The sequence below is a fragment of the Desmodus rotundus genome, chromosome 9 (assembly GCF_022682495.2).
Source record: "Desmodus rotundus isolate HL8 chromosome 9, HLdesRot8A.1, whole genome shotgun sequence".
NCBI classification, from domain to species: Eukaryota; Metazoa; Chordata; class Mammalia; order Chiroptera; family Phyllostomidae; genus Desmodus; species Desmodus rotundus.
In genome coordinates this window covers 99248637-99320725 of record NC_071395.1, presented here as the reverse complement: position 1 = coordinate 99320725, position 72089 = coordinate 99248637, and positions in this window count along the sequence as shown.

The following is a 72089-nucleotide window of genomic DNA, read 5'->3' as shown; positions in this document are numbered from 1 at the left end:
AAGCAATCTTTTTCTTTGCAGTATCTCAGAACCGTGCTCAATTTCTCAGATGATTTTATAATGTCCTTTGCAACTTGGTAAGGCTCCTTGGTGCCTAAAGGCTCATCCGTTTCTTCCCTTGCGCCGTGTGCACCAGGTATTCAGGGCTGCTTTTTGTTTGGAAACCTTTCTCACCGCTAAACCTTTACGACTTCCAAACCTTCTTGAGTCCTTCTATGTACCAGGAACTCTTCCACCCCTGAAGTTCACTGCCGCCGTGTTACTTAGCTCTCGATGCTTCCTCTGCTGAAATGTGCAATGTTGCCCCTCCCTTGCAAAACTATTCAGTAATTTACAGGCAATTTCTGGCTGTTATTTCTATTCAACCCACATATGTTCCATTGAATAGAGTACTCTTTTAACATTAGGAATTTTTAATATTTATTACTCATTGAGGTAACACATATAACAGAAAAGTACATAACTCAGAAGCGTAAAGACAAATGAGCCTTCAGAAGATTAACAAAGCTGTGTAACAAGCCCAAGATCAAGTCATGCACTATTACACCCGAGAATCTCTTTAATGCTCATTCCAGGTGAACATACCTCCCCAATAGTAACCACTCTCTTTAATCAAAGCCCCAAAGATTGTTTTGCTTCCTCCTTTTAAAAAAAATACATCTGAATTGAATCTTACAACATGTGCTCTTTTGTTTCTGGATTATTTTCCAGAAACATACAGCTGATTCATATTTGCTTCTAGTTATTGACCCTTATAGACCGTGCTGCGTGAACATTCTTGTACATCCCTTTGATCGAACAGATGAATGTGCTTCTGTTGGGCCAACATCTAGGAGTGGAACCAATAGGTCATAGCGTGTGTGTGTGTGTGTGTGTGTGTATTTAGAACATAGAACTAAAGTGTTTTCTTGAGTAGTTATGCAAAATTATAATTTGTATGTATAGATTATGGGTATAACAGTAGTTCTAGTCATTTTACATCCTTGTCAACACCTGGTATTTGTTAGTTTATTCTCAGATGTGCTCTCTTAGCTGATTTCATATCTCCGGAGCACCACACACACAGGTAGCAATGCTGTCATTATCACAATGCCACGGCTCTTTGGGACGTGTTCATAGAGAAACAATTGCCTCCACAATTCCCTGCCATAATTGGTATTATGCTGATTACTTTATTGCTTATGGCATTGCATCATTCTTCATGGTCCCCATAAATACAGCTTCTAATGACTTTCTCAAAGGCTTGTGTGTTTTGTTGACGATGGCCACAAAGGCAAGTCTTATTCAGACTATGCAGGAAAATGTGAAAGATAATTTGCTTGTAACATGAATTTCACCCTTTGTAAGCATAGAACAGCGCATCTTCCAAACACGTCTGAAGACCTTATGCTGTATTCATGCCATTTTTAGAATATCCCTCTCAATGTGATGACACCCCTGCCTTCCACACACCACTGCCAGCAGTGCATAGGTTAGACACCTACAGATGGAACAAGGAGAGCAACCCCATTTGCATTAAGAATAGCTGCCCTTCACCAGGCATGGCTTGAGAATGACCTAAGAGAACACAAAGTCACCACATCCTTTTGCGGAAGGAGAACCCATTGGCATTGTGGAGCAAGTCTTCTTCAGAAGAGGTAGGCATGGCCCTCCTAAAGGAGTGGTTGATATATTGCAAGGAGCCTAACAGAGGGACTGGAGTTACTATCCTGGGTATCAGGAGCAGAAATAGGGTAGGAGGCAGCCAAAAGGGAAAAGATGCCTGCCACCTCCCTTCCTGTGCTGAGGCTATAAGCTTGAACTAGGCTAGAACAGAAGGTGGGTGCCCAAGAGCCAATAACAGGCATCTGCCTCACCATGATGGCACTTTTGGCTCCAACCAATCCCGGGTCCTGGAGGAGGACTCAGACTTTTTTTTTTTTTTTTAAGGAACCTCTGTGAATACTGGCTTCCAAAGTGTTGAGACAAAAATGAGGTACAGGCATCCCCTGAGGCCAGGGCTGAAGCAGACCATGCTTGTCCTGGACTGGGAGTTGGTACTGTTGACGACAGTGGGCAAATCAATGTTCAGAGCTTAGATCTACACTCACTGATTATGTGAACAAGAGCAAGTTTCCTGTTTTCAAAATGAAATTCTGCTTATAGTTTGAATGATTCTTGTGAGAATCACAGATCAAAGAGGAAATAAATTGAGGTGGTTTCTTTAGCTACCAGCAGCTGTGACTCTACCACTGTTTTTTAAAGTCATCTCTCCTGTCCCACTGCCACCAGAGTAAATATGTATTTTATCATGAGATCCAAATATGAAATGAGCTGTTTTCCTGGTTATGGTAATTGTTCTTTGGGTAGATACCCAATCCATTCCAGGCTAATATTGTAAGCTTTCTGGCATTTTCCTAATAATTGCTGGTCTAGAACAAAACTATAGGGACTCTTCTTAAGGATTGTTTCCATTTTTGTGGAGTTGGGGTTTGGAGAATCCTTTTTTTTTTTTTTTTTTTATGATGGCAAAGCTGAGAAGATGTAAGCCTCAAGGATGTGGTCATCTTTTCCCCCAGCCTCTCAGAGAGAAATTAATTCTCAGTCACAGAAGCCAACAAGTACAACAATAACTATGGGAGATTAAGAGGGTCCTGTGGGATTTTATCCCTGATTGTCTCAACTTAATTCTGTTTACTAGTTATGATTCAATACATTTGCTCTCTTTACTTAAGCTAGTTCAAGTGAGATTTTTATTTTGGGCAAATAGACTAAACTAATGCATAAAATAATGAACACGATGTCTATTTAGGTAAACTTCTAAGAGTTGGGTAATTATTCACAGTAGTATTGGTTGTCTGCTGGATGCTGCTGTAATTGTTGGTAGTAGTTCCGGTAGTCATATATTTGTCTATGCCTGATTATAATGGTCTGTTTGGCTGACCTCCAACTGCCCCTTCCCTACACACCCTCTCAACTAAAAACTTCTTCAAGGTCCTTCATCGGGTGCACAAACACAGTGCTCAGTGCTTGAGAAAGTAGAGACTCAGTAAAAAAAATCAGTTAAAGGGAATTAGATTCAATCCTTGAGAAGCAGGAATGATAAACCAAGGTTTCCCGGATATTTCCCTTTTCAGCCTCTTCAAGTTTCCCTGTTGTTATTTTACAGTGAAATTGTACAGAGGGCCAGCTGTTGACAGGGACACCTGGGAGATGAATTTATATTTAAACAAACTGGAACATGCTAAGATTGAAAAACTTTATCAACTTTTTGTAGGGTGATTTAAAACTTCTATGTTAACAAGGCTTGCCAGTATTTCTATTTTTATTAACAAATCAGGTTATTAAGTTAAATTGGATACTTTAAAAACATTTTTACATTAGCAAACCTCTAATAAGACAACTAATTGTAAATAGCAGTGCTGGATTATGTATCTGTACAGCTGTGAGAAAACTCAATGTAAAATTTGTTTTCTTTTTCCTGTTGCTTTGGGGGGAACTTCTGCAGTGTTGTCTGTGCAGAAACAAATGTGGGCATTTCCCTGATTCATGTATGTTCAGGAAGATGCAGAAATATGTCAGACTTATTCTCCTCCTTTAATATAAACTGTCTTATCTATCAGTGAAAATGCATTTTGTTTTTAAAAACAGCCATTATGGCCCTGACCCTGTTGACATCCCCATATGCAGAGATTGTGGGTTCAATCCCCAGTCAGGGCACATACCAGTGAATGCATAAATAAGTGGAATGGCAAATTGATGTCTCTCTCTCTCTCTCTCTCTCTTCTCAAAAGTCAATAAAAACACCATTATATTGGTTTAAATCAGCTTTTAAGTCCAAAAATTGTGTAAACTTTTGCAACATTCTGATTTATTAAGATTCAGGTGAATTGAGTCTCCAAATTTCAAAAGCTTTTGCAATCAATCCTGATTGTAAGGGATAAAAACCATCATAACATAACTCTGAACCTGTTTCATTCATTTGCTCTTCAGTTGCTCATAGAGTAGCTAAGTTATGCTGCTTCTTCCTTCCCAAGATCCCTGCATTGTTACCTGCTTACTCATTCCACTTGGAACAACTGGAACACAACAGATACTTAGGCTTTCAGAAAATCTAACCAACTAGCTGCTAAAAAATATATTAAAATTTCTTAGAGACAAAGTTATGCCTCAGGGAATCACACATTAGCTTTTGTATCTTTAAGCCTTAGGGCTATTTATCAGGCCTCAGGCAGCAGGAACTCTAGTTGTTTACCTCTCGGTCTGTGGTTTTCATGATTCCGTGTCTTCAAACACTGGCTCCGAAGCAGAATGTGGTATCTGTAGCTCTTCTTTTCTTGACTACTCCTGAAGACAAGCCAAAGTTCCTCGGGTGAATACGAGGGAAGAGGAGGAATAAACCCATGAAATAACAGCGAAAATAACAAATGAGAAACTTATAGGGCTTCCAGAATTTTATAAAACTTTGTAATATCATGAATCTCAGATCCAAAGGTCTTTCTGTGACAGTGGCTTTATGTGTATAGATTTCTTCTAGCCAGTTTTATTCACCTAAGGACAAGATCCACCAATTTGCCGCCCTCTTTTGCACTTTTTTAGAAAATGCCGAAGTAGTTCTAGTTCCTATAATTCCCCAAACCAAGTCATGGACCGTGTAGACTCTATCCCTCTGCGTGTGCTTTCCGGGTATGGGTCTATAACCCAGAAATCCACCCAGAATCATAAATGGATGCTAAGGATGTAAGGCTTTATCCTAGAGAAAATGTTATCATGTGAGTGAAAATTTCCCTAAAGCACAAACAGTAAGTGAGTGAGTGAATGGGGGTTTCAGAAACAATGACAAGGATGGTGAGAGGCTGTTTGGGAGCATCTGACACTTTATTTCTCCATGATCTGTCTGGTGGATCGTTATGAATCAGTTAGAATGTTATTCAAGTCCCTGAGATCTTTTAAAAAGGTAGAAATAAGTTTCATTGACTTGGAATTGGAACTGAGATCCTGCATTTCTGGATGAGATACCAGACACATGAAGTAGCAAGGATCTATGACCTGGGCTACAGGAAGAGGTTGGTGAGCCCCCGGTGATACAAGAGGTGCCCTGAGAGCCAGCCACGGTTCTGTTTTCTATGTCTTTAATGCTTCCTGCTTTCCACATGATGGGGGTGGGGTCTTTCTAGGAGTGGCTGATAAATGACCCTTTGTTGGATATGAATTAGCAAGTGAGATCATGTTATCAAGATGCCCTGGAGAATAGTCATTTAATTGGATGAGAAAAAAAAAAAAAGTATTTTTTTCCCATGCTATTTTCAGAAAATAACAGAACTGTTGATGATTCGACAGTTTCATACTAACTTTTGAAATAGATCTACACAATGTAGTACCCTAAAACTAAGATGTTTCCCCTTACATTAGCAAAAGTTAATTTTGCCACAAACCTGAACCCAAGTGAGCCTTTGTTTTGTGTTCCTTTATTTTGTTTAGTGTAGTATTTATGCTCTTTGCTGCAGAAATAGTGACACGTCCGGTTTTCGAGTGCTGCTCTAACAGCAATGGGGGCATTGCCTAATAGTTCGTGCATGGCCTGTTGTTTATTTCTTTGGCAAACATTTTTAAATATTATGAATTTTGAAAACCAACTAAACCCAAGAAATCTCCATAGGAGATTAAAGCCTTTATTAATTGTCTAAAAAGATGAGATGCCCTAAATGCCTATGACATTAAGACCCTCATACTTAATAAAATATCTAGATATTTGTATGTTTGTGTGTTCGTTTGTTTTGGCTGGAAGGAAAAAAAAAAACTTAATTGGATTCTGGTCTCCTGACCAAATAAATCTACATAAAATGAGGTTTGATGTTATAAAATTTAAAAATGCTAAAGAGAGACTTGCAGTTATTTTTGATGAAAATAATGTTATTGTGCGCTAAACCTATTCCCAGTAAATACTACTCACTACTCCCCCCTGCAGCAAGCCTTGGGCTTCACTTTAGATTTTGTCAATATTTAACCACTCATTTGATAGGGTTTGCTATTTATTGTCACAGTAATCAATACATATTTAATATTTAAGAAATTAGCAAAAGAAGTAAAGAAGCACATTATTAAAAAAAGTTTTGTTTCTCAAGTATTCACCTTCCATGAAATTATTGGCATTTAATGTATTTTTCCATAATTATTTTTGATTTTTAAATTGAATCCCATGATATTTCAATCTTGAATTATCCACACTTGTACTGTTTGTGATTTTTATCACACTTCTCTTTATTGTAGGGATTGGGATACAGAAGGAAACTGGTACTCATCAAGACAAAATTTTTGGTTAATCTTAGTTTGTAAAATCCTGATTAAAAGTTGCGATACTGGTGATGAATATTGTCATTAACGATGACCAGTAATACTGAAGTGTTGAATTTACATGAAATGGGATTGTCCTTAGTGTAAATGAGATGTTGGCTACATAAGTAAAAGAGGGTTGACTTTTACATATCTTCAGTGTCATTTACATAAATTCAAAAATTACCCATTTGGATACATATACACACATAATTTTGCCAATGTGTCTAAATTTTAGAAGTATAAATTGTGATTATTTTAATGTGAAAGAGGTACATTGAAGAAAACTCCACTGATTGACCTTTAATCAATTCAGACTTAAACCAATCATATCATCAAACTTTATATAATGAGATTTCAACCTAGTGATCATGATGGAATAACTACAATACCGAGAATTATGACTAGAAATTTAAGGAGTAGTAATGGTAACATTTTATCCATAAATACTTTGTATTACCAGTTACCAAAATCACGCTCATGCATTATTTAAAATCAGAGTCATAGAGTTCCATAGACAACACCCAAAAGTTCATCTTGAACAATTGCCCTTTATTTTTCATAAGTGGAGGAATAGATGGTGTTATGGCATAGAAAGAGTGAAGTGACTTGAAGAAGGAAAAAATAAAACAAAATCCACCCAAAACACACACCACCCAAAACACACTCCTGGCAAAATCGTCTACATTCCATTCAACCCTACAGTCTTCGGGTCTCACCTGCGGTATAGATTACAGCTATGTTCGCTCAGCTTAAAAAGGTTGGAAAAAATCGGAGCACAACGGGGAGGAAACTCAAAATGCTTGCCTGGAACCAATGCTTTCATGGTCGTGGGTGCCAGGACTATATTTACAAAATTGCCTCCAATCTACAAATCTTTAAGTGACTGGGATCTGAAAATCATGGATTTCGTTAACAGCCTCGGCAGTTTGCTGGATCACAGAACTGATATTCTGCCGTCTTTGTGATCACAACTCTGCAGTCCTTTTTCTGATATTATCCTGTTGATGATGACTGTGTTTTTCTATTTTTACCATTTTTGCTGAATTCTTTGTTGTAAGTTTTCCTTTATCTATGTTGGTTAGCTCTTGACAGTGCTGATCAAGAATCTTCACAAAGGAATTTCTTACCACTGATGATATCCTTCCAAGCTTTCAGAATATTATCTTGTTCTTTCTATTTTCCTTTGCATTTCTGAGAAACATAGAATGAGCTCCCAAGAACCTTGGATAAAGTCTACCAGATTTAGATTATTACCCCTGCTGACTAAATTGGTACTCAGATTCAATGCCTATGATGTTCAGGAGGGTACCTCTCTCGTTAACCACCAAGTGGATGAATGTAAAACATACATCATTATCTTACTCCTTAAATGAAGGTCAGCTCTTTTTCAGGATACTCTCTGAAGCTCTGAGTTTTGTTGTATCGTGCACCCTCTCCTCCACCCTTTTTCTAAGTTGACTTATTTGGATGTTTCTGAGCATAACCATTAGCTCATCTATTTCTATTTCTTCCGGTGGGAATTAAAGTTTTCAATGAATAATATATTTTTATATCAGTCTTATTATTGCAGATCTCCAATTTGGACATGTGGATTAGTTCAGAATTCTTTTGTTGAATATATAAAAAATGTTTAAAGGAAACATTTAAAATGTTAAAAGAAAGAATGTCCAAAGTGGAAAAAAGGCTCACTAGGGATATGGTGATTGTTCTGGTTAGGTTTTTTAAGACATGTCTTATGAAAGAATTAAACTTATTTTCTTAAGGGTTTAGAAGTAGAGAATCAAGGCTGATACCTTAGGTACAAGCTTCAAGGAATAGATTTCTGATAAATGTATTAAATAAATTCCTAATGGTTAAAGTTTTTTTAGATGATAGGGGAAAGACCATAATGGTAACATAGCTTTTTAAATAAAATACTCTCATAAAATAGGTAGAGCAAATAAAATATTGAAAAAAGAAACATAAATGATTCTTTCTTTCAACAAAATTAGATAAAAAAGAAATCGTCAAATATCTCAGACATGAATGAATTTGGCCAAAACATCCACCAAACAATGCATTCTGCACAGCATCAGCAGCTATGAAGAGATAGTATTAAAGATAAAAGGAAAGAAGGAAGAAATGGCACTGTGAGCCACCAAAAATCAGCCCCACGGGACAGAACTGCATGCAGAAAGGTAACCTGGGAAGATGAATTTGAGGAAAAGTAGCAGAAAGCACAAGATTCAGATTAAGTGCAAAATGAAAAAGAAGAAGTGCTGGACAAATATGACACTATCTGAACATTATAACAAAGATTGCTATTTATCTCAAAAGGAAATAAAAGAAAGCCAGGAGCTCAAAATGACAGATCTCCTTTCCTGATCAGGAATGATGGAGGGGATAAAACTGAGAGAGAGGACAAAGTGTCACTCATCAGACACCATTGAAAGTTGCTAGGACAACAACTCACGGCCTTGACAATTTATAGTTGATGAGAATTAGCATTTATTTTACTTCCCTGATATGTTTCTGGGTTATCAAATAGGTCTAGTGAAGGGAGAATATTTTCTTATTAAAAAGGATTCTAAGTAATACATGCACAAGGAAATACAGAATTAGAATGTAGATTATAGAATTGGAAAATCACAATTTTACAACCCTTAACTGAATATCATCAACAGACAGTGTGCTGGGCTGTGTTACGTCCACACGGCTAAGGCCAAGAACTATGCATCCTAGAATTCTTGTCTTTGTATGGGCCCACATTAGAGTTAAATAAAAGAGAAATTTGTCCAATATCTATTCATCAGTGTAAAGCCAACACTATACATTTCAGAGAGTTATTGTGATTAGACATGGTCACACACAGATGTAAGACACCAACCCCATTATGTTCCCTTTCTCCTCTGCTCTCTGGCCATTTTTCCAAGTGCTGGCCTGGCCATCGACTGTGGCCCCAGGCCCACGAAGAGCTGTTGGGCTGCATGCAGATCATAAATGTGAATGCTAGAGAGCAGCATGGCTTCCCAGGGATTCCACCTACCTCTCCTGAGGACTCTTTGTATCCAGTTTCATGGGCTGCCCACACTTGGCTCCTCTGACATCCCTGCTGCAGAATTTCAGACAGACCAGCTGCTGACTATTTTTTCAGTCCTGACATCTCTCTTCCAGACTTTTGCCCTTTCAGCCTCTCCCTCATTTGCCTAGGTCAAATTCCCATAGTAAACTTTAGTACCCCAGTAGGGTGGCTTGGTTTTTTGACTGAGTTCTCATCCTTGATCCAGATTATAAAATGATAAATGTAGAGGTGTTTCAAGAACTTACAATGAAAGGATCAGGGAGTCCAAACACATTTGACCTCTGATATGATGTAGTACAAGTAAATAGACTACCTATTCACACTAAAGGAAATAGTCAGTTCTTTAGATTTAACTTCCTGCATTCAGGAAACAGAGAGGATCGTCAAGCAAAGATCAGGGGTGACTGCTACACAAGGGGTGACTTTCACCACAAGGATGAAATCAGCCAACTGTAGAATGGAGAACATTCTCTAAGGTAACTATAGCATTTTTTTCAGCCAATGTCATAACCAAAATAAAAGAGAAAAAGAGAGAGAGAGAAACTGGTCTAGAATAAAAGTGACCTAAAGATACTGAAGACACAAAACAACAAACATAATAAGCAGAACGCAGTTGGGTCCTGATGCGTAGAACATACCCACAGATCCCTCCGTCTGAACTCAGTCCATCGCCACATGCACCCAGAGGCTAATGTATCAGACAATGTAGATCTACAGAGTAACCACTAAAGCTGGGCTGGCTCTACTGCCTGTTAGAGATCCCAGGAGGTGCTGCAGCCAGGCAGGGCTTCTTAGAAGAAAGGGGACCTGAGTTGAGCTTTGGAAGATGGGAGGTATGTAGCCAAGGTTAATCATTGTTGAAATGAATAGTAACTTACATATAAATGGACAAAAGTGTTAAAATTAGAAATTAATATAACCTTGTTATAGCGTGGAGAATTACAAATCGTAAAATTGTGTTTGCTTTGAAAAAATATTTTCTTAGAGGTTTGATTCAGAATATAAAAAAGGAGAAAAGATAATGATTAATTCATTGAATGATGATTATAATACAGCAGTTTTTGTAGAGTAATTTTTATTGTATCTCCATTTTATAGTTGAGGGAATAGATATTTAATAAGGTCTTGTCATTTGAGAGAGCTGGAGTTCGAAACGTATACCTGATTGACTCTGATTCTTAGAGAGCTTCCTCTGTGACTAGAGTGTAAAACAAAATTATCCTGTTTAGTTAGACTGGGACGTGAAAAATGGGGGCAGGTAGAAAGTATATGACCATAGATACTGAGCAAATGATACTGTGAAGCAGAAGAGAGGATAAAGCACTAGAGGACTTCCTTGCATCACTTTTAGGCCCCTATGTATTTTATAGGTTTTTATTTTTCACCTAAAAAGTTCTCTTCAGCCCATGTTTGTGTGTGGAGAAGCATCTGTGCTTCTATGCTAACTATGGAATCTACTCTCTCTTAGTTAAATTTAGAATGGCTTAATGGAGGACTCAGGTATACCTAAAGTCATCACTATATTAATGGCTTCTTAAAAAGGAAACAGTCTGAGACTACTAACATGCACCATGTTTTATGCCAATCACTTAAAATTTATAATGTATGTTGGGAAAACATTTATTCAATGATAGCTTATTTTATGCCGTTTCTAGTTGATATGCTGAATATATTAAGTGGCTAAAATGCATATACAGATTCTATCAACATTAATTTAATGTTAGTATTTTCTAAAACACTTACGGCTTAATAATAACCACCTCACATTCAAAATCATTTATAATTCCCCCTACCGTGAGGTGCTGATTCATCAAAGGCAATATATTAATATGTCAAAATTACCAGACAGCCTATGCTAAGAAATAAAGAAAAGGATAAGTTGAAGGGCTGCTCGGTAAATAAAAATGATGACTTTTAGATTGGACATGATTCCTATCCTACAGTCCCACTTGAGGAGCCAGTCACTAGCTGCCTGGTAAACTGGCTTGTGTCATCTGAATCCTTGGGTCTTCTTCCCGTACATGTATATTTTTGGTGACCTTATCAATGCTACAAAGACAAATAGGCTGACAATCAGGTTTCCTTCTTTTTTTTTTTTTCCAAATGGTAGATATTTGGGTAAAAGTTAATAATGGGGCAGAGATAAAATAAATGGTTTGGGTGTGTTTATTAAATTATTCAAAAACTTTATTAGAGGACCAATTACAAACAACAAAAAGGCTAGGTGCTTGGATATGAAGGAGAATAAGATAGGGTTGCAGTGTTTGGGGAGATCACAGTTCGTAAGATCGAGCTAAAGTCAAAATGAAGCCGTAGCTGGTATCATAGTTGTATATATGCAATACATATTATTTCTAGGAACTTTGGGAACATAGAGAAGAAAGGGACTAAACTTGTAAGGGTGTGAAGGTGAGATTCAAAAAAGAGATGCTATTTGAGCTGGGTCTTAACAAAGGAATTCATAAGCCATAATCTGGTTTGGTTTGTTCAAGAATGGCACCTCTTGAGGAGAGTTGAAACAGAGAAAATAAAAAAGAACATTAATTTGGAGATGAATCTGCAGAGTTAGGTTGGCACCAGAAAGCAAATTGTTTTGTGTGGCCCACTCAACATTTTATTCTACTGTCGAGAGAGTGAAATTCACAGTTTGAAAATATATGACTCACACGCTTAGAGCTCTGCGTTTATCTTTGTGATAACTGATAATCTGGAGGAGAAGGTGTGGGAGGGAGTTCAGATCGCATGCGAATGTGGTGAGAAATGGAAGGGCATACATGCCTCGTCTCCCACAGTTGTAAACAACGTAGACATACGTCCTTTGATCCAGGTATTACGCTCTTTAATAAGGAGTCGTGAAAACGTTACTTTGGAAATATAAATAAAATCCATTTCAGTTGCCGGGTCAGGAAAAATAAGGTTCTGTCTGAACGAGGCTCATTGCTCTTTATGATGTTGGTGGCCATCACAGAAACGAGAGTGGTAGAGAATGCAGCTTATTTATGTTACGGGAGAGCCTAAGTGTTCTGGGAGCAATGAGATTTCTATGTCAAAGATGTTGACTTTTTTTTTTTTTTTTTTGGCACAATCCTGCCTAAATGCTAATCCAGTTTAGGTTGCTTCCAAAACCGTATTTTAAATGTTGAAGCTGTAGTGAAATAATTAACTATGGGACTGTGTATCATATCATGGTTTAATGCCAAAGGGACAATACGAACAATGAGCATTTATCAATGTTCCAATTGTAACTGAGCATTGATACCCGTGTTCGGTATTATTATTTTAAACAGCATTTCGACACCAACCGAAACAATGTTCATTGTAATGCTCTCTGCATTGGGATCAGGTGGCAGTGGGAACCCATGGACTACTGACAATTCAACACTTTGTGATCAATGGTTAGTGGGACATGGGGCTCCGACCTGCTGTAAATATAGGACAGGTCTTCAGGTTTTCTCAATCTGAGAATGATTAAGAATTTGACACTTATCATTCTTTTCTGGAAGAGGTGCTCTGTGCATCGCAGGACATTTGGCAGCATCCCTGGCCTCTACTCTCTGTAGGTCTGCAGCACTCACCTCAACTTGTGACAACCAAAAGTGTCTCCAGATATCGCCAAGCGTTCCACCGGTACGACGTAGCGTTAAGACATCCCTTCACTTGAAAGTGGCACCATTGAAGTAACCCACCATGTGTTCGACTGCTAATTATTACATTTTCAATGTCCACAGTTGCACACAAAATTGTAGAAGATCCCCTAAAGTAATATTAGCCAGAACTAATTCATGAATATATGGGAATCTATCTCAGCTTTCCACCGATCAGTAAAGGTGTTCAGTTGACCCTTATTCTTATCTGTTCATCTGAATCACTGGCACAATTAACTTCACTATCTTGCTAGAGGAAGTATCAATACACTTCTTTATCCACAACTGATTTGTTAACTAATAATATTTTATATTTTCATATTCAAGTGGATTTCTGCAAAAACCAAATCCAGGTTGGTGTGCGTCTTCTATCTCCTCTCCCTCTCCCACATACACGTTGGTAAACGTAATTTGTCTTCTCTGTGTGTGCCTGGGGGAAGGGGTGAAATCCGAGACCTTGGGCATGCCCAGACTCTGTTCTAAGCACTTCATAATCTTAATTTAGAAAAAAAGCTTATAACATGTAAATTGCCTTCTTTGAAAGCAGAAAAATATAGATTATAGCTTGAAGAAAAAGAAATAATTAATTGGACTTAGAGTATTGATGGAGTGAAAAAGAGAATGGTGTTCTGCTGAATTTAAAAATCAGTTGTCCTGTGTACTCAGTCTACTTGATTCCCACAGTAAAAAAAAATGAAGGGAGGGAAACCTGACAAGTGGGGGGAAAACTATTGGTCATTTGACATCATGGGAACAACATAGTTTTCAAATCTTAAATCTACTGATTTCTAGCTGAGCTTCTGGCTAAATGATTCAAACTTTCTGGGTCTTAATTTCATAAGTAGGGCATGCTGTCATCTATTTTCAGATTGATTTAGATATTAAAATAATAATAATAACAATAAACACTTAATAGTAGCTTCTATATGCCACCTATGTTCTCTACATTAGCTATATGTGTTATCTCAATTAATAGTAATGATAACCCAATGAGATAGGTATTATTATTATTGATATTTTACAGAAACAGAAATACAAGAAGAGATTGTACATGTGATGGAACTAAGATTTAAATTTAGTCAATATGACTCTGATAAAGTAACTCTTGAAGTTTTATTATGCTTCATAAAGGATCTAAAAAATGTCTTACACTTGGTTGAGTTGCAATACAGAACAGTTCTCTGCCTTTAACTTAATATGTGGAGAGAGAAAAATGATAATCAGTTTCCCTGAGTCTATGAAGAAACTCAGAGGTAACGGCCGGGGAGGAGTCCAGGCCTGCTAATACACATACGAACTAAGTCACCGTCTCTCTCCCCACGCCTTAGCTGCACAGTGTCTGGTGATTCTCCTTTTGACCATCCCCTTGAGCTGCCTTGGTTCAGTCCTTCATAAGATTTTGCTCACCTCTCATCAACGTTGCATGTTGCTGCCAGAGATGTCTGAAACAGAAATCTGAGCACGGCGATGCCTTGCTTACATGTCCTGTAAGACTTTCCTGCAGACTCTGGGGTAAAGTATAAACGCCTCTTTTCATTTAGCAACATTTAGTCCATTGGAAGATTCACGTATATACTTTAGACCCAGTAATTGCACACGCAGGTGAATATCCCAGATAAACTCTTGCACATAATCTACAAGGAGACAGTTACAAAATGTTCAGCATAACATTGTTTGTAATAATGAAAATTGGTAACTAACCTAAATGACATTTTTGGAGCAATGAATAGAATAATGATGATATGGTCAAATAATTGAGTGCTATACATTTGAAATAAATGTCTCGCATGTATAGAATAGAGACTATTTTCCAAAAAATAAAATAATAATATCAAAAATACATTAAACATAATTGTGTATCATCTATAAAGAAAAAAATAATATATATTGTTTAGGGTTACACAGTTATATGCCAAAATTTGGGATAATTGTTACCTGTAGTGATGAGGGAGAAGGAGGTAAATGAAGAATTAAACATAGGACCCTTTAAGTATATTTTAAATTTAATTTTTAAGCTGGATGGGAGGTACATAATGTTCATTGTATTGTTTATTTTTTGCATGTCATAAATAACATGTTAATAACAGTCAATTGCCTCCAGAAAAATAAATAACTAAAAGTAAGCATGGCAAAATGCCCATTATGACTTAATCCTTGTGTATCTTTCCAGAATGACTAACTGAGAGTCTGCTGAGGCTGGCCCTCCAGTCACAGTGAAGTAGGTAGATTCCCGAACACATCGTTCCCTGTCTTCTCTGTGTCGCCTACAGAAGGCCGCCCTCCTGACTACACACCTCACTGCTCCTAACTTGTTAAAGTTCAGCTCTGTGTGCTTATACTCTAGGGTCATTTCCCTACAGTCTTCATCAGGTCAATGGCTGTGTTCTGGCTCCTCATAGCGCCACTTCCGTTTCTGTGTCAGTTCTTAAGACTGTAGCCATTAACTCTTCGCCACTGGAGGCTGGCAAGGGGCTCTACTCATTGTAGATATTGAGGACCCCAGGTGACAGAAGCTACAGCGGCAGCTCTGCCCCTATAATCACGGTGCCAGGAAGAAAGGAACATATCAGATCCCGGCCCGGCTTGTAGAACTTCTAACCAGAAGTGACAGAATCCCTTCCACTGTATTTTATTGACTGCAACTACTGATATGGCCTTTGCTAATTGCACAGGGAATGAGGAAATACACACCTGACCGTGTGGCTGCAGGGGTGACAGCTGATGTGTATGAACTATGCCAACAGCCCTACAGACCACAACTATGGTACAGTGACATTTGTCCTGTTGTGTTGTCATCAATTATTTACTCCCCCTGTGCAGAAATCGTGTCTTAACCACCGTGGAGCGTCTATAACTTTATGTAGACACACTCAAACCCATATTTGTTGCCTCCATAAAGGGAACACGACATCCCTAAATTGCGCTATTTCTAGATTGGTCATAGAGAAAGTAGTATTTGTGTGTGAACATTAGCATTTCATTATTGGCTCATTTTCCGAGTGGATCCTGCTTGATGGGCTGCAGTGAGGGGTTACTAATCCATACTTTTTCAGAGCAGACCATCTTTAGTCCAGTTTTCCCACAGAGGAAGGGATATCTCAAGACCCATTTACTTTTATGTACCTGCCAGGGCCTTTCTGGGAAGTGATAAATCAGGTCAGCCTATTGGAGTGGCTTCTCAATGATCTAAGGGTAGGACAGGATGTTTCTTCGGGTTTCTCGGCGTAGACACTCATGCTAAAAATCCACACACTGTGTGAGGTTTTTCTGAAGGGGTTGCTCATTCATAATCATGAGGCTCTAGCCCTCCTTGAAAAGGGTTTACTGATTTATCATCAAAAGAGTAACATCAGTCGAAATCCAATTTTTCCTAAGGCATTGCTTTATTTTATTTTATTTTTTTATTGAAGGGATTGTTTTTTAAAATATGTTTTTCTTATACATTTTTAAACACACGTTATTGCAGCATGCTGAGAGGTGACATGGAATGCGTCGTGTAACTTCTTTTGCATGTCACTATTTTAACATTGTAAGGAAGTTCTGAAACTCGGACTAATCATTCTCATCAAAGATAGCTGATCTGATATGTTATAGCTTATTAAAAATAAATAAGCATTTATTTATGTCTTCATATTGATGGTTTAATTTGCTACCCATTTTTACGGAAGCACACCACAGTGGAACCCTAATCTCTTGGAGTATGTACAAACGTTTTAGAGTGACCTTTTTAACGTAGTAGCAAATCCTTTTAGCTCTACGTTGAAAAACATCGTCAAAATTAACTGCTGCTCATAGTCTGAAGTGCTCCCCCTGGTGGTTCAGGCAATCATCATTCAGACTATTTCAACAGTCTCAGGCTGTTCTCTCCATAGACTTTTGAATGATCCTTTTAAAAAGCAGCTCAGTAAGATTACAGTCACATCAATTCTGTGCTTAAAATCCTCCAGTGGTGCCCTTCTGAATGAAAAATAGTCCTCAGCATGGCACCGAAGGTCTTACATCACTTTGCTCCTGGCTGACCCCCACCTCTGCCTCTCTCCCCGCCTCCACTCTGACTTCTTATTTTCCATTTAGTGTTTTATGTTCTTGTCCTAGGGACTTAATGCCTATGTTTCCCCTCCCTAAGATACTGCTCCCTCTGGATATTAAATGATTAGTTCCCTCTCTCTCCACAAATCTTTGTTCAAAACTCACATTTTCAGAGGGGACTCCTCACCTTACAGTATCTGAAATGGAAATACTGTGACATTCTGTATCCCTTTATCCAGCTTTTTATTCTTAGCATCTTGTGTCACCTGATATGATACCACACAGTTGATATGTGGATATACATATATGTATATATACATAAACAAATATAAAAAGAATAAATAAAATTATTATTTGCCAATCCTCATAAAGGAAAGGTTGTATAAGGCAGTGACTTTTCAGTTTTGTTCACCAATACCCAAAAGAATGCCAAGGACAGTGTGAGTGTTCTGAAAGTGTTCATTGAATGAATAAACGAATGGCTGAGAATAAACTGTTAGAGAGTAGACGGGTTGCGATTTTATTCTCAAGCTATTTTCCTGGACCTTTGTACGGGTATTTCTTGTGTTTCTATCGTAACTTATATAAAGGACTGAAGTTGAAAGTGTACCGTGACTATAACTTCATCACCAGTCCTGTCTTAATAGAGTCCCATTTATGCTTAGGAAGTCAGTAGCCTCCCTCCCTCCCTTCCCCCTCTCCCCCCTTCCACACTTCCCTCTCTCCCTCCCTTCCTTCCTTCCCTGTCTCCCCATCTCCTCACTTCCCTCCCCCCCACCTTCCCTCACTTCTGTCCTTTCTTCTTCTCTACTTGTTCATACTGGGGATTAAAACTCCGGGGCTTGTCTGGTCAGTATGGCCAAGGCTACCTTCCTGGGGATGTTCCCCGTTGCTGCAGCACGCATGCAGAGGGTAGCAGCCTGGAGTGCTGCCACTTTGCCCTGTCAGGCAGCTGCATATCCCATGCGGTTCATCAATCAATGCTTTGGAGACTGTGAAGGAAGCCAGTGGATTAAGCTTTGCAGTGGTTTAAAAGCTTGGTCAAGCAAACAGGAGAGAATTATCAGACAGCAAGCACAGGAGGGGAAATTCAGACACAAGAGCATTGGCGGAGGCACGGTTTCTCCAGAGCCCGGGTGCCTTCTAAGGTAGCACATGGGAATTTAGCAAAGTGGCATGTCACAGCTCTGGAAAAGACCACAGGATCTTGAGCTGTGAAGCTTTCCACTGCTTGATTGGGAAAGCATACTCAGTAGCTGGAATACAAGCTTTGTGGTCACAGCGGTATGAAGCGGCAGACTGCAGCCCTCGGCTGGAGCCCTAACCCCTTCTCCCCGAGCTCAGGGTCTAGGGCATGCAGTGTTGGTTATCGGATCCGGTTTCCGTGATCTGCTGCCTCTGCCTTCTGCCAGGGGTGACCTCTGAAAGCACTTCGCTGGATCTGGTTTCCACTGGGCAGGTCTTATTTCCTGAACTGTTCTGCTCTGCAGGAGGCCAGCTCCCTCCCCTGGAAGGTTCGGCTACTGGCTCAGTCTTGGGCAATTTAATCCTTATATTACTTTGTTTAGTCACTTTTCTTTCTTGTTTTCTCTCATCAGTTTAATTAGCAGGGAGTGATTAATAGGCTTAGCTGGCTAATAATATGACATAATGGGATCATATCATAAATCATGGACTGTTGAGCCTGTGCTTCGTGGTATCAGAGTCTCTGCTGACTTCATCTCCATCCCGTTTTTCATTTTCTGATCTCTGGATCCTTATGTTTTCACTTGCACATGTAAGGATAATGTTCACTATGTGGGAGGCGCTCTTTCAGGTGCTTTATAGTTGTTGCCTCATTCATCTCTGATAACACTGCCATGGTATACGTCCCATCCCGGTTCTCATCTGGCAAAGGGGAAAACCCATACAGAGGGCTGACACAACCTCCCCAAGGCCCCACAACCAGTCAGTCCGTACATTGAGCTGATTAGTTCTAACTTTAGTCCCTTGTCTACTATTTAATTGATATTTCATTAAGTAATCCTCCATCTGAAAAATTCATATATTTTTAATTTGTAGTTACTTTTCCTGTTTTTTAAGAAGGGTAAATTTTCTACAAATTCCACCATAGATAACCGTAATTCTTGTCCCATGTTTGGTTTTTTGAACTTACACCTGGATTCCCAGATTCAGAAAAAAGATTTCAGTATAGGAAGATTGTGGTTTTCCTTGGCTTTGTTTTAAGACTGTAACTGTGCAGAAATTGTAAAGAATCATTTACTCCAACGTGGGGCCACCAGTGTGCAGGAAGGATAAAACACTAGAAAATGCATCTGCATGAAAGTCCTCAAACTTATTTCCTTAGCTTTCCAAAAGTTTTGAAGGAAAGTAAGTATTTTACTGGCAGAGTAATACCACACTAGCTAGAAAAATTAAACCTTCTAAATTAGGATATATAGTTAATAGTATTTGACAAAATGCCTTTAATATTATGTATTTGATATTAATATCTACTAGTATTCTGTAGAATTTTTCAAGTATGAACTCCATTTAGCATTTGCAAAAAGGTGGAACTGTGTACATTAATATTGAATTCATTCTTAACTAACCTCTCTTCCAGCACTGAATAAGCACAGATTTGTTTTGACTGTCATTTCTTCAAATATATTAATCCAGTCATCCAGTGTAGCTTTGATAAGAAACATTTAAATGTTCACTTCTCATCAGCGATCTTTTCCTAACTGAAGTTTATCAAGTGTTTCTTTTTTATTCAGATTTATAGCTCATGCAAAGTAACTTATAATAATCACACTGAAATATATCTAGATCTAAATTATAATTTTAATGCTTTTGATTTCTGAAAATGAAGATAAAAGAAATTGCTTTAATAGGTAAATATTTAGAACGAATGTGCATTTCCTGTTGAATTGCAGGATTATAGTAACTGCCAGGCAAATCTTTATTTGACCCATTATTTTGTTTTAATAAGATAAGTACATTTCCTTTTACCAAACAAAGATTTTTCAGCAGAGGAATCAGGCTGGGCATTTGAAAACACCACCCCACTTTCTATATTTTAAATGGTAACATCATTCAGCCCTGACTGGTGTGGCTCAGTGGGTTGAGCACCAGCCTGAGAACCAAAAGGTGGCTGGTCACGGGTTTGATTCCCAGTCAGGGCACATGCTTGGGTTGCGGGCCAGGTCCCTAGCTGGGGACGCGTGAGAGGCAACCACACATTGATGTTTCTCTCCCTCGCTCTCTCCCTCCCTTTCTCCAAAAATAAATAAATTAAATCTTAAAAAAAAAATGGTAACATCATTCAATGCCAGAATCTCTAGCTTTCTATAATCCCCTAGATGGTCATATTGGGAATTTCTAGAAGTCCTCAAAACAAAATTCATTTTAAATAACTGAATGGTAAGTAACTTTAAAGGAAGTATAAAATCAGGTAGAATGATATTAAAAACTGCCACGAATGTGACCAAACAGAAAGACCTTTGCTCGTGACTCCTTCAGGAGGACCTGGCTGTTGTCATTGGAATATATGAGGCTGGGACATCTTAGTACATAGAGAGCTTTTCCTTCTGCTTATCAAGAGCAGCTCGGTTTTCTTCCTCATGCACTGCACCCTTCACGTACTCCCCCACATACAATGTCAGTGGTTTCTTTACCTTCCAGCTTTCCCCTGTATTTCGATAAAACGTGTTGTGATTTCCCCTGTGTTGACCTCACAATTAAAAAAATTTTTTTCTTTAACTTCATTCATTTGTTGATGAAAATTTTTTTACATCCTACTATGTACTAGACATGGCGTAGGTGCTGCACCTTATTTGAGAAAACCTATTCCAGGAATGGAAAAGCATACCCACCACGAGAGGTGATACATTCAAGATCCTTGAAATCAAAAATCATAACTACTCCTAATTATATACTCCGGCCCTCATCTGTATCTTCTCCAGAGAGAGAATGGCAGGCAAGGTGTTGTTAATTGATTACAAATCATCCTATAGCATTATGAACATACTGCTTTGTAGCATTCTTCATATTGAACAGCTGATTGTTTATTTTAGAATGAACACCTCAGAGGTAGCCACAGTTTATTATCACGTGATAACTAACCTACAGTCTGATAAATAACAAATACTAAATTTTTTTGATAAAAAGCAAGCTGTAACTGAAAATAGGAATGCTTGCATGAAGAAAAGGAACGGCAGACCTAGGGCAAACCCAGACTCCGACCCCATTCTTCTCAGGGCGTGTAGTTCAGTAAGTGATCGGTGTTCGGTGCAAGCACTTGCGGTTCTTGTTCACTATTTCAAGCAGCACAGTGTCCCTTTCAAAACCATGGCGAAACTTTTGTTTATTGCCCCAAACGAAGGGAAAGCTGAGTTTTAAATCTGGGTCACTGGAGCCCAGTTCCTGTTCTCTTTGCATTTTCTCCCGGTTAAATAAAAGAACCTTTGTTTTTAAAAGTGTGGAGAGTCTCTCTAGGCTTTTCACTGAAGAAGGGGTAAGAGAGAATAGAAAGGAGCATCATTATGTACTCGCCTGCAGCGGGCCCAGGCAATCGAACTTCAGTTGCAGACCCCAGAGCAGCGCCCTAGATTCAGCGTCTCAGCACAGAACGGAGCAACTCGGGAAGAAAATGACGCGTTGAGAATGTGATGAGGTGTAGGAGGGACTAGGACTATCACGATCCTTCCACTACCTAAAAGCTGTGGTTACTTTCCCAAAGGCTAAGCCAGTAATCTGTGAAAACTGAGATTGGGACTAAAGCCTAAACTTCTCAAATGCAACACATTTTAGGATATTTCCAATTATACCGTGATCTTAATACCAACCTATTCCGAATTTCAAAATCTTGGATTAGGGTGTAGCCAGAGACCATACCCAGCTATGCTTTTTTATTTGAAGAACATTTGCTAGTTTTGATCATGTGGTATTTTTTGGGACAGCAGAGATCATCTGAAAAATTGCCCACTCATACGGGGTGTCTCAAGGTTGATGCTGGGAAGCCCCAAAGAGTTAGAGGTTGGAACAGCTCATACATCTAAATTAATAGGATAAGACCTTAAAAAGTTTATGGTCAACAGTCTAGTTTTGGACGGTATTTATTACTACACATGTGCCTTCCCTCTTAGAAGACCAGGCAATGCTTCTGGGTGAAAGAGAAGTGAAAGATAAATATGAGGGGGAAATTATAACCATACATGAAGTGAGACAGCTGAACCAGCTGGATAGAGAGGCTGATAAATGACAATCAACAGTTATTCGCAGCTGAGTTTCAACAGAGCTCTAACAGGAATAATTTATGGGTAATAAATCTAATCCTGATTCTGTGAAGATTTTATGGATAAGTTAATTCTTCTGAAGGCTTTTAAGAGAAGAAAGCTTGCATGAAAGTCAGTTTGCTGCTGCATATCATAATCACTCACAAAGAACTTTTTGTTTTTTCCTTTGGGGAAGCTGATGGAAAAATGTGACCCAGAGTTTATATTTCTTGCAGGGAACTGTGGTAAAGAAAGTAACCAGAATTTTATCTGTTATATCAGCTAGCTAATTAATTATATTGCAACAAATATAATTTGTTGTTCCTAAAATTGAGGCTAGTTGTAGCTACCACTGACTTTTGTATGTTTCTATCATTTATTTTTTCATTTATACATCCCTTTATTCTATAAATATTTGATTTCTAACTGTGTGCTAGACCTTGTTCTAAGTAAAAGAGATAAGATGTAAACAAAAACTAGAAATATTAGTAAAGTAGTATTTATTATTGGTAACAATAATTAATAAAAACAGAGATTCCTGGCTTCATTACCTTACAGTCTAGTGTGATGTCATTATTTTCCACCAGAAATGTGAGGAACTGCTTTTGGGTTAAGGGTTTAAAAGACATATTTAAGTTAAGAGTCCTCACAGTAAGACATTAAAATATAGCATATCAGCTAGTAGTTGAATTATTCCCTCCAACTTAGAAACACTGCTGGTTCCCGATCATGAGTTTATGCAAGTCCTTCTGCTGTTTGCAACATAATCATTACTTGTATTTTCCCCGGAGAAAAGCCCATGCTCTCCAGTAAGAGGTTAGGCTGCAAGTCTCAAGTACTCGGAGCATTTAGGGATTTCTTTTTTCTTACTTTATAACAAAAGTAAATACTCACTTCTTTTGAAATAGCAATCATGCTTTCTTTCCTTTTCTGGTTGTAGCACTTTGTCATTTTCAGAAGCAATGACTCTGACTAATTGCCCTCAAGAGAAGGACATGTTAGATTTTAGAAACTGACATGGTTAACCTTCCAAGATCATAACAGACACAGGAAAAAAAATAGGTAATCATCCAGGAATGTAATTGTGCAGAAGAATGTTTCTGTATTTTCAGAGGAAAACCTTCAATGTGAGTATCCAAAGGCATCAGGTGGTTTTGTAGCTTTCTCTCAATTGAGCTGATAAGGGTTATTCCCCTTTCTCTTCTGACTCTACAAAGTATCATTGTTTCAGATTACCAAAGTAATTAATTTTTTGTTTAAAAAAATATTTTGTCATTCCTCTAGTAAGATCGAGACAAGCCTCCCAGGGAGACTTACCCCTTCCTTACCACATTGTTCTTATCTGTAGTACAACATTTACCAGGTTGTGCTTTTCCCTTCATTGGAAAGCCCGTCAAGGCCTCGGATAGTTTTTCTCATGTTTGTATGTTCAGTGTCTGACACTGTTCCTATCACACTGGAGGGGCTTCGTCTACAAGTTCTGAATGCGCTTAAAGTCTGTTTCTTATTGTAGTCTACTCATCAGTTTTACACCCAGTGGTTGAAATCTTGGACTTTGGCTTTTTGTTTTGTCAGAATATCATAATTTTTTAAAATTAAGTTTTAATACCTATGTCAAATATTTTTATCCTGTCATTTATATTTCACTAGGACTGGTATTTTTTTTTCACCAGCATTTTTCCCCAGTCTGTTTTCATGAATCATAAGATTGGGCCAATAAATAACATTTGTATCCATAGTCAGCTTATGGTTGCAATTCAACAATGACCAGTGGAGTTGCATCCCAATTTGCACTTTTCCCAATAAATTTATTGACATTAATATAATATATGATCTACTGGTAAACTATTTCTCACCCTCATACAAATTGAAGTGTTAAACTAAAACCAATTTTAGATGAAGGGCTATATATAATTTTATGTATAATAATAGTTGTATAACTACTGCCTTAAACAATTCCTGAAAATTTAAACATTTGTTCTTATGAATCGATATTAGCCAGCTGCAGTACCACTTCAGGCACTAAATAAACAACAGACTAAAGAATTACAGGATTTTATAATTTTATAATACATGGAAAATTTTTATAATGGCATGTTAAAAGATTATAGGATTTTTATGATTAGAGGATAAAAGAATCAGAGGCCCAAATAAATAAATAAGGTAACCAACATTTTTTTATAATGCATTCTATATTTTTTGTGACTCTCACCAAGACTTTGATTAAGGATTATTATTATTAGTTTGATTTTTTTAGGAAGAATCCTTATTAAAAATTTTAAATAATATAGAAATATAAAGAATAAATCCAAAAGTCCTCATCATATTCCTTCTCCCATATCTGTCCTTTGAAATAACAATTTATCTTTCTAAATTTCTCTTTCCTATCTCTTCCTTCCTCCTTCTTTATGTTTTTTCTTTTAAAATAAATTTTTGTAGTATAAGTATAATGTAAATTTATGTAGCCACTTATTTATTAACTCAGCTTCACTATTGCAAACCAAGCTGCAAAAAAAAAAAACCATTGTATATAGAAAGCTATAGAAGTAGTCTCTGGTATCTTGGGCTGTTGTGTAAGAATTTCCATATTTAGATACCTTGATGATGCATTGGCCTACCAAATTCTATTTATATTTATAATTTTGAATCCTATTGCAACATGGCATACAAAGAGAATGTGTCATTAATCATGTGTAAATGTGTCCATTTCTCTACACTTGTATTATGACGTTGGACTATAACAGCTTGTGAGAGCTGATTCTGCCTCTTCCCAACTCTGTGGACAGTATGTCACACTGGTGGCTTGAAATGTGCCATGTTGAGGACGAACATGCACACCCTGGAAACTGACAAACACTGTAAATGAGAGCTTTCTTCCCCAGAGAAGCTTCCCCTGTCTACTGGTTCGCCCCTGTCTACACTCTCACTAACATTCCCTTTTTTTATTGCACTATACATTGTATATGAATATTAATCACCTCATTTTCCATTGAGTTATTTGCAATTTTAATATTGATTATTATGATTAGCTTATTTCACTGCTAATGAAAGTGAGTTGTAGAGAGAGATTAATTTAGAATATATAAATAGGAGCATCTATATGATAAGTATAAGATAAATATTAGTTTATTATCTTGGCTTTTTCTCCCCATTCTTTCGATGTCCAAAGAACATAAGCAATTGTGGTAAAAACAGTCATAGAAATCAACCCTCATGACCTGTAATTTATAAGCCCCATTATTATAACACTTCCCTTTGTTTATAAAAGTAAATAAAGAACCCGTAATTCAGATTAGGTTATAAATGTAATTTGGAGCCCCCCCAAAAAAAATTCTGTAAAAAATCCTCCCACTGGTGACTGTCCCAAAGGAGATCCTTTTCATCAACCTTGGTGATGAGGCACAGACGTGAGGAGCTAGCTTACACCGTCATCAGGGACACTTAGCATCATGGAGAATGAGTAGCCAAATGGCTGACAATTATCTCACCTCGGCTTGGTTTATGCGTCTTCTATTAATGTTGCCTAGTCTCATTTGATATTTTCACCTGTCTGTCTTCTCTTTTGCACATTCCTAGTCCAGGTGAATTTTGACAATGATAATGTGAGCAGGTTTCAGGCTGGTGGTGGAGGGGCCAGTCTGTTTTCAGGTGTTGGATGAAGGGGAAATCTTGGCATCTGAGGGAAAGTTCTCAATGGAAGCCAACAACAGAGCTATTTATTTGGTGCATTTAAAATGTAGCAATGCTAGAACATTCTGGCTTTCACTGAACTATTTCCTTAAATTAGAAACTAACAGAAAAGATCAGTTTTCAAGTTTTCTTTAAATTCTTGAAGTTTTATACTTTCCCTCTTTTTGTCTCTGAAATGATGCTTTCTCCTACAAGAATCAGAGCTTGCCCTTCCTTGAAGTTCAGAGCTTCTCCTGATGTATTAAGTGTACATATTGTGTTTTTTGACTAAGCTATGTGGCCGGTACATATTTGAAAATAAACAGGAAACATGGCTCCTCTTTTTTCCCCTTGTTTTTTTTCTCCTGGTCAGGTTGTTTTATGAAACCACCAGAGGTACCTAAATTGTTTCCAGCCCTCTAGATTTTCTCCGTACATTCACTTCCTCCACAGAGAATGCCACAATTTTCATTCTTTTATTCTGAGGACTAGATTTCTTCGTAAAACTATCACTTAGAAACAGTATTTCATTACAAACTCACTCCTGGACATTGCTATTTAGATGTTCCTCAGTTACATCCATGAATGTGTCCATATCCATGCTTAACATTTTACTACAAAAACTACCGCCTCTTGCTGTGCTCTTAATGCTTGTGTTTCCTTGAAATTTGTACATAGTGATCCCAAATGCCAAAGTTGATGGCATTAGGAGGTGAGGGCTTTGCGAGGTAAGTGGGTTTGAGGGTGAAAAGGGTTAGTGTTCTTATCAAAGATGCTCCAGAGGGGTCCGTTTTTTCCTTCTACCATATGAGTACACAGAGAAAAGTTACTGGCTATGAACCAGGAAGAGGACCCTCTGCAGAATGTGACCACTCTGACACCTTGATCTTAAACTTCCCAGCCTTCAGAACTGTGAGAAATAAATTCTGTTGTTTATAAGCCACTCAGTCTGTGGCATTTTGTCACAGCAGCCCAAACAGTCTGAGACACCCTCCTAACTTTGCTTTCTCTATGAATGATACTGCTTTCCCCCCAGTTACCATGATAACTGATTATTTCCTCCCCGATGTAGTCGCCATAACTGTGACCTCTTCATTTTTTTCCATGTGTCTCTTTCATATTTCCACTGCTATGGGAAAAGCCTCTTATTGCCTCAATCGGACTGCGGGACGGTCTTCTAGTTGTCCTTCTTAAATCTGGGGTTTGCGTAGACTTGACTTCCACATCGTCACTCACCTGCTCTAAATCACTTACTGGATTCCTACTATCAGCTACTTAGGAATCCACTTCCCTGCTTCACTCTGTAAGTCTTCAAAAATCGGGCCCCACTATAACTGGTTAGCTTACTTCCTTCTCCTCAGGAAAATCTGCTCTAGTCAGAAACCTCGTCTTTTAATTTGCTTCCTCAGATTCCTACCCTGGGTCATCATTTTCATTGTTCTCTCTTAAGGTACCTTCTTCTTTCTCTTCCACCTACCCAGTTTTGCACATTCTTAATAACAATAAGACAATCATTAACTACAAGAGAATCATAATAAAGTTACAATTAAAATTTACCTAACTTTTAAACATGAGAAATATAAAATTCTGACACATTTGGTATCATATTCAAAGTCACACTTTGAAGAAATTGTAAAAATAAAACCAGAACCCTAGACCCCTTTTACCTAATTGTTCTGTATTACATTGTGTTGCCCAAGGAAGCAGTTAATGCCCCCAAATTTCTTATGAAGTTTCTTTTGCCTCCTTCAACCTATGTTCTTAGAGACTCACCAATCCAATGCCGTTTTTTGTGTTTTTTTTTTAAATGAACACTTTACTCTATCCTGTTAGCTTTTTTTCTAGCTCTAGACTATATATAAAAATTTAAATGTTTTAATATAAATTCTGTTTTTTATTTTTATTTTAGTCAGGTCTTCAGGAAACATGTTTGAATAAGGGAGGGTCAAGGGGCAACCTTGGAAACACTTTTTCGAAAGCGCAAAGCGCCAACAACACTGTTACTCGCTCTTCCAAATGTTATTTATAAGGATATATACATTTTTCAATTTTAAAGATATTTTATATCTTTTACTACTATTTGCCAATTAGCTAAATAACATTGAAAGTGAAATAAAGGTAATATGGCAGGGCTCGCATTTTATAAAGCAGCTCGTGATGGTGTCTGGTGATCACAAAGTCGGCGCATTCTGCTTTGTAGCCTAACACAGGTTTCTGCCAGTATTTCAATGATCATTAAGCTTACCGAATGTTTGTTGTTGTTTTTTTAAGTTTTGAACTCTCCCTTGTCCTTTTGTCTCAGTGTTCTGCTAATCTTCATAATCAAAGCGCTTGAATTTTAAGTGTGTCCTAATTCTAATGACAGGTTTTGGAATCAACACCGTCGGTGATCAAAGGACATTTAGGGACCGTCCTCCGTAACCCAAAGAGTTTCCTGACTAAGTTAAGTCAGATAGTCAGATTTTTTCCTTGCTGCATTCTGACCCCCTCTCAGGTTTAATAATGCTTTATAATATGCTTTTAATAATGCATTTGCCTTAATTCTTTGGACAAATATCTATCTGGGTTCTATTTTGTTTCTGTGTGTGCATAAACGTGTATCGTGGAAACCTTGCAGGACTAGTTCCTTAGCTGGGCATGATGTCTTAATCCTAGGAGTCCTTTGGCGACAGGAATGCTGTCTCACTCACATTCTCCTGCCAGAACACCATTCCCGTTGAACTTTCCTGACCCTGTTTAATTTCCAGCTGGCCTATTTCACCCATTCTCCGCTTCTTATCTACCCCAGCGCTTATTATTATGCTCTCTGTACTTGCTAATATCCTTGCTGAAATTCCTAGACATTTTCTGTCTGCCTAAATTGACACCTATCACTTACCATGCTGATTTCCAGACCCAGTGTTCTGGTTCACTGGCTAGGTGGGGGAAACCTGTCTCAGAATTTCAGACTCCTTTGTTGAGATGCTGTCACTTGCTTTGCTGCTGCCAGATTGTGTGGCTATTGTCTTGCTGCCTGCAATGTCAATCTGTCACCTAAGCCCAGGCAGTCCTGACGATTCTCTGTTTGCCAAGATACCTTCACTGCGCTGATGCTCGTGCACGGCTAACTCCTGTATTCCTGCACTTGGTTCAGCATTCTGTCCCGAGCAGTCTTTCTAGTTTCTTCATATCAGCCTTATGGTGAGTTCCAGGATTCTTGTTTCTAACCCTAGATTTTATATCATCTCCCACATGGTGCTAATAATTAAGTAGAGGGGATATATCTATCTGTCTATCTATACACATATATATATGTCTATATATATATTCATAAACATCCTGCTTTTCAAGATCCTTTCCAAAAGCCACCCTTGTACAACTTCACTCTGTTATTGTAGAGGAGTTATTTGTATCTTTTTCATGGAACTGCGAGTGAGTCTGCATTTTTATGCATTTGTCTCGTCTATTGGTCTGTGTCTTGTTCTAGACAGCAATCACATAGTTATTCATCCACTAAGCATTTGTATTTATGAAACACTTGCCCATACCAGGCACCATGACTGACAAACAAAAAGAATACAATTTTATGGTTTTAGTAAACTCGGGGTTACAGGTTTTTTATTACTAGTGTAAGTAGCCAAGGTTTAAATATTCCACAACAATGTATTGATGAGCAAATGGATGAATGTTTGCTGAATAGCTGACTACAGATTTCAGAGTCTGCTTTCTGAAAGGACTGTGTACGTCAGTGCCTGCTCTCTAAGAAATGAATGACGTTACTCGAGAAGAAACAAAAACTTAGAGAAGCTGTTGAAAATTGTTTTAGAGGCCAGAATGAGGAAGAGTGTTTATCATAAATAACATAAGACTCTAAGTCAGAGGACAACAAACCTTTTCTCTTATGGGCCACGTCATAGAGATTTTCCAATTTGCGGTCCCTATAGTCTCTGTCACAACCCTCAACTCTGGTACTGTAGCTGGAAAGTAGTCATAGACACTATGTGAACATATGCCATGGCTGTGTTTGGGTAAAATTTTATTAATGGATACTGAAATTTGAATATTATGTAACATTTGTGTATCATGCCATATCCTTATTTTGATTATTTTTTCCCAATCATTTCGAAAACACTCACGGCTCACGGGCCTTACAGAACCAGGTGGTAAGTGGAACTTGGCCATGGGGCCCTCGTTTAGGTGTCATGGAGACTTTTTTTTCTTCTCTGTTTCTCTGGAACCCTTGTGTTATGATTAAAGTTGGATTTCTTGATAGAAATATTTTGGGCATTTTTGCAAGTCAAAGTAGCTTAGATCCAATTCTCTGTTTTTAACTTATGAAGGGAGATGGAGAAGGAGCGGTGGCGACGTGAACCACTCGAGTCAAAGCAGACTGTCACAGCACGGTGTAAGGACGCGCGTGCTTAAAGCTTCATAAACACTGGCTTCCTTCCAATCCTCAGATTCAATGATTCCTTTCATTGCCACTTGAGTAGAGGGGGCATAATAAGGGTCAATAAGTTATCTTTTTTGTGATTAGGTCTTGTCAGCGGATGGTTATTAGCAGCAACTCAAACGCCAACAGGAATCCCGAATGTGGGATGCGGTGAAGGACACTTTAGTGCAAACATCTGGGCGGGGATACAGCATGACTGCGAAAGCAGCACTCCTGTGAAACCGCTCCCTAGTGCTACTGTGCAGCTGCTGTGAAACAGCAGTTCTGAGGGGGACCCTGGGTCCAGGCCCCTTTTCAGCTAGGCAGCTCCACTCTGCCCGGCTCTGCCCCACACTACACTGGTTTGCGTCTTTCTGCTCTTGTGAGAAGGCTTAGATGTCTCAGCTCCAGCCTGGGAAACACAACTTCAGTCTTCAGTGGAAAGAGTGCTTGGATCCAGAGGGGAGCTGCCTTATATAGACAGAAAGTCTCCAACCCTGGTCTTTGATTGGCCATAACAGAGCCACTCCGATTGGTCTGAGCTTTGAAGCACCTGGGGAAAGCCAGACTCCAGGACCTCCTTTATAAGGGCTGGCTCAGACGGCAGGAACACAAGGCAGGCAAGCCGTTTAGGGCACAGGCTACTCCACGAAGTGCAGTTTGTGTGAGAAGCCCCTGCACAGAATGGCTGCTAGGCTCTGCTTTTTTTGTGGGGATGGGGCAGGTAGCCACCAGGAGCCTTTCTTAGTTCTCAGGGTTCCTAGTTTGAAAAATCTGTGAGTATTGTTTGGCTAAAAAGAAGCTACCTTTATTAGGACCCTAACATAACGTTAATGTCGAGGCAGGTATGTTTCATCCTGGGGACCTGGACCAGATTGTGTTTTACTTTAATCCAGTCTATGCTAGTGTTTAAACAGTGTTATTATCAGCCCCATTTCGGCTAGTTGGGGCCATTGAATCCGTTGAATTTTGCTTGTATCTGGAATTCAACCGAATGACCTGTGTTCCGATACTGTTTATGTCTGTCCTATTTATTTATTTATTTACTTTAAATTTATTTATCTTCAGAGAGAGGGGAAGAGAGGGAGACATTGATCAGTTGCCTCCTCGCACATGCCTCCAGCCAGGTACCCGGCCCACAGCCCAGGCATGTGTCCTGACTGGCAATCTAACCAATGACCATTATGTTGGAAGACCCACACTCAGTCCTCTCAGCCACACCAGCCAGGGCTATTTTATCTTTATTTTTTATTTCATTGACTTTATTGGGGTGACGTTGGTTAATGAAATCATATAGGTTTCAGGTAGACAATTCTGTAATACATCGTCTGCATGCTGCACTGTGTGTGCACTTTTCAACAGTTCTCCCTGAGGCAATCTCCCATTGCAGACAGACTAGGAAATAGGTTTCCTGCAAGTGATTTTAAAGGATGTATGATCTCGCTTCAGGTCATACATCCACAAGGTCAACTATTTTCTTCCATCTCTGTCCTTGAATATGTCTCCTTCTTTTCCTATTGGTCATAAAGTTGTTCTTTTCAAGGAAGCCCTAGATTTATCTCTACCTGTTCCCAGTAGAGGAATGAGGAAGCGACACTAGATAGAAAACTATGGTATTGAACCAAATCAGAAATCCAGTGATGTCTTTCTGTAAAGGGCCAGATAGTATATGTATGGAGAGAGAGAGAGAGAGAGAGAGAGAGAGAGAGAGAGAGAGAGAGAAGAGGGAAGACAGAAGAGAAGAGATTATACTAAAATGAGAAAATATCCCTTTAAACCCCCGCACCTGCATCTCATACTTGGTTCACAGAGCCTGCTCGGGCAGCACACATTTCTCTACATGTTTGTTTGCAGAATAGCTTGGAATAAAACTGTAACTTTAACCGTTTGCATGAGCAGAAGACAGGATGGATCACAGTATAATGTGACAGCCATTTCATTTTCAATATTCACAGACGTGTTTGATGTTTTCGTCTGGTGCTGTATAGAGAGTTTATGCCTATCGTACGCCGGCTGAACTGGGCTGCGTCTTCCCCTTCCCAGACTCTAGATTTAAGTTGATAAAGTCTGCAGCTCGCTGGCAGATTTACACATGCTGTTTGTCCACCTGGTGCTTATTCCAAACTGCTTCTCTCAAAGTGGACACTTGGCAGCGAATGCATTTATTCATTTTATTCTAGACAGATCCCCAGATGCTCTCTTTCTAATGTTTGTAAATAATGCTTTGGTCTAAGAGTAGTGGAAGCCTAAGGCATTTTTCACGTAACCACTAGCTCCTTTGCAGTCTAGAGAAGTTCTCTACTGCAGTCAATCACGTGTACTAAGCAAGTGCCTCGCTTGGAAGCAGGTACAGATGTTGGCCGAGTCTCTATTATATACCTTGTGAGGTAGGTAACGTCACCCTGGACTAGAATATAATGAAGTTCCCTAAGCCTTCCTGTGTAGCAAGTGGGCACCATTGTAACATAGTAGTAATGAGCTCAACTTCCACACCAGAGTCGCACGCAATTGTAGTGCTAGCTGCACTCTCAGCTAGCTGCTGTGACATCTGCGAGTTATTTTACGTCTCAAAGCCCAGTTCTCCATGAGAAAAGTGGAGGGCTATTGTTTAAACCACATAATAAAATGTTACATGTAAAGCGCTTAGCAAAGTATCTCACTCCAGAGAATGTGCTCAATAAATGTCAGGGACTATTACTGGATATTAAAGTAATAGATCCAATATGCAAATCCTCTTTCTTGTGCCTCCACAGCCTTTGATCTTTAACTATGCCCATGGTAGTGGTGTTTTATTTTGATTATGATATTTCTATGACAGTCATAACATCTGCAAACCAACATTGAAAGAAACTAAGGCATTCTTAAGTTCAGAGTCCAATTTCAAAGGCCCGTACAGCCAGGTAGGTAACATAATCGACTGGAGTGAACTGGCTGCAGGGACACTGCATATGTGTGCTCTGTGAGTCGTGGGCTTTGGAGCACACACACTCAATCTAAAAAGTGGGAGCAGCTACTTAATTCCAGCAGACTGCTGGCAAATAAGAATGTAGGTCCTAAAATGTCAGATGATTCCATTTTTTAAGACCAGGAAGAAATCTACACTTTCAAGTGAACTTTGCTAATTTTAAGATGTTGTCTCTCACAATTTTAAGAGCACTATGGGCAGACAAAACACATTTTCCAACTAGCGTTGGTGCTTGGGCTGTCAGCATGAGAATTTTGCTAGACCAGCCCTGATGTGTGATGAACAAGAAAACTGAATTAAGAGGGGTAGATGAGTTGGTAATGTCACACTGGGTGTTGCTTGGCATCCCAAGGCCACACAGTGAGCAGAATTTGGACTAAAAGCAAGGTCCCTTTTACCACCATACTCCATTACTGCTGTGTTTTTGTTTTGGGAGGGAGGGGTTGGTGTAGGCGTTTTCATTTAGATAATTCCTCCCCACATCAGTCAAGAAGCTAATTAAGTATAAGCTATTCCTTTTTAGCATTTATGTCAATGATTAGTCTAGAAGAAATGACTTCTAATTTTTTTCCTTGTTTAGTTGTTTTGGTCTAGGATTTGCACATCCAATGTAACAGACTTTATGATAATTTCAATATTTTCTTCCTAAATGTAGAATATTTCCATATTTACAAAATATAAAGCATGCTGTTTCCTGATTTGAAATGAATTTTCAAGAGAAATAATGAGGACCATACTTTATCATATTGCAACTCTACCAAATAATCGTTAAAACAATGCTTAGGCTGGATCGACCACTTGTTTAGGAAAATAAGGGAAGTGGAAGGCAGCGGTTAAGTATGGGCTCACGTGACAACACCAGCCAGGCCACTAACCACTTTGTAAGCACTATCAGGTTTTATTATCGCAAGAGTTCTGCGCAGGCAGGTGCGGAGAGATGCCTAAGGACCTGAAGCTATGTGATCGTACCGCATGAGAAAGATTTCACAGTTAGTAAGTGCTGGAGCCAAAGGAAAAACCAGGCCTATTGATTATTGAGCCTAGAAGTCATAAATCTGTATGGCAGTTGGGAACCTGGAGATGGATTCCTCTTTAAGTAAAGGGAAAGGAAAGAGGATAAACCTGTAAAATAACACCACAGACTCCTGTCTCTCTCCTTCAATTCTTGATTCCCTGACCCAGCTTATCTTCTGGGATTTTGGCTGTTTGAAAACACTGCTGATTTCCCTGGTCGCTGCTTGGTGGCTAGAATTTCCTATTCAAAGAGCGTCCTACAGGTTCACCACTCTCTTGAACACACGTCTCCTGCGTGTCAGACTTCCCTAGGTTACCTGGGCTCACGCCATGATCCACTGCTTTTATTCCGGTGTCTCCCAACATCTCCCAGGAATTCTGTTTCCCCTTGTGGTGTGCCGCCCACCTCTGACTCTGGTCATCACCACCACCCTGGAAATGATCTGCCTGGTTTCTAAATAAGGGAAGAAAAAAAAAAGAAATTTTGGGAAAATAACTTCTCTGGTCAGTGGACTGGTAGTTGTTCATTCCCCCTTGTCTTCACCACCTTTTCCTGCCATATCATGGGGGGTACGTAGAGTGTGGAGTTGATTCACATACTGGGAGTACCACTAGCTCTATTCTTAGTGGCTCATTGCTCTAGAATATCAGGGACTATTTGACAAAATTTCCGAATTCTGGAGAAAGTCATGGCATGATATAAGCTTCAGAAAATGAAACATCTCCCAATGGATTGTATCGTGTAAACATAATGCCTTTCTCAGCACATTTGCCAAGTACATTCCTGCCTTGTGCTTTGGTGCTAGCTTTTCCCTCTGTTTGAAACATTCTCCTGCTGGCACTTCAGCTGGCTGACAATGTTTCATTAATAGCAATTCCTCAACAAGATACCTTGTCATCCCATTATTTAAAAGTAAAGAACAAAATAATGTTTTAGTATATTATTCTGTTTCATTCTTTTATGGTGCTTATCATTATCTGGATATATTTTATTTTGTTTATATATTTGTATGTATATAGTATATCTATCTATCTCTCTATCTTCACCCAACCCTAACCTGTTAGTGAAGAAGGCCTTCTCTGTCTTGTTCACCCTGTATGTTTAAGTCTAGAATAGTACACGGCACATAATAGGCTCTCAATTAAAAAAAAGTTACATGGACAAGTGGATTAGCTTTGTGTCCCCATTTAATTATTCAGTAGTTTTAGAGATATAGTGATCTGTTTGGAAACATGGGCTAGAAAAAGCGCAGAGGGTGTTGCATGATGTACAATATAAAACAGAAGCTCTTGTCACTAATAAATCCACAATGACAAGTGCTGGCGAGGATGTGGAGAAAAGGGAGCCCTATTGCACTGATGCTGGGAATGCAGATTGGCTCAGCCATGATAAAAAAACAAACAAAAAAACAGTGTGGTGATTCTTCAAAACATTAAAAAAAGGGCCTGCCTTATGACCCAGTGTATTCACTTCCAGGGAGTTGGCAGAAGAAACCCAAAACACTGATTCAAAAGAATATATGCACCTCTACGTTTACGGCAGTGTCATTCATAATAGCCAAGCTATGGAAGCATCTCGGTGTCCATCAGTGGATGAGTGAATAAAAAAGCTGTGGTACATTTACATGATGAAATGTCACTTGGCCATAAAAAAAGAATGAAGTGTTACCAATTGTGACAGTATAGATAGACCTGGAGTGTATTATACTCGGTGAAATACCATCAGTCAGAGAAAGACAAACACCATATGATTTCACTTGTATGTGGAAACTAAAGAGCAAAATAAGTGAACAAACAAAATTGAAACAGAGTCTTAGATACAGAGAGAGAAATAGTGATTGCCAGAAGGACAGGGGTGTTGGGGTACAGGGTGAAAGAGGCAAAGGGACTAAGAAGCACAAATGGGTAGTCCTGAGGGAGTAGGTAAAGCTCAGGGAACAGAGTCAATAAATAATATTGTGATAACTACGTATGGTGCCAGCTGGGGCTCTAGAAATATTGTAAAGTATACAATTGTCTAACCGCTAAGCTGTACACCCAAAACCAATACCTAATAAATAAATAAAAATAATAATAAAAATTAAAATAGAAGCTCTCCTGTAAATAAATAAGCTTTTATGGGATCTTAGATTATAAAACATAACAAAGCAAGCAAACAAATGAAACCACAAACTGCTGTTTTAAAGACTTCTTGGGTCAAGGCAGAATGTTTAATAGGTATTGCATATTATATGATAGTACTAAATTAGTTTTCTTACTGTGGTAATGGCACTGTGGATGTACAGGAAAATGTCCTCATTTGAGGAAATAAATGATGAATCATCTGAGTGAAGTGAGACACACCCCCCCACATATCTGGGGAGAAACAACATGCAAATGAGAAAGAACATCAATCATTAATGAATACAGTGAAGTCAAGTTACACTGTTCACTTTATAATTCTTTCAACCTTTCCATACATTTGAATACTTACCAACTGAAAACTTGAGAAGAAATGTTTCTAAAAATTTCTGATATAAAGTAAGTAGTTACATTTTTGCCTGCAGTTTACTTTTCAATATTTTTAGTGTCTGCTTGTTGACATAAAGAGGCTTGCAAGTGATCAAGGCTTTTTTCTTTATTTTAAAACATTTACTTTTGTGCCAAATATTAAAATGGCAAGGTGAAAAGCAACCAAGTTTGTAGAAAGCTGCCTGCAACTCTTACTAATTTATCTCCATTTTAGTCCCTTTCTTTCAATTTTCTAGATGTGCTTAAATTAGTAAGAGTTCTCTAATTTAGTCTAAAGGAGATGAGATTTGATCAAGCCTATGAAAACTCTTTTCTTCTGAGTTATTATAACGCATCAATGAAGAGTATCACCGCCAAGGACAGTTATTTACCAGAAGCCAACATTAATTTCCTATCTCCAAAAGTGCACACTTTGTGCGCTCCGAAATAATTCAATTCAGTGAACTTGTAAACTGTGGTAGACCGATATGAAATAACTAAGAACAATAAAACGAAAATGCATCTCACCTTTCCTGTATTTTTATGAGCATCTTTCAACAGAGATAATACAATATTTGCCTCTAGGTCTTAATGTTCAAGTAAATAGAAGTAATTTCAAAGGTTGCTAGCTCCGAATGCAGGTAGCTAATTATTGATTAGGAAGCTTTGCTCATTACAGGAAAACCGATTATCTATTATAGTGGCTTAAGACAGTAAAACAAAGGAACAGTTAATAATGTGTAGTCGTGCATTTCACAAAAAGGGTTGTAGCTGGAACTGGGAGTAAATGTGTACTCTTAGTTTACACGAGCTAGTCATTTTTAACCAAGAAACGATTGCACTGGAATGTATTTTTGTAACTGAGATTGTTTCACCAGATTTATTCTATGAAGGATCAAATATTAAAAATCATAGCTTCCTACCTTACTAATCATGTTTACAACATATGGGATTTTGTGTAATATTTTTTGAAGGTGATTTAGAGAGTTTTGATGAATTCTGATGTAAAAATCATCATAATGCTGCCTATAAATTAGTTAATAGTAACAAGAGGACAGATCATTGGTGAGGATATCTTACTAATAGTTATACTTCCTTGAGCTCTTCTTTTTAAAAAAAGATTTTATTTATTTATTTTTAGAGAGAGGGGAAGGGAGGGGGAAAGAAGGGGAGTGAAACATCAATGTGTAGTTGCCTCTCACATGCCCCCTGCTAGGCACCTGGCCCGCAACCCAGCAATGTGCCCTCACTGGAATGGAACCGGTGACCCTTTGGGTCACAGGCCAGTGCTCAATCCACTGAGCCACACCAGCCAGGGCTATGTTTTTTTTCTTATTACATCTCTCTTATCCTATTATTTCAAAGTTGATGATTTTTGAACATTAAAAAAAATCCACTACTATCCAGATATTTGCAAATTCCCTGGTGTTGAAAACATTTCAACAGCATCTGGATGGTTGTCTCCTTTTACTTAAAACCCACCTGTCCTCACTGGAAACTGTGGCTTTTATTACTCAAATGGCTAATTTCACCTTTGCCCCTTTCAAGCATGGGGTGTGCTACCAGCCCACTCGCATGTCAGTGGGCTCGCATGAGGAGGAGGAGCCAGGATGAGGGTGCAGTGAGGGAGTCTGCATTGATGATGCATTATATGAGCCATAATTCCTTCACTGCAATGTTCTCCCAAAGTCTCCTTTATTTTGCCACCAGTGTGGATCACTGTAACAACGCATAACCTGTAACATGGTATGTTAGGGTGGCGTTATCAGGAGGGAAAGCTGGAAATGAGAATTTTACCCCCATTTCTTTTTTTTTTTTAATTTGACTCTGCATCATTTTTAGATCCTATTTTTTCAGGCTTCACTGGCTCCGTACGTTCTTAGTGAGAGAAATCCAAGACCTCATTTTAAGCTGCTTCTGCCAGAGTCACAGGTACAAAAACATCCTAGCAGTAACACGAAGACCAGAAATGGTCCTGGACACTGCGGTCTACCCCTTTGTTCTCCACAGCTCTGCATTACAATGATGTGCATGGTTACTAAGCAGATGACCCCCAGATTCCTGGGGATGACTTTAGGTAACTGTGACAATATGGTCTCTGTAAGAATATGTGACATTGCTGAACACAAAAAGAGTCCCGGTTATGCGTGCAAGCATGACATGTATTTATAGTCATGGTCTTTTGGAGAACCTGGCCGTTCTCTGCCCTGTTTTATTTTACACTATGTGTAGCACCATCATCTCAGAAGAGGAGAACAGACTAGACCCATTGCTTGACACAAAGCCATGTTTTTACTGAATCTGCCAAGGGGCTCTACGCAGCACAAGAGAAAAATCTGAGTGTACATCTCAAGAATACTGCCCAAATCAGTCTCATATACTACCCTGGATTCTTGTTGCTGCTTCTTTTACAAAATCTGTTTTTTTGTAGATTCTCTAAAAGGGTCTATAAATGCAATTTCTATGACTTTTCTAGGTGAAGTCAACTGAACATGTAACCCAAAAAAGTAAAAATGATAGTTAACTATAGGGACATAAGCAAAATTTCCTAGCTTTGAACTCTGTGACACCACTAACATTAACCCATCTTGCCTAAATTTTCTCACTTATAAAGCGGGGCTAAAAGTGGTACCTACCTCTCTGGACCATAATAAGAATTAAATAGGTTAGTAAATGTAAAGTAATCGGGCAGTGCCTATTAAACAGCATTTGCTCTAGACCTGGTAACTATTTCTGCCATTGGGTAGACATTAATTCACAGTACATTTGGATCCAAGAGGAAAAAGGCGTCAAACTAGATTATAGCTGCCTACGTGGAAAAAAATGGAAATTTGAGAATGAACAAGCTTCAAGATAAATCTCTTCACTCAAGCAAAAGTGGTAATAAGGTTTGAAATATTTTATTCATTCCCTCACTACTCTAGGAACTGAAGTTAGAATAGTAAGATGAGAAATAACATGGTCCATGCTGTGTTTTAGTGATAAGACACACAGAGAAAGAAAAACACATGTGATTGTGGTAAATGCATGAAATACCAGGTTAATATGCGAGAGGGTAACTGACCTGGAAGGAATTTAGGAGCGGCCTTGGAGCTGACGACAGAAGGTACATGGGAAAGCCATGCTAAGACTAGAGAAAGAGAGCTCCATGCAGATGCACTTTGACCTTTTATAGCGACTGAAAAACTCATCTGGCTGAAGCATGGTAACCCAGGAGTGAATGGTAAAGGTGAGAGGGAGGCAGAGACTAGGTCAGGGGGGACATCCTGGGCCGGATAAGACCGTATGCCTATTTTCTGAGTGCTTCAAGAAGTCATCACAAGGTTTTACATAGAAAGTGATAGCACTTGACTTATATACAATAAAATCTTTCGGAATGCTGGGAGGAAAATGGATTGGGGTGGGAGTAGTACTGGGCAAGAGCGACACCAGTTAGACTGACGAAGAAGCAATTGCACAGGTCAAGGGCAGAGCATCCTACGAGGTGGGGGTGAGGCTGGAAGAAGTGGGCTACTTACAGTGATATTCCAGCAGTGAAATTGGAACAGCTGGTGGATTTGATGTGGGTGAAGATGAAAGATGGTACGGCTCCATGGATGGCTTGATGCATATTCTAGACTATGAGACCTTTATGGGAAAGCATCTGGCCAACATTTGGTCAATTCTTTACTTCTCAGTCCTATCGGTTGATGGAGGACCCTCTCACCTTTGGCCTTATCCTGTCCTTCTGTTTCGATCTCTCCAAGCTGAAGAGGGCTGGAATCAACCTCAGAAAGGATCCTGTTCCTCCTGCATTGTGTACATTCTGACTTCCATCTGTTCACCAAAAAGCATTTTCCCTTGACTTCTACCAGATGTACCTGGTTTTTAGTTGTAGATTTTACTTTTACTCACAGAATAGTAGTAGTCCAATCTTTTCTCTGTTACCACCAAAGTCCAAATTCAGCCCAATTATGAATCTTTAAACATTCTATCCTAAATAATATTCCCTGTGGTGATATTCTACCTCTTGAAATATTTTGTTTTGATTCCCTCTCCACCTGCTTTTATAATCTACTCAAATCTTCTTACCCTTTTATTTGTCACTTCCCTCTGAGCCCCCTGAATTCTCATCTCCCATGACTTGTCCTGGATTTGCTCATCAATTTTGACTGAAAGCTATCCCTTATTTTATATGTACTGTTAATAGTGTTATGTAAATAGAACAACTCAGCCTGAGACTGTCTCTGCTAAAGAATTCAAGTGCCGGTTCCCCCACTGGTAGTTTCCCCGACTTGCAGGTGAGATGTGGAAATAAAAATGCCTCCCTTGATTCGTAACCTACTTAAATAAAGCCTTGGGAATGAACATCTGCCTAGCTCTTGCGAATACCTTCTCATGTGGAGCTGGACCTCTATCTTTCTAATAACTCATTTGTTCGCCAGCCTACAACGCAGAGGTGAACTCGGGGAGCCTACAGAGCCACGGTATTGGCATTGTTCTTAGTTCAAGCGCCCTTTCCCTGAAAGACGAAACTTCTCCCTGCCCACACAATTAAATGTCAATACTGATTAACGTAGAACTTGTTTGCCCTCTGGCCATTTTTGAGTTGTGTGATATTTTCCCTTCAGGAGAAAGGACTATAGCCATATTTGGGGGGGGAGGGTTCTGACTTTTTTATTCTTCCTTACTAGCCTACTAGCCTACCTACCCTAGTAAGAGTCTGGCACACCTTTTGCTTTATCTAGTCTAAAATGTGGGAGCCTAAATGTCTACTGTAAAGCTTGATGACTGTTAAATAGCTTTATTGGCCATAGTGTAGAGTGCTGCACAGCCCCAAACCTTCCATGTGTGCCACTGAAAGTCCAGTGAAATATCGTTTAGGCTACAAGGTAGACACTCACTAATCGGAGCCTGGGCCCATGCCCGGCTTCTTCAAGGTGCAAATGCACAAGATAATTTTCATACGGCAATGCTGCAGTTTTTATGTTTTACCAAGTTGAAACCACCAAACTAGAGTAAGAAGGGGAAATGACTGCAATAACACAAATCATAACAAGCTAAGGTGGCATATGTAAGAAGGCTCATAATGGATAGATATAGAAAACCACATAAAAAAATCCAAGCTCGTGGAGTTTTGATTTGTAACGGTGAAGACTCTGACTTAGGTTCTTTATAGCGTAGCTTTTCACTCAACATTTCAAAGCTTGTACTGGTTCTGCTATTGCGTTCAGCCTTCTTCCCCTTAACATAAAATAAAGATATCTAAGAAAGTAGGTCGAATCTAGGAGAGAAAAACACACTTACTCGGAAACTGAAACTACCGTATTTTGCCATGTATAATGCATACATTTTTGCCCAAATTTTTGAGGGAAAAACAAGGATGTGCCTTATACGTGGCTAGTACCTGAAATACCTTGTATCTGGTCTTGTGTTTTGTAATTGTTTGTTACATAAAATTTCTTGTACTATAATATGGTCAAAAATAAATGCTAAAATTGTTCTGTAATACAAAAAACAAATACCTAAATATAAATAAATAATTGAATTAAAAATTAAAATGAAAAATTTTTTTCTCTGAAAGTGTGGGCCAAAAACGTGGGTGCGCATTATACCTGGTAAAATACAGTAATTCAAAATAATTTAGCCCCTGAATTGGCAAAACATAGGTACACTTTTCTAAGGAATACTCAGCCTTTTTTATTTTATTTTTCAATTACAGTTTACATTCAATATAATTTTGTGTTAGTGTCAGGAACCATAGCATGGTGGTTAGAAAATCATATATTTTACAAAGTGTTTTTCCTGATATTTCTAGTGCCCCCATGGCACCACGCATAGTTATTAGAATATTATTGACTACATTCCTTAAGCTGTACTTTACACCCTCGTTATTATTCTGTAACTACCAACTTCTACTTCTTACTGCCTTCCCCTTTTCCACCCAACCCCCCAAATCCCTTCCCTTCTGGCATCCATCAGTCTAAGGAACCCTCAAACTTTCGAGGGGCTCATCCTCTGTGGCAGTGGAGTAAACCATGCGGATTATACACGTTCAGCCAACAGAACCGACTTTCCCCGTTCCTCTCTAGGATACTCTCTGATCAGTCACTCCCTCTACCACCACTGCTATCTCTTAAAAAGGTATCAATTACCAGGGCAGTACTGGTGTTTACTTTGATATTTCTTTTTTGAGTTATTTGGCCAAATAAAATTTGGATTTCAGAAAGTTCATTTATAACTTTTTCCTAAAAGATTTTTGCTTTTTTTTTTTTTTTTTGGTGTGGAGGAGGGGTAGCTACATTGACCTTAGCTGATGTCAGGGAAGTGTGATGCTTCCTGGGTCAGATAGAAAGAACTTACTTCTACCTCACTTAGCATGAGCTTCTCAATAAAAAGTTGTGACTTGACAATTCTGGGAAAATAGATTATGGCTCTTAGACCAAATTTATTATCAAAATATTATAGATCATGGAATGAACAGAACTTCAGAAAAGGCTTGAATGTGGTTCTGGTAAAGTACTTAGGGATATCAAGGCATTAGCCTCAGACTTATCTGGCTTAGCAGGGCACACTTCAGAATATACACTTGTGCCAGTTGTTGGGCAAGTTGTCAGAGTTACCAAGTACAGTTAGAAAGGGCTAAAGGGCTGTAGCAAGTCACTGAGAGTGGCAAAGGGATCAGTCTTCTGACTCAGGAGAAGTCAGCTCTAGTCGATGACATCGATGAGGGCCTTAGGTGGTCAGGAAACGAACATGACTCCTGAGAGTTAGAGTGTTCTAATAGGCATGCTTATTTCCATATAAAACAGAGACAAAGTGGCAAATAAGCAACAGCAATAGCAACAACAAAGCTCATATCCTTCCATCTAATGGTTAGCCCAGACATGCTTATAACCATCCTACCAAGCTGTCAATCTTGGTAGAATAGCTATAAGGCTAGAGGGCCGATGCCAATTTGGCAACATTTCTAACTCTACATTCTATACATACCAAAACACTCGATTATTACAGAATATTTAAATGGCAGATTTCCAGATTTTAACATTGATATTTCCATGAACTTGGTTCCTTTCGGGTCAGTTAGTGTTGGGAAGTAGGTAATGGTGAGTTAGTAGAAATTAGGACCTGTTTCTTCTGAAGTTCTTGGCTGTAATATAACTTTATTGCTGAAATGCTTGGTAATTCATAAGGTACCTATCAGAGTCAAATACCATTCACCCAAATATTTTTTCTTCTTTTTAAACTGTTACCTTTGCTAAGGTCACGTCAATGCATTTTGTACTGACTTATCGCAGAAATGCTTTTTCTTCTGTTCATTTGACTTTCCATGGCCTGCAAAGCCTATGCGCCATGATTTCTAAGAATCTTCACGACCTAAAGAAAAGGGCTCTGGCTAAGTGACCTTTTGAGTTCCCATCCTGTCCTGGCGTTCTATCACTTATCTCGCCTCAGTGGGGACTCGTAAGCGTTCCTCCCACAAAATTCCACAAAGCAGCACAAGGATGGTATTACTTAGGTTATTATAACATTTCTAGCAAAGGAACTTTTTGTCTTTTCTTTACAATGCACTTCCCTTTTTGTCATTCAAAATTTATTTTATAGTAGGATAAAAAGGAAATATTAAGTGACTTTTCAAAAGCTACCACAATAAACCAAAACTAGAATTTGCATCTGACAGAAGTTCAGTTCCCTTTTCCTAGGTTGGCCTTTGACCTAGTAGATGGCATTCCATCCAAAACCACGTGATAAGTGCCTGGGCAGGGGGAGGGCCGGCCCAGCATTCAGAGCGAGGACTGGAGCTGGATTACATATGAAGTGTTATAACTTGATAATATCCTTTCCTCTAACTGTAATATATTTTTCTTAAACAAAAGATACTTCTAGAAACATCTGAAGTGTAATGACACATCAATACAAAGTTATTATTTATGCCAGAAAACAGTTTCAACATAGCAGGTTGCAGTCACTTGTGCTCCTAGCCAAATTTTTTCACAATAGTCCAGAGTTTTAGATTAATCAATAGTCCAGCAGTATGGAATAGTTTTGCTCCCAATAAGTACAGTTAGGAAGGAAGCAGAAGTAACTCATGTTATTAAAGTTACAGTAAGTGAAAAACTCGAAGACATTCACAGTTGGAGTCCTGAGTATATTGTATAAAAGTTAAATCGGCTGCTCATGGAGGAAATGCTATTCAGCGTTGCCCAAGTCTCCACTGGAATCTGCTGTGACCATAAACGTCTAAGGAAAAGTGTACTGCAAAATATTGGCCTTTCTCCACATACATGCACAGCTTGGGTACTTCTAAGCTATATTTGATTATATTCATATATGATACGTTTTACTGAATTTATGGAATGTAAATAACATATATGCATATTATGAAATGCAAATATCTGTGTATAAAGTGCTAGCTAGAAGAAAAACAAACATCAAAACATCAATTAAAGTATCCACAACACAGCAAAAAATATATATATATATATTAATTATTGTCCCTGTTATATTTCTAAAACCAAAGCTAACCCTTTGGTCCAGAGAGAAATGTTACGTTGAATAAAACTCTAAAAGTTTATTAATACATAAAATTCCTCTCACATTTCTATGCATTTCCATTGTTATACAAGAGACTCAAGGCTTGGTGAAACTTGTCCTCCATTGGCCCCTATAATCAAATCATGGAAGCTCACTTAGTCTAAGGAATGCCACGACACATCAGAAATAAAACACTGCCTTGTGAATCATTTTCTTCGTTGCCATTGTCTCTATTTGGTCTTAACTCAGAACCCCAGTCACAGACCCTGATGTGAGGATTCGTCTAAAAAGTGCTTATTGTGGAAACGCTTGCATGAAAAACTAGACAGCAAACGGAGAAAACAGAGCAGCAAGGGAAAGAAGCCATATCAGTAGGAGGTTTCAATTCTCATTTCACCCTTTCCCAAGGAATACTCTGGAGTGCAAATTGTGTCTCTCAGTATGGTCCTCCTGGAAGCAAGGGAGCTGGATTTCAGTTCTTTTGCACCTGCGTGCGCGGATGAAGCCAGTTCTCAGGAGCTCTGTGGAGAAAGTTGTCCCGGTAGACAAAGGAGAGTGTTGTGAAAAAGGGTTGCAGTGCAGGCCTTCACGAGCACGTTTACAGGAAAGGTGTAGGTGAGACCCAAAGAAATCGCAAGAGGGATGAAGAGTACCCCCGGGCAGAGGACCGACAGTAGCCGCTACATGTTTGGTGCAGGGGGTCCTCATTTGATCGAAGTTACACTCTTTCCAAAATCACAAAGTCATACATATGAAGATCACATATGAACATATGAAAAAGAAAAATAGACAATATTGAAATAAGACGATCTTTATCAATCCAATAAGGAAATTGGACTCAATTTCCTCTAAGACCTCCTTTAGAGCGTTGTCTACACCAGCAGCACTCAAAGTACGTGGTCTGTGGACGCATTCCAGCTCCTGAGCTGTGAGCACCGTTCTGTGAAGGGAGGAAAAGCAGCTGAAAGTAAGCATTTAGAAACAATGACAGCAACCATTTGAGGAATAATTTTTTATATTAGTGGAATCACATGGCAATGAAAATAGAGCTTATATTTGCCATGTTTTCAGCTCTTTATTTCCTTTTTTCGGTAATTAATTTTATTTCATTCTATAGAAATATTGTGCTGTAATCGATCGGAAAATAAAAAGCTATCCTTCAGCACAGATAGTTTATAAGGCAATCTGAGAAACACTCTTTACACCATCATCTCTAATCTCTCTCCTCCCGTTCTTTCTTAAACTCTTTGCAGTAAGTGTGCTTTATCTCTCCTATATTAGTTTTCTAGGGCGGCCATAACAAAGTAGCAAAACACTGGATGGCTTAAAACAGCAGAATTTTTTCTTTCACAGCTTTTGAGACTAGGGTCATTATTGGGGCCAGACTGTCTTTGCAAAGGCCCTATTTCCAAACAAAGTCACAGTCTGAGGTTCCGAGTGGGCATGAACTTGGGGAGGGCACTATGCGATACACTGTACTTCCCCAGCTCCCCACAATGCATTTATCTTCATTTCTACAACAGCCTTCGCGTTGCTAAATCTAATGGTCAATTCTCACTCCTCACGTTACTTGACTTGTATCTGTGACAACAATATAGTCATGGTTTCCCAAGTTAGGTCTGCTTTAAAACTGCTTCCCCCAATGGGAGTTATGTTGACTCTGGAAAGTGTCTTACTCTGAATGACAAGTTTTACAGTCACACTAACTGTAAGCTGGATCTTACATAACTTTTTGCTTTCTTGTGCACGTATGTTATTACCTTGGTTTCGAGGACAATACAATAGTTTGGCTTTTCTCCCTGCATCACTAGTTTATCCTTTTTAGTGTCTTTTATTGCCTTTCCCCCCTTTGCATAGCCTTGTGAAGTTGGTTTGCCACAGCGGTCAGTCCTTGTTAATCTTCTCAATATAGACACACGCTCTCGGTAATATCGCGATTCCAAAGACGTAAATATGCCCGTAGGTCCTCAACTCCAGTATGTGTATATTTTCATTCCCTTCTTTTAAGCTCCAGATTTGTAAATACAGCGTCCCCACTTGGAGACAAACAGAAAACTCAGTTATGTCGAAAACTGAATATCTGACTTGTCCACAGGTTCTGTTGTCCTTATGGCTTATTCCATTTTAGTAGTAAAAAGTAATTTCTCCCCAAAGAAGAGTGGTCAGAATAGACCTTACTGAGATTTTATTTGAACAAAGGCTTGAAGAATGTGAGGGAGTTACGGCTGGAACATATTCTAAACAAGACGGCAACTTCTACTCCTGAGGAAGCAGCATATTTTATCCAGGGGCGTCCAGCCTGCGGCCTGCGGGCCACACGGAGCCCACGGTGGCTTGAGTGTGGCCCAACACAAAAATCATACATTTGCTTAAAATATTATGAGACTTTTTTGTGATTACACATCACAGTGTATTTAATTTGTGGCCCAAGCCAACTCTTCTTCTTCCAGTGTGGTGCAGAGATGTCAGAAGTTTGGACACCCCTGCATGTAATTGGAATAGCACAGAGATCAGTGTGGCTGGAAAAGAACAAATATAGTGAGCAAAGTAGCAAAGGGGGACAAATCATGTACACTCGTTTAGCATGTTGTGAGAATTTTGACTTTCGCTCAGAGACAGTGCAGCATTTTTTAGAAGTGTCTCCATCCCCATGGAGGTGTGTATATACATATATATAATTTTATATATAAAATTTAAGAAGTCATAATCATAATCATCAATAAATTTGCAAATAATAAAACTACTTGGGTACCAGCACCCATATCAAAACAGAATATTATTATCAACATCCTATAATCTCTATCCAGGTCCCCTTTCAGTCCAATTGTGATATCTAACATCATAGATGCACAGATATGTACAAAAGTAATACAGACATATTATATCTATATAGCATATAGAGAATATAGATAAATTCAGATAGTATCCACAGGTGGCAAACACAAGGCCAGTGGGCCGAATCCGGCCCTCCCCCTTGTTTTATCTGGCCCAGCACCTTGTTTCTACCTGGCGGCAGTGCCAAGCCCTTGCTTAACTGTTAAGGAGTAGTGACACTTATACAGGCCTAAAATTACATCCGGCCCTTTGAAGGCAACCGCAATGCTGATGTGGCCCCTGGTGAAAATGAGTTTGACACCCCTGGTACACTTTTCAGTGTCTGGCTTTTTTGGCTCCGTTTAGCTAGACTTCATGGGAATTAAGAAGGCCTCTTAGCAAAACTAGTAGAGCAGTTAATTACACGAGAAAATTTTCTGGGGGTGATGGAAATATTCTGCATCCTGATGGTGGCGGCGGCGAAGTGTTGGCACACAACTGTCAATGTCACAGACCTGAATTTCACCACGTGTAAAATATACCTAACAAACCTCGCTCACGTGTTGTCCATTAGGACTCGGAGGTCATAAGCTTTAGGAATCCAGCGACAGGATCGGTTTTTTCACTTCTGTTCCATTATTAATGTGGATCCATCATTTTCTTTTTTTCAACCATCTTCTACGTCCTGAGGCTTATTGCAGGTTAACTCTCTCTCATTCTAGACTCCTGCTTGGTTTAATCAATAACTATTTTTTTCTACCTGTTCAGAGCATTTTGCTTCATGATAGTGTGTAAATGAGCCACCCTAGCCCAAGCAGCTGCGCCTTAGTGGGGCCGCAGTCACACAATGTGGTTGCCCGACGCTGCTTCCCAGTGAGTAGTCTGAACAAAACTGTTTTACCTAGAAATACTTATGGTCATGGCAGGCCCTGAAATTAGCATGTTCAATGCGTTAATGGATTTTCAAATTGCACAATTTCCTTTAATAAAACACAGATTAAGCTGAAGACTTAGTTAATCCCTTGCCATTTTGTAAAGTCATCAGGCTTTTTCTATTATCATTCTTCCTCGCAATTTGCAGTTCCTTACCATTGATTTTGACAGCAGAAGTTTGATTGACAAAGCTTTTGGGTTTCTTCAAAAAGGATAGAATATCGAGTCATGGGTAAGATGCTGAAAATTTGAGCCTAGGTGATTAAAGTATTGAAGAGAAGTAAAAACAAGCTTAGTTATGGATATGATCTATGAATAGATAAATTTAAATTTAATTCAAATTCATTAAAGAAGTGCTACACATATAATTACCACTAAATATCAGAAAAAGCTATCACTTGTAATTTTGATTAATTTTGATTAATGGATAATGAAGGAGGAGTGTATTTTTGAGATCTTAGTTCTTTAATTTGTGATGGGAACATAAAGGCTCATTTTCTCTTATCTCTAAGCCTCTATAGTGACGGGTTAAAAAGTGAAAAAATTATAATTGCCAACTGCTGTTTTGTCTGCAAGGCAAGAAAAAATAAGCTTAAGTCCACTTGTTATTTATTTAATAAGCGTGGTTTAAATTGATGCTCTGCACAAGTCGCTGCGCTGGCCGTGGAGGGCACAGCTTCTGCCCTCCCACGGGATGCACCTAGTGGGAGCGACTGCTCAGTAAGTCCCTACACAAGGCGCAGTGCAGTGTGTTGTAGGAGTGCCGAGCAATCAGTTCTGACGTGGGGGGTAGAGGGAGACTTTGGAATTGGATTTTAAAAAATGAACGGGATCTCAAAAGGGGAATTTAGAGGAAGAGTGTGCCAGACGGTGGCAAAACTCCAAACAAAGGCAAGAAATAATTAGATATTTTAGGGGAAGGAAATACTATCATGTGACTTACATGAAGTATATAGGGATGTAAGAAGAAATCTGTATTTGTAGAGAATGCAGGCTATATAATGAAAGACATGAAGCCTCCCAATGGTTATTCTTCCACTTGTTACTGCCTGCGATAGAACTGCCTTCTCCATTACGTTCTATCTTAGTGAGAAAAGGACCAGTTTTTATCTTTTTTAACTCCCGATCATCAGAACCTAGCATAGGACATTTCATATATTAGGCAATTAATGAATACGTATCAAGTGGATATGTTAATATCATGTCAAGGACTTTCTTGGTTACTCTACATTGCGTATAAAATATCCAACTACACACAAAGAAATAAATATTTTTGAAGAGAAAAGTGAAATAACTTAAGCCATCCTTCAAAAGTATCAGGTAAGGCTCATACAATGGATATTATAGGAGTCGGGAAAAACTAAAGGCGGGAGATCAGGCAGAAGATACTGCAATATTCAGCTGAGACATTCTGAGTGGGTGAGATGAAAATTGCAAGGACCACATGGATTACAAGGTTCTAAGAGAAGTAGAATCAGTAGGATTGGCAACATAGTCAGATGTGAGAACCTTAAGAAAAAAAGACAAAAAGACAACTGCTAAGAAGGGCTCCTAATGGTAACTGAGTTCAAATTCAAAAAAATAAAGCCTAGCAGCCATTTCCACACAGGCCTCTCATGCAGACTTCACCGAGTAGCCTTCACGCTGAACTGCCTTCCTGTAAGGTGTCTCTTCCATTTGAGCCAGCCCTTATAAAACTTTCCTATTTCAACCAATAGTATGGAGGCTTTCCCCATCCAATCAAAGTTGAGCAGCTGTGGCCAATCAATGTAGTTCTATTTTGATCAATAAGGATAGTGGGTTTTTTGGACCAATCAAACTGCAAGGATTTGGAGTCATTATATGCATAAGAACAGACCAATCCGGGACCAGGGGCAGGGACTTCCATCCATGTAAGCTAGCTCCCTTCTGGCTAGGGGAGCACCCTTTCCCTATTCTGCCAAAGAATGAAGACTGTATCTTCCTGGCTGGGCTGAAACCCCAGAGATGTCTCACCAGAACAGAGTGAAGCAGACCATCGCAGGGCAGAAAAGCACAGCTCAAAGCAGACGGGACAGAGCAGAACAGGGCAGAACAGAGCAGACCATCAAGAATAAGAGCAGAGCTCTCTAGCCTGAGAGGGGCCCGGCCCCATGGCTGACTCACAGGCCTGCTGTTTTCACAATTCAACTGTTTTGCACTGAATAAAGTTTCCATCTTCAACACTCCCCATACTGGGGATTCCTGTTGGTGTTGAATTGGCACCAGTGACCATTGGTTGACAAATGTGACAGTTAGTTACACCTCACCAGTGACACTGAGAGTAACGTTAATTTAGGATAAAAAACAAAGGCAATGAACTAGATTTTAATAATGAGAGTGAATTGTACCTTGTTGTACCTTACCGTAAGCACTCTATGAGAGTTCCAAGCTAGAAAATATGTTGGCAGATAAGTTACTAAGAAGTAATCAGCATATGAGCATATTTTTAAAGTAGATCTAATATGATTATTGAAAGATTGTCGATGGGCTGTGAGAGAGCAGTCAAGAATGATGTCAACAGTTTTGGTTAACCACCTAAAAAAAGTAGTAATCACTACATAAGATGAGGAACACTTCTGCTGAAGTTTATAAGGGAATGTCCTGAGTTCAGTTTTGCACAATGAAGCTTGACTCACCTATTTTAGGTCCAAATAGACACGTCAAGGAGACAGTTGCATATACAGGTGTTAAATTCAAGGCAGTAATGCAGCCTGAAAATGTAAATTTGCCATATGTACAATTTAATGCCACAAATAGAATTGGGTCACTTTCCAGATGGAAATACCATAGATCACCAATATAGGAAAGAAAAAAAAAGTGGCTCAACATTAGAAGTTGGGTAGATGGAGATGCAGCAAAAGATCCAGAGGATGTACTAGAGAAACAGCTAAAAACCAGGCAAGTGGGTATCCTGGAAGCCAAAGGAGAGTGCTATTTCAAGGCTGAAAGAGTGATGAACTATGACAAGTTGATAGGTCAGTAGAGACCATGTGGGAAGAAAGCAGAGGCAGCTTAAGAACCTTAGATACGGGAAGCTTGGGGACAAGACGAAGGGAAAACGACAAAGGAAATGGGAAACCTCATCTATTGTACTATGTTCCCTAGGATTGCTTAGAAAAATCTAGAATTTATCTTTCACTTTTATCTTTGACTTTCATTTCCAAATAGTTTCCATGTCCTGTTAATTCCTCTTGAACATTAGCTTTTAATTCTTCCTTTTGCCCCATTTACTTTAATTAATATTTTGTCACTCTTCTGGACCATTCCTTTATCTTCTCACTGTGGGGTCCCCTAAATGGTGTGGTTTCTTTTGTGGACCAGGTTAGGGACAAGACATCTACTAAGCAGAATAAACACAGTACTTTGGGTTCACGATACTTGCAGGGTCCCATAAAAATATTTAAATTTCTTTTAAAATCAGTAGGAAGAAAATGAACTGGTAGGTCTAAGAAACTGTCTTCATGTGAAAATGAAGGGACTAGGAAGAAGACAGTGCTGGGGGGCCCTCAAGAATCCTGATGTGCCCCTGGAGCGAACACATTTTGCCCTGCAGCAAGGCAATGCTGGAGCAGAGCTTTATTCAATGCATTTCCCTCCTTCAACTCCTTTCATGGAAAAAAAAAAAAAAGCCTCATTCTGAGTGAATTCCAATGCTTTCGCCTCCAAATGACCTCCCTGAATCTTTCATCACAGTGGCATTCAGAATTTGCTAACGTTATGTCCTGCTCTTTCTTTCACAGTCTGGGGCCTGAATTTCACCAGTTGGTTTTCCCAGTGTCCGCCCTGCACTTCTCCTCCCCTAGATTTCTAGTCCCCAGGCCCAGCTGGCCTTTCCACCCCACTCTATACATCAGTGTGCAATAATGTGACTATAGTTAACAATAGCATATTGTGTGTTTGAAATTTACTGAGGGAGATCTTAAGTCCTCTCAACACAAAAAATTTAAAAAAAAGAAAAAGAAAATGGTAATGATTTGACATCATAAATATGTTACTTATCTTGATTGTGGTGACTATTCACAGTGTATACATATCTTAAATCATTATACCTTCAATATATACAGCTTTTAATTGTTAGTTATACCTCAGTCAAGCTGGGGAAAAAATCAAAAGTTGCTATTTTTAAAACCAATATATTTTAAGTGTCCCTTCAACCCATTTATTTTTTAGTGAAGGCATGAGAGATTTTCTATGAACAAAATCATATATTTCTTTGCGTTCAATATAAGGATTTACTACATTAACAAAAAAGACAGTAACCTTTTTCACCACCTAAAAAATATATTAAAAAATGTTGTAAATCTCAGTGGCTCCTGTATAAAAAGGAAAATGACTAAACTGTTCTTCCCACTTTAAAAAGCTGGAGTCCTGGGTTAAGGGAGTAGCCTCACCATACATGCCTCTAGGCGTAACGAGTGCTGGCCTGATGCGAAATCATCTTTCCTTAAAACATTCACGGGGACGGGGAGATCATGTTGCAAACTACTTATTTACTTTTGTGTTTTCTGTACACTTGCCGATCTATTCTTAAATCAATTCTATTGCTCCCCCATCCCTTCCACTTATACAATGAGTTGTGAAAAGTTAATATTTATCTGCGGTTAACAAACAAAAAGGAGACGAAACAAGACACCGTGAATTTTAAGAAACAGTCCCCCTCGATACATTATACTAAGCTATTTGGAGGCTGGTTTAAATAAATCATCACTGGAGTTGCATATCACCGCATCATTCCTATCTCAATAATCTTTATGGCTCCCATACCAGGACCGCCTAGATTTCATATGCAAAATAATTCATTAATGAGAAAGTGGCTTCCCCCCCCCCCCCTATTTATGAGAAGAGACTGTCTCAAACTACTTCCTCAGAAGGAGGTTTTAAAAACCACCTTGGAAACATTCAATGTCATTGCATCTATTACTGGAATTCTAATAAAATAAACATTAATGTATGGCTTCAGCTTGCTACATTTAAATTTAGAAGAGATAACATCCAAACTAGGGGAAACAAACAATAAAACAGAATAACACAGCAATAACAAACTATAATAGTTTACAATTCTGCATGCTGAAAACTGGAAATATGTGCAGTGCAGAAGAGTGCTTGATTTTAGAAAACCAAGGGGATTATAGACAAACACAATAAAACTAAGCTGAATTTGCATTATTCTCCCTGCCCCTTCCTCGTGACGGATGGTAAAGAATGTTGAGATTATTGTCTTATCTGTCAGGACCTTGGTCTAACAAATTTTTCTCTTTTTCAATTATAATTGTTTACATGTTTTTTTTTCTAAGTCACAGAGATCAAGCTAGGTAATCAAAGGGCTTTTATTTTAAGGCTACACAAGTGTCTCTTGAAATCCAAGGAAGTATGGTTATGCGTGTGGGGTGGGCTGGTGGCTAGCTGCTCAAAAGTCTTTAGGATCCTCAATTTTGTTTCCCTCCAAAAATCTACTATAGGTATTTGTCACTATGATGGCCGTAGTTCTTTGAAGACTGACTCTCTTATTATTTGGTCTGTAGTATGAAATATGAAATATGCCTTACAGAAGTTGAGTTGATAGTTCCCGTCCCATGCAGACATTTGGGAGCTTTAAAACTCATACCCGAAAGCATGGGAGAGAGAATCGTGGAGGCCTCGCTGGGGTCTATATCTGTTTCCCTGTATTTGAAGGAAACTGGAGGGTGATGAGGATTCTTGCTGACAGGAGTCTATGCCTCCTCACTAGGAATTCATCAAAAGATTTTAACAAAACTGGTCAAACTCTTCTCTCCTCCCCCTCAAGACCAGAACCTTTAGAAGAAACCCAGTCTCCTCAGTAACAATCTATCACCCACACCCCAGACACATAGAATAACACACTGCTCCTTCTCCAACAATGAGAATTTATTCTCCCATTCTAAAAGATGTATGCTTTTCTAGCAAAGTCCTTTAAAGCCTACTTGTTCAAGTTCAGAAACATAACATAGCTGAAAACCAAGTTGAAGAATGCCTGCTATAAATTTAATGGGGCCTGGGGAAGAGAGGGGAGAGGGGGCGAGCCTGGGCGCTCCCTAGGCCGCCAGGAGGAGACAGCCTGTGCTGAGCTGCGGCCAATTACTGCCTTCCGGGAATGCAGACTGTCACCAGATCTTCCGATTTCCCTGGGGGTCCTTGAAATTCTCTTATTTGAAGAGTTTGGGGACTCCTTTGGTTAAAAATTAATAGGTGAATAATAATATGTTCGGGGACTAAATGCAAGTAATTGGCCACTAGCCTGAGAACTCTGTTATACATGCGTGTTAAATGAACAATTGAATAAATGAATAAAGGACATTCCTTTGGTAACACTGATTGCAAAAAGGTTGACCCAATCCTCCTGAAATGGTCATGCCTTAAAGAGGGTGAACTTCCAAGTTGTGACTAAAAGTCTCAGCAGTTTGTAATCAAAGTAAGTTTATTTGCCAGGGTAAGCTTATCTCGTGCATGAACATGTTTTTCTAAGACTTACCTGGCCACTTAGAAAAATTCACCATAGTTTAACCTATTAATTATAGGCCAACCCATACAAATCTATTCCTCATCATAATGCTTAAAGACATAGTGCTGTGGCAGAAGAAAACTCGCTAAGAAATATAAACGGAATAGAGTTGGTGCTAAATGCTTAGCATATTGCCACTTAGGCCATCAGAACATGAATAGCTTTGTGACTGTTCCAATAGATGTCAGGCAAGTGCCACCTGAGCTTTAGTGTTCTGACAAAACTAAAATAGCTGGTCACAGCTTCCTGTGTCACATACAAACTGGAGCGGTGCTATTTCAGACTGAAAAGAAAAAAAAAATCCACCTATTATACAATAGCTAGGCAATATATCTACTTTGGGGAGTGGAGGAAGTTGATATTTTAAAGGTTGGCAAACCCAGGATACAGTCGAATAAAATACCTTGAGTGACTTCCCTGCAAGATTCCAAGAGGCTGACGTATTGTGCAAAGCCACTGTTTTAATTATCAGCCAGATCTCTGAGCACATGAGCGTTTAAGCCATGAACAGCACATCTCTTGAAATACTTTTCCCTTTGGGATTAGGTCTTGCGATTTCCAGATGCCATCTTCCCTCGTCTCTGTGGCAAGGGGGATGACATTTCTAATGAGCACACTTGTGTCATATCTTGTAGGGTAGGACTCCCAACTCTCTGACACCTTGCACAGGCCTCTGTAAAAAATTTAAATGTGTTAGGTAGCTCTGGGAAGACATACTATTTGGGGAATCACTGATTTTTTTTTTTCAGTGTCACTTTTTCTGGCTTTGAGATGAAGAAATATCCATCACAAAGAAATCACTCTGAGACCAGTCAATGCTAATTACATCTCCTTATTATCATTTACGTCAACATCTTCCTGACTCTGCTGTCCAATTTTCTGTACTCTTGCCCACACTTACCAACTCAGTTTCTCAGTCCTCCCTCCCCAATAACTCTGGGCAATTGTTCCTAATATTTTCATGCTTACAATACCTTCTTTCCTGCACCCAATTCAATTTCAATATGACAAATATTTTGAATGCACATTCAGTAAAATTTGAATGTATCTTATTCTCTGCTAATGAATTGCATAGATTTCATTCAAAGTCTCAGTAAGTCTCATTTTGTCCATGAGATTTCCTTACTTGGAGCTTAATGGTTTTGCAAGTATTGCTTCTGTAATTCTCTTCCCACTGATTCAGAGGCCAACTGATTTGTTTCCTTCCCCTTCTCCTTTGCCTTTTTCCATTTAGGCTCTGTGACCTGAACTACTGTCTCCATCCTCCTTTCAGGATTCTCTGATTCTACTTCCACTTGGTTTCTTCCTCAGATCTTCTCTTATATGTATATTAAGATGCTTATTAATTCATCAACTATATCTGTATCCTGATATTTCCTTGGGAATAGGTATATCTCATAGCTCTTGAGCCTATGAGAGCCAGTGAGTAGGTACACAAGACATACCAACTAATCTTCTAAGGAAGGGTAAAAGCAAAGAGAGAAAAAGTAGGGAAAGAGAAAAGAGACCTCAAAAATAAAAGCAATCACATCAGACTTAGCCTTCTTTAAATCTCAGCATTAGTTCTGTCACTTTATACAGAAGAGGAAATGAAGGTAGTGTTACAAGATTATTGGACAAAATCTCAGTTAAGAGTGCACTAAGAACATGTTCAGGTTCACTGAGATCTTAACTTTCCAAATCCCTTGGGTGGATTGCATGCGTCCAATATGCATGTCGTTCCCTAGATTAATTCTTGTTCTCAAGTGCAGGTGGGCTGGTTGTAAGGCATCGCTGGCAATACTTGGATGGGGTATGAATTGGAATTTATGATCCTGTTTTCTGGATCGAGGACATTAATATTTTTATTTAATTTCTCTTCTGTCACTAAGGAGCTCTCAGAAAATGAAACGCTTTTTAAAATTTAAGATTATTGCACCTACATTCATCTTATTTCATGGGAATGTTACAGGTCAGCAAATTACACTTCAGTTGCACTTTCCTTGGGTCATTATACTATATTCAATAATCAATCATTATATTTTAAAATGAATGTAAAACTATTTTTTTATTTGAGGAGGTAAAGAAATATTTCAAAAGTATAGGATAAAAACTTAATTAGTTAAGCTGACATTTATTAAATTCTTGGCCTGTTCAAACAGTAGTTGTCAGTCTTATAAAAAAGAAAGGAAAATTGGATATATTTGAGACTGCTCAGAGTGGCATTATTAATAATCTTTTCTCTTTGTTTGCTTTTAAACATTATTTTGCTCAGAAAGCTGGAAAAAGGCAAATGTTCTGATGATAGGTTGATAATTGTGTGGACCTTCGTTCCTGTGTGGTGGTTCCTTTAGGCTAAGCCTTACAGCCTCCTACTGAGATAATACGGTCCTTCCCATATTACACACCGCACTATGTTAGAACAGGGTGGCTTCTTCCAGGTTCTGCCTCTTAAATATTATATAAAATGAAACTGGGTTCTGTTTCCTTGCATTCTTTACACATCGGTGAATGTTAAGTGCATGTTCCAGCTACATTTGTGATCTTGTACTAGTTTTGTTTTTCATGGTTGAGTATTACATACATAAATACATTTGTTACATTCTATGGTGAAGATATAGGGGGGTTGATTACATGCAGTTACTCCCCAAACTTGAAGTTAACCTCTTACCTTTAAACTAGAAGAACTCTGAAATGAAGTGAAATTACATGATCTACCTGGTGCTGGGAAAAGGGTCAGCATCCCAGTAGGAAAGAGCAAGATCCAGAAATCTAGTAGTTCTAGAAATTTCTTGTACACACACACACACAAAACAAACCCTCAAAGCTTAGTAGCTTAAAACAATAGTATTTACTTTGCTTGAGAATAAGGACAGCCTTGGGGGACACAGCTCACTTCTGATCCACTTGGCATTGACTGGGGAAGCTTGAAACCTAGAGGCTACCATCAGGTATCTGGTACCTGGGTTGGGAAGACTCCGACATCTGGAGCTGAGGGAGCTGGGACTTCTGGGATTTCTCCTTATATCTCTGTGTGGTCGGTCTCTCCCTATGGTCTCTCCAGCATAGTGGCATCAGGATGGCGGGATTTGTTATATGTAGGTTCAGGGATTCCAAGGCACATACCCCAAGAGAGAAAGAACTGGGCAGAAGTGGTATTGCTTTGCATGACCTAGGCACTTCTGCCTTATTCTCTTTGTTAAAACACAAGTCACCAAAGCCACCCCATACTCAGTGGGAGAGAGATTAAACTCTACCTGTTGATGAGAAGAGTTCAAAGGAATTGAGATATATATAAAACCACTCCAATATCTGAGTAGTCTATCAGGGATATTACTATAGCTAAAGCAAATGTAGCAATGTATATTATTCTAATGTTTTTCTGGGCTCCCTAAAGCAACTTTCTCAAAGTTAAGACACTCCCTCACAACATCCATAATGTCATTCTAAATCCTTATAATTGTTATCTTTTTAATATTTAGCATGTTCTAGCCCAAGGATTCACTTGTTAAAAGATTTTATTTATTTTTAGAAGGAGGGCAAAGGAGGAAGAAAGAGAGGGAGAGAAACATCAATGCGTGAGACAAACATCACTTGGCTGCCTATTACATTCCCCCAATCAGGGACCTGGCCAGCAACCCAGGCATGTGCCCTGACTGGGAATCAAACCTATGACCTTTTGCCTTTCAGGACGATGCCCAAGGTACTGAGCCACCCTGGAGAGGACCCCACCAATTCATTTTCTTATATAAACACAGTTATTTTGCTGGGTTGTTTCCTCTGGGAAGTAGACACCAAAACAGGATTAGTTGTGCCAGAGAGTTACGAGCAAAATTCTAGAAGATTAAAGTCGAAGGAGACTGAGAATGCTATGATGATGAAGCAGGCCCCTGACACTTGTGAAAGGAGAAGGGGAAGGAAGACAAATTAGACAGGAAGTGTCTCATAGATAGTGTAATACAGTTCCAAAAAAGATTTTACCAGGCCACTCAGGAGTAGCAGTTTCTTAAAAAACAAACAAGCAAAAAAAAAAAAAAAATGCCTGCTATGGAGTGTGGCTATGTTGGGCGTTGTCTCACACACCAAAACGTCGTAGGTTCAATTCTTGGTCAGGGCACATGCCTGGGTTCTGGGTTTGGTCCCCAGGTCCCCATTCAGGGCACATGCAAGAGGCAACTGATCAATGTTTCTCCCTCACATCAATGTATCTCTCTCTCTTTTTTTCCCTCCCTCCCTTCTCTCTGGAATCAATAAAACAAACAAACAAACAAAAAACTAAACTAAGCATACCTCTCCCATACAATCCAGCAATTTCACTCCTGGTTATCTATCCTAGAGAAATAAAGACTCGTGTTCATACAGAAACCGGTGTACAAATATTTGTGTAGCTTTGCTCATAACAGTCCCAATATGAGAACAAGCTACCGGTAGATGTTCTTCAGCAGGTGAACCGTTGAACAATCTGATACATCCTTACCATGGAAAAATACTAAGCAATGTTGAAAACCCAAACTGTTGATGATTCTCCAGAGAATTATTAATGAATGAAAAAAGTCAGTCATAAAATTTTACATAGGGCGTGATTCCATTTATAGAGCATTTTTGAAATGACAATATTATAGAAATGGGGAACACATTTGTGGCTGCCAGGGACTAAGGTGGGGGTAGGAGTGAGTGGATAGTGGTTGTGGCTATAAAAAGACAACCTAAGGGACCCTTGTGGTGGTGAAAATGTTTTATATCTTGACTGTATCAATGTCAGTATCCTGGTTGTGATATTGTGTCAGTTTTACAAGATGGTACCATTTGGCTAAACTGGGTAAAACGTACACCCGATCTCTATTATTTCTTATGACTATATGTGAATCTATGTTAATCTCAGGATAAATATTTTATTTAAAAATAATGAAATTAAGAAAATAAAACATAATTTAAGAGCAATCTGACAGTAACCAGAGGGGAGGTGGGATGAGATAAGGGGGTGAAGGGGGAAAGGATTCTCAGGAACAACTATAAGACACATGGACAAAACCAAGGGGGGTGGAAGCAGGGAAGGGACATGGGATGGCTGGGGTCGGGAGGGAGTAGTGGGGGGTAAATGCAGACAACTGTACTTGAACAACAATAAAATAATTTAAAAAACATAATTTTCAAAGCACCATAATTGAAAATAATTTAATCTGACTGGTTATCAGTAATAAAGGAAATCTTATCTGATGTTGGTTAATTTAAGATGATAAGGGAATTGTTAAATTTGAATTTACTAACAAAAAATACCCTAACTCATTTTACTTTTGTTTCAAAAGTTTCTGAAATAATCTTCAGAATATATATTTTTTAAAGTGTCAAATTATTTGGTATTTAAATTTACATAGAAAAAATTCTCCACTTGCCTTTATCATCCAGTGTGTAAAAATATTTATAGATAATTTCTGTAATGTTTCAAGTTTCTCTTCATGTTCCAGTAAATTTTCTGATGACTATAATTATGTTCATCAGGTAATAAAAAGAACTCAACTCACTCATTACTTATTGAGAGGTAATAATTGAGCTAATATCTAAAGAATACATTGGAGTTATTTGGGAGCTGGAAGTAGGTTATCTCAAAGAATAAAAACACCACATATAAAGAATCTGATGTCAGGAGGGTGTCAGAATCTGATATTCAGGGGCCTGGAGTTTCATGTCTTGTGGCTGGAAGGAAGGGGGGGCGGTAAATGGAATAATATGGGTAGGCATGATCTGGTGCTGGATTTGTTAAGCAATATTTTTGTCTGGATAACATCCTTGTGAATTGTACCTCAATGTTAACTTAGTTGCATAACCCTATCGTCTAGGTAACTGCTTGTAACTTACAGTATTCTAGATTCAATAGAATGAGCTTTATACGCTAGGAAAATAATTAAGAACATAGGTCATAAAAGTGTTTTTATTTTTGTTGAAAATAACGTCATTTTATTTTTAATTTTAGAGTATTTTTAATTAAAAATAATCTATACAAATGAAATAAGTTTAAATAAGGCAAAATAGTATATAATGAGAAAACAGTGTACTTTATACCCCAAACAGCCAGGTCTTCTCTCAAAAAAACAGATTGCTTTTTTGAGTGTCTCTTTAACATATTTGCTATGCACTTAAAATATAGGTGATATATAGATAGGTCTTTTCACACTATGTACTCTCTTTCACAATTTCATTTTTTACTTTCAATGTATATGTTGGTGATAGTTTTATATCAGCAGATGTATATTTAAGTGACATTTATGCCATATTTTACTATAAAAATATATAACAATCCCATAATGACAGTCATATGGAATTTAACTTTATTCTACTGTTTTCCTCATTTTTCTATTATAAGACAATGCTATAATTAACCTCATTGCACACATTTCTTCCTATACTTATAATAATAATAAGCATGTATGTAGAGAGCTTACTCCATACTGGGCACCCTTTTGAGATAATAAATATAAATATACAGATAAATATATATAAAACATAAGGAAATTATCATTAAATCCCATAAAAGAGATACACCTTTTTAAAGTTTCTTTTGCATATGGGGAAAATGAAGAAAAACACAATAATTTCCAGTTACATGTCTGATAAATGGCAGAGCTGGAATTAGAAGCAATCAGACGCAGAAGCATTTTTTAACACCCACAGTAGATTACCTCTCACATATTTGAGTCCAATATATGATGATTACGTATGTAGAGTACTGAAGCCAAATAATAGGTGTGCTTTTCAATAGGCATACAACTAACATTATTTTATTGCCTTCACAGAGCATTTATTAGTTTGTTATACTGTCAATGCTACTTTTCCTGCATCTGCATCTATGTGTGTACTTTCAAGCATTTTGATAGTTGTCTATGGGGATATATATATAAAAATAATTTGGTTATTTTTATTTTTCTTATTATTATACATATAAATCCATAAATTTATAATCCATTGTCTATCTGGTATAAATTACCTTTTATGTTTCCTATTATCTGGTAAAACATTTGTTCCTTGGTAATTAAAAAGTAAGCAAACCTCTTGTTTGAAGCACTCTGTCAACTAATTCGTGTATTGGAATCTTTTTCACCTCTTTCCCTGGCTACATGGGAGTCCTCGCCTGCCTTTATGCCACCCCCAAATAATTTTAATTATATGGTTTTATGATAATTGTGACATTTGGAAACCTAGTCTACAGTTTTCCTAATTATTTTTCTCTCTCGTTACATTGTATGCTTGTTTATTATAGTAGCTTCACTTTCAAGGCTTGTCATCGTCAGTGTATTGTACCTGTTTTAGTCCTTAGTCGTGAAACATATTAGTGTCCATGGCAGGTCCGCCCGGAGTGAAACTCTAACGGGAGCTGGGGGAAGGGAGAGAACCCGGTGCCCCGGGCGGGCGGTACTTGCCTGCAGTAGAGCACCCAGGCTGGAACTTTTGTAACACACGCCTGTGGTTCAGGGAGAGTGAATGAGTCGCGGCTCAAATGCCCCAGACTCTTCCCTGTTCTTACTGAGATTTAGTATATTTTCTTGCATAAATGTTTCTGCATTTGTTGCATGATTCTAGGACAGTTTCCAGAGGATTTTAAACAAATGTGTTTTAAATCTCAGAGAAAACATTCTGTCCTTTTGCACGTAGATTTCTGTTTTAATTTTTCACCAACTTCTGTCCCACTTCACACTCCTGAATTCCCATGGCTTATCCCGACTTCATGACTGTGTTTTCCCTCCTTGTTTAATGGTTTTGATTTTTCTGAATTCTGCTCCAAAGTTTGGGGAATGGTATTAAATCACGTATTGATTACATACATATTTAATGTAGGCTCCTTCAGCAAAGAACAAAGATATGTTCGGAATACCTCAGGTGTTGGGATATTGTTTCTCTGGGCCAGAATTTCCATTACTGCTGGTAGAAACTTTAAAGAAAGATATCCATATTCATTTTCTTTCGACCAACTGATATACAAGACTTGGAAAGCACAAATAATGCAATAATGTAAGGCTGCTCTATGCCAAAGCCCTGGGGATTGAGTTTCATTTTTCATCTGAAGAGGGAAATTCTTAGCTACCTTTCAGAAATTATGTTTACATCAAATAAATTTTATACTTGTCTAGTGATAGCAATTTGAATAATGGATGTCCTCTCTGTTCCTCAAATTCCAAATTGGTTTCTCATACAGTCCTTAGATTTTACAGCTGTTTGCTCATTGTGTTTTCTGAAACGCAGAGCCGCCTGATCTCATTTTTCACACTGTTTTACAACACAGAGAGCAATTGTGACACTATTGTAGGAAGCTGAACTTCCTAATTTGGTAAACTGCATTCCTCTCCCACTTCTCAAAACAAACAAGCAAATAAACAAACCAAAATACTCAAGATATTGTTGTTCTCAAATGACAAAAACATGTCATTTATTCGGAGGGCTACTTAATTTATCATCTTTATTGACAAGTGTCCATGTAAAAATAAACTATGGAAGAGCGAATACCTATTCAGTTCAACTCATTTAGAGAAAATTGTTTTAATTCCCCTGTGGCTGTAAAGTTACAGTATAACAAAATCTTGTCAAAGGTTCATAGGAACTAAGCTGAATCAGGGTATGAAGCCATATTTCTATGTATGTGTGATTACAAGCCTGCTCTCACATAGTTGTTTCCAATTTTTCATTAGATACCATAATATCACATAAAAATAGTCTAGAGAACTGAATTAATATTGTTGCTAATATTTAAGACAAATTAAATAATCACCAAGAGAGATGGAACAAAATTTTAACATTACTTGTGATGATTCTGGGTTTGAATTTTATTTAAAATTGTCTTTATTCTTAAAGCTATACTGAAAACATTGATTTTAGGAGTATGAAGCTTTTTAAAAAAATTTTTTTTTTACTTTACCAAACGGCTGTCCTTGTAGTTTAGCAACATGTGATGTGATTGTTCACATCCCACATAAAGGGACGTGATTGTTTTTTTATTTTAACAAGAAGGAGCCTGGTGCCTGAAGTGAGCTGGGTCAGTCTTTAGGCCTGAACCTTTAGCCCTGAACATCTGGAATCTGATCCTATCTCTGGTAAATAACATCAGAATTGAGTTGAATTGTAAGACACCAGCTTGTGTCTGATGCATTGCTTGCTGTTGGTGTTGGAGAGCACCCCCCACGACACATCCACGGGTGGAACTGAGTCCAGGAACCTAATTCAGTCTTCCTCCCATTACCATGCGTTACTTTAACTGTGGGTTCTTGGTATTCTATTCTAAGTCACATTTACGTTTCTGTAAATGTTCAGAAGGGAGAGAAGCCATTGTTTTTCTAAGAAACTTTATCTGAACCAAGAAAAGAAATGAATAAGTGCCTATTGATGGGTTAAGAATTTCCAGGGAAAACTATTAAACATAATATTTGGTATATTGACAGCAAAAAAGCCTGCGTGTATAAAATGTGTTAATGTGATTCTTGCTAATGGTTACCCATGATTTATAAATTAATTACTTTTCCAATCCGAGAGATAATATGCACTTAACTGAGCTTCCAGAGAACTATATGCCACTAACTTTATTTTGGCCTTAGCTTCCTCAGCATTAAGTGAGGATGCTCAGCTAAATTAAACATCTTGAATTTCCTTTTAGTGGAATGCCTCCAGCATGGGCACAATATATTCATGACAGTATCCTGCTATGTATCAAATGACCCCAAAATGTAGTTGCTTAAAACAATAAATATTTATTTTCTCAGAGTTTCTGTGGGCTGGGTGTTGGGAGGCAGTTTAGCTGGGCAGCTCTGGTTTCATCTATTTCACAGGTTGTCAAAATGCCCACAGAGCTGCAGGTGTTCAGAGGTTTGATGTTGGGAACCACCCTGCCTGGTTTCACAAGCTGTAACCCCCCATGGCTAAGGCTGAGTCAGAGACCTTGGGACCATAAGCCATTAAGGAGACAAAGCTTATCTCCCTGGCAGGAGCACCGCCTCTGCCCACTTTACTTCACCCTGCTTGGCCCCCAGTGCACAACTGGTTAGCCAATGATGGGTAAGATTCCTCAAGGGAGGGATGACCTAAGACAGGCATGGTCTTGAAGAGGCCCTCAGGGAAGGACTTGGGGGGCTAGAGAAAGGGGGTGATGGGCCCTCACCCCTTGGCATTGACATAGCCTGAGTCCTCATTCTGTGTGCAAGAAGTCTCCTAATCTCTTGGCTGCCTTACTTCCCCTGCCTGCCTTAAGCCTGAAACAATGACAGAGGGCGGTGCAGCCCTGTGCTGGAAAGAGAGGGTTCCCCGGGGGCAATCAGGCCTAAGAAAGAATGCACAAACTCCTGTGAAACCTACTTTGCTAATACCCTCAATTTAAATGGGTCCAAACATGAAATGAGTTTGTTCCCCAAAGTTTTATAGCCCTTTAGCTATCTGACCCTGACTCTAAATAAGCCCTCATAGTTCTTTGAATGTTATCTATTGTTTGATCATTACTGCCTGACAATGATTGGGCTTTACATATAAGCCCTGTATTCCTATGCAAATAAACCCAATCAAAGCCCATTGAGGAAAAGGCTCCTGGCCTTTCTCCTTTGAGAGATCAGCCACCTTTCCTCCCCAGGCGATCATGTCTTGGTAGACTTATTCTCCTCCGTGGGGGGTGGGGGGCTCAGTGGGCAAAGCTCCCCCACTGTTTGACCAGGGGGGGGGGAGGGTCTTCTTTAGCTCAGCTGGTTAGGTCCCAGGTCAAATGCAACCACACTCAAAATGACGGATGTCTTGGAACAGAGTTTCTTCTGTTATATGGCCCCAAAGCGTCCTCTAACCTCAATCGGGTGAGTCAGGGAAAGCAAAACCCAAACCAAAATAAAAGTCAAAACCAGTACTAGGCATAGCGTTTTCATTGTCTCTGGGGAGAACCCATCATTGCCTCTGCTTCCTGGACCCATTAGGACCGCCACCAACATCAACATGCAGCCAAGGGAAGGTGGTCTCAACTGCAATGACGTGTGGGGATATTTATTTTCAGAGTCAGGGCCCGGTCCATAGCTAACGAATAGGACATGACCTCATTACACCAAACGCTGGGCTTCTAATGGACACTTGACTAGCTGATGACCAGCAGACCACGGGGCTGGGAGTAATGACTGATGATATATATTTCACCTTCTTATACAGCTTCTTTCCCCACCAAAGAATTCTGAATTGCTTACGGTTTAGAATAATGTTTGTGAAGAGTATTCTGATCTCTTTGATCTTGTGTAGCAATGTATTCTTCCTACAGTGTATTCTCTGAGAAGAGACTTCTTTTGTGGTTTAAGAGTTCAGACTTTTTTTTAGATCAGCATGGAGGCTTTTTTATGGTAATAGTGTACTCTTAAAATGAATAAAGGCAGAATTAGAATTACAGTAAATAATTTAGAACAATTATGTTATATTTCAGAACAATTATTTTTATTTTTAAAATTGCGGTTTGCACTGTACTTTAGGCTGAGTTTTTAAACTATTTTTAAATCTTGTGGTATAGCCTCTTATGCAAATATGCATTGTAATGAATGTAGCACTCAGAAAAATACACAAAATTAAAGAAATAAGGGAGCTTTTATCTGAAAATATGTATTGTGTTGTTACCATAAGACACTGAGTCAGAGTGCCAGGGAGTCTCCGCCCTCAGCCAATATGGCAGCAGGGAAGATTCTTACACTGAGTACACAAAAAGCTAGAAAAAAAGCCCTTCCCCATCTCCGGTACCAGATCAGGGGTGGGACCAGGGGAAGGCAGGCACATTCACCACGGAAGTCAAAGTAGCACACTGGGTGGTGCTGAACGATGAAGCCTGTCATTCTTGGCTGGGGAAAGAAGGGATTGGTTAGGAAGTAGACCCACCCAAAGTGTGCAAAAGTTTGGGAAGTTGGCTGTTCATTTTGATAAAGCAAGTGGTCTGTCCCACACCCAAGCTGATATAATCCCAGGGGAACAAAGAAACTCCGTTTTGCCTGGACTGGCACGGGGCACTCTCACACTCCTTCCATGGCCCATGGCCTCCAGCAGGGAGCCTCGAGCACTCTTGCCCACCTGGTGATGTACTCCCTCACGTGTTCATAAACTCTCTCGCCCATGAGCACACAACCACGAGGCCCTGGCAGCCACATGGCCCATGGCCGTGTAGACTCCAGGAGACAGCCGGAAACAGACAGCAGCCAGGAACAAGCTATGCTACCTGGAGGGGGAATAAGACCACTTAGCAGCCCCCTCTGGGCTCCCAAGGACTATACTTTAAAGTGGAGCAGGGACTCTGGGTACTGGCTTTTGTCTTGGCCTTGCTGAGGACGCAGCTGGACATTTTTCATGGCAGAAAGAGGAGATGGTTTTGAGCCAGGAGTCCGCCATTCTCCCAGGTCACACAACACCTGAATAAAGCCTCTTTCTTTTTGCACCTCCAGCCGCCCCCACAGATTTGGATTTTGTGGTGACAGGCAGCTGGACCTCTGTTTTTTGTTCAGTTACAGTTTTGACACTGTGAAAAATCTATGAAAAACTCTCCAGTCGACTCAAATGTGGGGATTTTAAAATATTTTTATTTTTATTTTGTAATGCTAACACATAAACTAATATTTTCATTATATCTAAGACAATGTCTGCTGATGGTAAAAATGAAGGATGCATTTTTTTGTTTATGTATGTCTTGTTTTTACCTCGATCTCCTATAAAGGAAAATTAATTTCATATTTATCAAACTATATTCATTATTCAAGTTGTTTTTTTAGTGTTCATACTGAGATTCATCTTTATAATTTCCACTAGTTTTTATTCAGAATGAACTAAATTTGTTCAGACTGCATGGTCCTCATTACTTATCGCTGGATTTGATTTTATAATAGTTTGCTTTGGATTTTTGCATTTATGTTCATAAGTGAGACTAACCTGTTATTGATAAATTTCTGATCTAATATCATGTTCTTTGCAAGATGTTGTATAAGATGGGATTATGTCTTCCTGTAGTGACGGTTAGAACAGATTGATAAGCACCCTGCATGGGATCTTCTTGGAGGAAAGGTGTTTCTGTTATCATTCATTGGTTTTGTTTAGTAGTTAAAGGATTATTCACGTTGTTTATTCTCTCTCGAATGAATTTTGCTAAGCTATATTTTTCTCAGAACTGACTCATTTTGTTCAAAAGTTTTTCATGCACTCTTCATTATTTTTAATATCTGTATCATTTGTTCTGATGTTCCCTTTTTCATTCCTGACATTGTTTGTTTGTACAGTCTCATTCCTTTTCATCTTTTCACAGAACCAAATTTACTTTTGTTAGAACAGAGTGGCAGCCTTCCAGCTGCTACATGCAGGAGTAGAGGGTCACTGTTGTTATGTAAGAATATAATCCGAGTGATGTTTTGCCTTCTCAGTGCATCCAATCAGGAGACACATGATGTTGATGCTTCATTTCCATTAATGATATCTTTTAAGGTGGTATCTTTCAGGTTACTCCCCTGGAAAATTACTGTTTTTCCCCTTTGTAACATGGAAGTAAAATTGCATGGAATACTTGGAGATAATGTAAACACCCTGCTTTTCATCAAAATTTTTACCATTGTTTTTGGCATCTATTGATAGGAAAATTATTACTGTGCGTTGGCCAAAAGGTAATCGTCTATTTTAATCATTATGTCCACATTTAATTGAAGTATTCTGTTAAAAAGAACTATCCATTCTTATTATCTATATCAGTATGGCTTCATAGATATTTCTTTTATTCTATAAATTATAATCCATTACTGTTATTATTTATTTATTTTTGCCTAATTGTCTCGTACGTGGGCAGTGGGAGCCCCTTCAAATGGCACATGGTACATAGCCTCTTCCTCAGCAGTAATGCAAATGAGAGAGAAAACAAGAGAGAGAGAATGCACACATGCAAGGTGGGGGTGCCCCCCCCACCCCCGCTCAGTGTATTCTGCATTCAGCGTAGAATACAAAATACCATTAAGGAGAATTAGTGACCGGAGAGAGAGGCCACTCCCCTGGGATCTTACTGTGCACGGGAAATTCAATGTGTATGATGCTTGCGTCGAAGCAAAGGACTTGATCTAGGGAGGAGATGGAGGTGAGGAAAGCCATATAAACAATAGTATCATAGAACGCTTCCCAAAGGAAAGGCTCAAAGATTATGTAAAGTCATTGGCGAAAGAAAGTTATATTGATGGTGTTCAGGATTATACATTTTTATGTGTTTATAATTCTTGAGTAAAATTTTAATTCCTTGTAGTTACTTTTTGGCTATTGAACTATTTTCTATGTACGTTTCCTTAACCCACCCATTGACTAATAAAGGAAGTGTTCTTGTAGGCACAAATAAACTAAGTTACCACGATGAATTCTATAATTATTACAAAACCGGGTCACTTGAAACAATCTGTATTCACTACCATTTTATTAGTAGCCTTATCATGATTTTCAATTACATTAACATTAAAACATGGCAGTCTAGGGTGGAAAATTTTTACCCAGCTCAAATTTCCAACTCACATAAACTGCAAGGACTAATTTGTGGGAGAGCAGCCTGATAGTTCGAACACTGTCTTGATTTGGTTTATAGATCATAAAGTTTCTGACAGCAGTAAGTGCTGCTGCTACTATTTGCTTTGTTAAAATGACTCCTTTATTCCTCCCACATCTTATTTCTTTTATCCCCAGTGTGTGATCAGATTTATTTTTATAAGTGGTGAAAGAGGTTTATTTTTTTTTCAAGGTCAAATAACACAAACCTCTCTTCAAACAGATGTTTCTTTCTATTCATCAATTATGTCTTCTACTGTAGAGTGCGCTTTTACTGATATCCCCTAGTTTTTCCTTTAAAAAGTATAACCATGAGTATATCTGCATTGTTGTCTGTTTAACATGCTGAGAAAATTGATGGGAAAAATGGTAGATTCTGAAAGTCTATCTTGATAATTATACTTCGGTTATACTCAACAAATGTTGTGAATATAGGCAAGACACTGCAAATTCTTATTAACTTAGAATCAGGACATTAGCATCATTGGTTTAATATTTGCTACTCCAGAATGGTATAATCCAACATAAGTTTTGTACTGTATTTAGACCTCAGTTTTATCATTTCTAAACTAAATGATGGAAGATTAAATAACATCTAATACCCCCTTTGGCCTCAGAGATATATTCTATAGATTTAGTTAAAATTTTACTGTAGTAATTTCCTAAATAAGGCTATACAATTTAACTTCTCTTAATGACTGAGGCTTAGCTAAGTTTGAAAGTTTCCTAATGGATTAGATTTTTAGAAATCTTCATACGACAAATCAAATAAAACATATCTAAAAACTACTGAGATCATTTTTTTTGGCATTGCTAACATTATAATTTGAAGAATGTTACTCCAAGTGCACTAACTTTTTAATCCTGCATAGGACCTATATAAGGTCGCCACATTAAGCACTTAATGTAATTTTGGAAATCAGATATATTAGATGACATTGTTGGCCTTGAAGATTGTATGTGAAACCCAAAGACAGGACAGTATTCCAAGTAAATTTTACAGAAAATATTAAATGTACTTGAACAAGTATTAATGACAAAGGAAGCTCAGGTGTATATACAAACTCAAATGAATTCCTTTTCAGTCTCTCTCCCTAAATTGTATTACCACAGAGATACACCAAGGAAGGTATAATAGTATAATATGGGATTATTTTTAATCACACACTGTGTCCATGGTGTATTAATATCTTAGCATTTAGAGTTCTGTACATTGTGTTTTGTGAACCCAATGCCTCAAATTATTCATAAAAGTCAGAAATTGGTCCTGACATTTGTCCTCTTTTTATTTATTAAGTGAGATGTTAGGGAGAGAAAATTAAGATTTCTAAGGACCTACTCTATACCTATTATGGTGTTAGATGCACTATGAATTTTATCTCATTTAATAGTCTTAATAAACTTATTATTTCGGTATTATCACATCTAGTTTAAAAGTGAACAAAATGAGGCCAAGGGAGTTGGAAATATTTGTTCAGAGTTTATCTAGCTCGTTGAATTTGATGTAAAATACAGCACAATTTAGCTTCTTTCCCCTGGTTTACAGAAAGGAGCTGAGGAAAAGAATAATCCTAAGGTTAAAGCACTTTTTCTCTTTTCTAAAGAAGCAGAAGCACAAAAGGTTAATTTTGAAAGTCATAAGTTCTGATAAAGCGATTGTACTGCCTACGCAAAACCGATGAGAACAGTGCGTCCTTTGTACCCGGGCATGTCACCAGTGAGTCAAAAACTGCAGGAGTAACCCCTTGTCCTGCCCACGATTCTGGAGTGGTGTTGGCGCCTGTTCCTTGCCTCCGTCGTTGTGTTTACCTCCCTGCCCTCAGGAGCATTATGGAGACAACAAGGTTTATAAAGAATAAGGATCCAGAAGACGGTCCAAGTAAATTCCGTCAGATGATGAAAGTACTTCTTAATTTTC